The 72089-nt window shown below is 37.3% G+C and overlaps 1 long non-coding RNA gene across 1 annotated transcript; it reads right to left on the minus strand.

Moving 5' to 3' along the window:
* Positions 1-26032: 26032 nt before the first annotated feature.
* Positions 26033-38857, minus strand: LOC141553631 (uncharacterized). Its single transcript, XR_012485557.1, has 3 exons — positions 38642-38857; positions 36701-36731; positions 26033-27799 (listed from the first exon to the last, which is right to left on the minus strand). It is a non-coding gene; the product is annotated as an uncharacterized LOC141553631 (long non-coding RNA).
* Positions 38858-72089: the final 33232 nt, after the last annotated feature.

Raw genomic sequence — 72089 nt, forward strand, 5'->3', positions numbered from 1 at the left:
TATTTGTGTTTATGTCTTTGATGCCATTAAAAGGTATGCTTCTTAAAAATAAGAATTACCTAATCTAATCCCCAGCATTTACCTTATTTTTTTTTTACTGTTGCTGTTCCTGGCAGCCCTCCCCTCACCAGGCATACAGGTTGCTCTGCTTTTGGGAAGGCCATAGCATTGGAGAAGAGCCGGTGAGATGGGCAAACGGAATATCCAGATTTATAGTCATTCCATTCCTGTATCACTCTTGACAGTAAGAAAGCATTGCCCACAGTATTAGGGGAAGATGAGTGTGTTATTTCCATTCAATGTGTACCCTAAGTCCCCAAACTCTAACCCTCACCCTGATTTCACAGATCTTTGTAGGGATGTCCTTGGTGAAAAGTCGATTGCTCTTATCCTTGCCCACAACCCTTCTTGACTTTAAAATCTTACCATAGTAAAGATGGGAATCAGATCTCAGATGTGCAGTTCCCTTATCCTCCATCATGTCTTCAATGTGCCTAGGAGTGAACCTTAAAGGACTTCTACAACTTTTTAGCACATACTCCACTTCTAGCTTCAGTTTCCTTGTCTTTAAAATGAAGTGATAGGAATAAATGTGTGCATTCTGATGTCTTTTTTTAGCTCCACTAAATAGCATATTAATACACTCAAAACTTACCACATTTGAATCATGCTTTGGTGCATTATTAAGAAGACAGTTCTATTCCCCAATATAGTGTAAGCTCCTTGAGGGAAAGGACTATCCTATTTTTGCCTTTTAAGTCTCCAGGGTCAAGTGCAAAGCCTGGAATCGAGTAGATGTTCACTAATTATTTGTTCCTTGATTGGCAGGTGGTTAACTATTAACATGGTTTTTTTTATTTATTCCCAGGTGCTAGTCAAAGTAAGGAGCAGGTTTTCTCAGTTCAAATCCCACCTCTGAAACTTGTTATTTGTGTGACCTTAGGTCATAACTTCTCTGGGTTTTATTTTCCTCCTCTGAAAAATTGTAAGGCTGATCTAGACGGCCTCTGAGGTCCCTTTCAGTTCTGTATCTACAAACTTAGAGCATATTACTCTCTAACTGAGAAGGGAGGTGAGGAATCCATTTAAAATTTTCTGGATTTTTGAAACTTAACTCATTTCTTTCTTATTTCTTCATTATTTAAAAACTAAATAAATGAATACAAACAAATACAAATAAATATGGAGTATGATATTTTTCTGTTTTATAAAGATATTGCTTGTTAATGTGATCAATTTAAATGGAGACTTCTTTGTATTATCTTTTCCCATTAGGTAGGAAGGAAAAAAAAACCCACCAAGTATTTATTTAGTGCCTACTGTTTTCCAGCATTGTGCTAAATGTTTCATAAATATTATCTCATTAAATCATTAAGAGCTTTTGGGGGCAGGAGCTGTCTTTCTTATTGCTTGTGTTTGTATTCCCAATGTTTGACATATAATCTAGCTCATATAAAACAATTAATTAAATGCCTATTGATTGAGTGACCTTAAAGTAATAATTTCAGTAAGGACTTGCTCATTTAAATTTTTTTTTGGGGGCAAAATAAAAAGAAAAATAGTCTTCATTTTATTGTTCTTTACCTCCTTCCTTGGACTTTAAGATCTCTGACAACTGGAAGCATTGAATGAAAGATCACTACCTTTAGAGTCAGAGGACTTGAGTTCAGATTAATTTCTGGTATTCTTTGTGTGACCTTAGGTTTTAGAATATATTCTTCTTGAGAGTCGGAATTGTTTTATTCTTTGTATCTTCTTACTAGCACCAAGCTCAGCACCTGGCACATAGCGTTGTTGTTCAGTTGTTTTTAATCATGTCTGAATCTTGATGACCCCATTGGGATTTTCCTGACAAAGATACTGGAGTGATTTACCATTTTTTTCTTCAGTTCACTTCACAGATGAAGAATTGAGAAAAAACAAGGTTAAGTGACTTGCCCAGGGTCACACAGCTAGTAAGTGTCAGAGGATTTGAACTCAGGAAGTTGAGTCTTCCTGACTCCAGGCCCAGCACACTACTCATAGGGCCACCTAACTGCCCTGACACACAAAAGGAATTTAGTACTTATTGATTTTAAGGGCAAGTCACTTGACATCTCTAGACCTCAGTATCCTCATTTAAAAAATTTCAGGAGCTGGACTGAATGGCCTCTGAGGTCCTTTCTGCTTCTAATCCTATAACAATAATCTCTCTTCCCCTAGCATAGGAGTTTGAACATAGCTGGCACTCCACAATTGTCTACTGAATCGAATTAAATGGAATGAAAAGCATACAGAAGTGAACTTTATATCTATAAGTATGCGCTGACTACCAAATAACAGAAAAATGATAGAACATTTCCTATAAATGGCCTCCAGTAGGATAGAAAGCATTAGGTTAACTCACAGGAAGAAAAGCTCATTCATCCTGTGACAGAGGGGGTCCCACCTCCAGAGAAATGACCACTTCTACTGTCCAGGGGGATTTCCTGAAGCCACCTTGCCTTTCCTGGGATGTGCCGGTTATACAATGATGGTTCTCCTTTGATTAGTGTATAGAGTGTATCTACCAGGTCATGTGGCAGCTACCACACTAGGGCTTTGATCTTGGTCTTTGACTACCTTGATCCATGGACCTTCAATTACTCAATGTCAACAGCATTGGCCACTTTCAATCATCATTGAACCAGTATCATAGCATTCTGGCCCAGCTGGTCTCAGCTCAGGCTCTAGACTGTAGTATAGTGGGAAGAACAATGGGTTCAGTGCTAGGAGAGCTGAGTTTTAGTTCTGAGACCTTGGGAAAGTCAGTTACTGTGTCTGGACCTGAGTTTCTGTATAGGTAAAGTGGGGCTGGATCGGACTACAGTCATCTCCAAGTTTCCTTCTGACTCAAACTTTTGCCGCTTCTCTTGGCTTAATTTGGAAATTTGTGGATGTGGTTTGTGTCCCCTCACCCATGACAAAGATAACAACAATGAAAATGATAAGGACAATGAAGACATGCCCCTTCCCTCCCTAAACCAAAAACAGCCAGTCTTGTTTTTGGTAGGAAGGTAGCTTCAAAGCAATCTCCTGCCTCTGTCTTCCCAAGCTAAATCATTTTTTCTTCCTTCTAATTGTGTTTCTGATTTCTTTCATTTTTAGCATACAACTAATTCCCTCCCTCTTTTCTTGGATCCGACTGGAAGCTACTGCTATGTCTCATTGGGTTAGCAGAAATATTTAGGCACCCCAGGACTTTCTATGGGTACCTGGACTCCCATGGACCTCTTTGCAAGTCCTTTTGGCTCTTCCAGACCTAGTTGTACCAGTGCAGATGAGATGGAGCCTGCAAAGCCACTATGAAATTTCTTGTCCCATCTGGAAAATCTCTAGCCCCTAGTATTTGGTTTATTGTCCCTCCTTCCCCAGAAAACAATTTCTTCTAAGCATTTGTCAACTAGTAAAGACTTCTGAAGCCACCTTTGCTTAGTGTTTATCCTGAAATACTCCGTCTAAATAAATGTTTTCACTATACAGCCACCGAGGGAATATTAATATAGTGATTTTTTTTTGTTTAGTTAAAAGATGTAGTTTTACTGTATTTCAAAAGGCAAGCTTTCTCACAGGTTGTGAGAGTGTTGCCTCTTAGCACCAAGGAGCAAGTCTGTATGCTCACCATTAAATACAATTTTATAATGAAAATTTTGTCTTATGAAGGTGAAACTTTGCGAACATATTAGAATTCTCATTTTTCTATGCATAGCAATCAAATGACCTTCCTACATTGCCACATAAAGTATAGATTTAAAGTTAAATGAGCCAGTTAGTCATTTAGCATTTTCTTAAAGAGTAATTTCTTCAGTAAGTATAGATGTTTACATATGGCTTTCTTTTGGGTATTTACATTTTAAGAATTGAAGAAAAACTGACATTCTTTTTTGAAACTGTTTTTTAATAGCCTTTGTTTATTTTTAATATGTGGTGTTCCAGGCTCCTGCTCTAATGATTTTTTTCACACTGCATTGATAATTAAATTCATTCATTTTCCCAGCTGCACAATTCCTTTAAATAAAAAGTTATGGGTAATAACACCTATTATGTTCACAGTATAGAGGAGAAAAGGGCAGCTAAGGAGCTTTCAATAGAAGGGACTCACGTGGACTATGTAGGTCACAGGTTAAAGGAAAATTCTGCATGAAAGTTCTGAAATCTTCTAGTCCTTCCATGATATATTATCATGTATCCTTTTCAGATTTTTAGTTCATAATTTCTAGTAATGGGTCATCAGAAGCACTAAAAGTGTTGTTTCCTTTTAAATGATTGGAGATGGTTTACATGCTGCTACCAATCCACAGATATAAGGGGGGCAGTAAAAAAGGAGCAGAGATATTTTAGTGACATAAAAAGGACCGACTAGATTTGTGAAAATGTAAAACCATGATCCCGGAAAGGTACATGGAGCAATGAAAGGAACACTTTAATCCCAGTTTAGTGATTCCCTTGTAGCTTCTGTAATTTCATGGAGGCTATAAGGATTTGGCTTTTACACATTTTAATTTAGTCCAAAGATGTCCTTATTTTAATTATCTGCACACAAGGGCACAGTATCTTTCTATGGTTATTGCTGGATGTTACATTTATATATAGAGCAATAGCAATTTAGAAAAAAAAATCTCAACAACAACAACAACATGGTCACATCAATGGCCGAAGGGTTATACTTGCTTTTGTAATGACAGTATATAGAAAGTGCTATTCTCAGAAAGGATTTTTAAATACAAGGAAGGGGATACAAATGGTTACGTGTATTCCATGTATGCTTGCTCTCAATTATATATACATTATATATGTATATATATGCTCATCTATCACATGTATTCATACATACATGTTACATACATATAAATATACAGATATATTTATTTGCATAGAGAGAGAAGGGGAGGAGAACAGGAGGTTGGAGAAAGAGAGAAAGACTGAGAGGGAGGGAGGGATGGAGAGAGGGAGAGAAGGAGAGAGAGGAGAGAGAGAGAGAGAGAGAGAGAGAGAGAGAGACAGAGAGAGACAGAGAGAGAGAGAGAGAGAGAGAGAGAGAGAGAGAGAGAGAGAGAGAGAGAGAGAGAGAGAGAGAGAGAATTCTTTCAATAATTCTCTTTCTGTGAACTATTTGTAGATGTGTTGGTGGCAAACACTGAAATAGCCATCTGGTGCCCTGTTCTTTCCTTGTGGAAATCAGTAGGAGCAGAATATGAGAATCTCAGAGCAAGCTTCATCCCACTGAGATGCAGTTATCATATTTCAATACATAAAAATCCACTTGGTGAAATGTGATATTTCCAATATTGCATGAAGTCCAGAGCTGGAACTGGGACATAGTATTGGGGGCTTTTTCCTGGAGACTTACAGGAATGCTTCCTGTTGTTTTTCCAGGGCACATAAATTGTTACTTATACCTCTGATTGAGGTCAGTATATAGATATTATTCTGCAAAGAAAAATGAAACTTTTGTTGGAAACAGAGTTGCCAAAAAATCCAAAACAAAACAAAACAGAACAACAGTTTACTTTCTAGGAGTAGTTATGCAGCCATAACATGGGGTGAGTTCCTTTTCTTTGGAAAAAAACAAAACAAAACAAAACATCAAGGCCTTCTCTACAGTGGAGGAGTTTAAAATTCACAGATTTTAAGGCTAGAAGGGATCTTACAATAATTTTGTTGAAGACTATAATTTTACAAAGGAAGAAATAGGCTCAAAGGTAGGAATTATTTGATTATAGTGGAAGAAAATAGGAAGGAAGGAAGGGAACAAGCACTTATTAAGCACCTATTATTGTTCTACTGTATTCAGCACGTTACCAATGTTATCTCATTTGAAACTCATAACATTGGGAGAAGTACTGTTATTATCCACAGTTTTCTAGTTGAGGAAACTGAGATAGAGAACAGTTAAATGACTTATTTGGATTTACATAGCTGGTCATTGTCTGAGGTCTGATTTAAATCAAATCTTCCTGACTGCAAGCCAGGGTCTTATCCATTGGACTACTAGCTGCCCCAGTGAAGAACCAGAATTTTAACATAGGCCCTTTGAGCCAACTCCAGAAATATTTTTAAAAATTTCTTTTTAATTTATAGAATAAAATAAGCATTTTCGCAATAGCATAAAAAAGGATTGCACATGAAACTGCAGATCTATGTTGCACAATTTGTTATTCCATTCAAATATACAACAAAATTATGTTTATATAATTTATATATGTGTACATACTGTATATAGAGAAAGAGAGAGGCAGAGAGAAGAAGGAGATGAAAAAGGAAAAGGAGGAGGAGCATGAGAAGTTGTTATTCTTTATATCTATTTATCAGGATGTAGACTCCAGAATTTTTGTCACTATGTTATACATAGAGTGAAGATTTTTGTAAGAGTGGAAAAGACTATGGAGGAAAATTGCCTTTTGGGGGAGTCTTTAAAGTGTGATGCAGACACTTATCTCTCTCTGGCTTAGTATCAGAGCAATTCTACCTGGAAGCAGGTATGGATGCATGGAACAATGTCAGAAAGTCATTTCTATTCAGCTATAGAATGAGTGCTGCAGATTTTGGGTGCTGGCTAAAATAACATGGTCTCTGGGAGCTAGTCAACGAAATGGTGATTGAATATATAATAAAAGACAATAGATCTAAGATTAGGATCATAGATCTAACACAGAAATGGACCGCAGAAGTTATTAGATTGAATTGTCTCTTTTTGCAGATGAAAAAATGAGGTTAGGGGATTTTGAATCACTTGTCCAAGGTCAAACAGGTAGAATGTGTCCAAGACAAAACTTTAAAAGTTGATCTTTTCACCAAGCCGTGCTGGATTTGTTTTATTTATTGATAGAACACAATCTGTCCATAAGCATTTATTAAAGTACTTAGTATGTGCCAGATATTATGTTAAAGAGATTGGGAATCAAAGATAGGCAAAAAGCCAAACAAAACCAAACCTGGCAGGGTCTAATCCTTAAACTGCTTCCAGGATACTTCTTTGTCTCAAGATTCCTATCTGTATATTTACAATAACGCCCAGACTGTTGAGAGAAACTTAGAAGGACCCAAAAAGAGTTTTCTGATGTTCCTGGATGAAGGGTTTACAGTTTTTTCCAGTCTCGCAGAGCTATCATTTGTATGTACAAGAACCTGCATTTCTAGGTCCAAGACAACCCACAGCTACTGCTACAGACAGCCTTGAGCTTAGCTTGTTCTTGGGTCTATATTTGTACTATATGCTATTTGTGCTAAATCATGTCATTCACTCCATAGGGAAGCTGTCTTTCCCATCATCCACAAGAAGGGACAGTGTTCTTTTAGCACAGGCACAAATGTGCTTTGGAGATATAATTTCCCAGTAGAGCAGTGTATTTGCTACTGTGAGTATTATCTTGGGAACTAGGCCCTGACCTTAGCACCAGGTCCCCTGGATTAACAATTCTTCCTTACTCTGCCCCAAAGGAGAGAATCCCTAAGGATCAGCTGCATCCCTGGAACTTGGGTTATGTGGGCCTTTGTTGCAGATGGAACTTTCTTGTATAGAAGGCTAGGGCAGGAGGTAAAGTTATTTTCCCCATAACAGGCAAATATACATCCTAATTCTTAGTGTATTAAATCAATCAAACAAGCAAAAAACCCCTTTTATTCTCTAAAAGTTTGGACTATGTTCTTCAATGCACTCAATTTAGAGATCTTATATCCTCTCACTCATTTCCCCCTCTCCTCAATGGTGCTACAAGTTAAAAAACATATATCTAATATCTAAAAATATAATGTGCATATATTTCTATATGTACAATTTACATGTGAAGCAGTGGAAAGAACATTGGATCAGGGAGCTCCAGAAGATTTCAACTCTAGCTTTTGCTTTATCACCAATTAGCCACATGATGTGGACCAGACACTTTATTTCTATGTAGGTCTTTTTTTTTTTTTCCGACTTTAAACCAATAAATAAATAAATAAAAAGGTTTGACCAGTTGCTCATCAATGTGGATATTCCTCATCAAGAGTACAGCAAGCTTTCTTTCTGTCTTTTTTTTTTTTTTTTTTTGAGGCTGGGGTTAAGTGACTTGCCCAGGGTCACACAGCTAGGACTTGTTAAGTGTCTGAGGCCAGATTTGAACTTGGGTCCTCCTGAATTCAAGGCTGGTGCTCCATCCACTGCGCCACCTAGCTGCCCCTAGCAAGCTTTCTTATTCTTGACATTTCTCATTTATATCTTCCATAAATCCCTCCATGAAGGCTAGAAGCCTTTATTGGGTCAAATTCTTCCAGGAGTATAGCAGAATACTATACTGTTACTATATATATATATATATATATATACATATATATATATATGTATATATATATACATATATATATATATATATATATATATATATATACTACACATAATACTATACTATTCTTGGGCAACAATCATGGAAACATAAGAGTAATTGTATAATTTCTAAAAAAAAATTTTTGATCTTTTTTTTTTGTTTGTTTCTATTACACTAAAGTAGTCTTGGAAACAAAAGGTAGATTCATGAGATCAAGGACAACTTTTTTGTTTGTGTCATTCTTCACTAAATTACTGAATGATATATTTAGGGAATATTTGAACCTATGGTATGTGGCTTACCAAGTCCTTTTCAGGCTGCTTATCCAGCTCTGGTGTACATCTCTTACCAGGCTCTCCCCCTACAGCTCCAAAAATCTGTGGTAATGGGTAGTGGCCATACCCCAGTAAAACTGACTTAGCACACAGGCTAAATGAAATGGAACATAACCTTTAAACTTCAAACTTGGAGATATCTACCCCCAGCCTGTGAAGACTTTCCTGGCAAAATAAGGCCAATGAGAACAGTTTGTTCCAATGACCACGAAAGCAGCTGAAGCCTGCTTTACAGCACACATAGAAATTAAGTAAGCTTAATTACTAGTGCCTAGTATATATGTGTTTAATAAATGCTTCTTAGTTGATTAAATTATTTTATTTAATAAACTATGTATACTATATATAATTATTATATATATTTAATATATATAATATATTCTATATGTTAAAATATATCTATTAATCTAATATAATAAGATATAGTTATATATTATATAATATAGTGCATATTATGTATAATTATCATTTCTAATATATTTAACAAGTCAGATATCTAAGACACCAAGGTCATCCACTGTGTCCCAGTGCCAGTTGCCATTTCCAGTGTTCTTGACTATTTTCTTGCTGCTGGACTTTGATGACCCAGAAAGAGAGAGAGGCTGATGAGATTCTGCAACTCTGCATCATTTAAATACAATTCATGCTTAAGTCAAGATACTACCCCATGACTTCATTACCAGTCAGAAAGTTCATCATATTGTGTAAGTAGCAGTGGCTTCTCAAATTCTATACATACTGAATGCAAACACTGTAAGTACCTGCCAAACTGGGTGGGCTTTAAGTGAATCCCTGCCAGCCTTTTGTTTTACAACTACTCTAGATAAGTTGCCTAAGGCAACTCAAAAGGCTATAGATTATTATTATTATTATTTTTTGAAATATCAACTCTAAAAGACTATCTACCAAGTCACCAAAGACCTACTTTCTGTATTGGTGGTAGAATGCCCACCAGTGACAAGATTATATATTGTTCAAATGTGGAAATTTCTTGGTTCCCCATGACCAAAGAATCCATCAGTTATTAACCATAGAAACTCATCTCAGCTCCAGAGATGAGTTTCCTCTATACTTAGGCTGATACTTGGAGAACAGGCATATCATTTTGTGGGACCATATTCAAAGCTTTTTTCATTTGTTAGAATTTGTAAGAGCTTATAGACAGCGACATATCCCTGAAGAACTTGGCGTCCTCTTCATTCTATATCAGAGTAGAACTTCCATGGGATATTCCATATAAATTAATATTTTTATCCTTTCATATTTGTAAATTTTCAATAAATCTTGGAATAAAAAGTAAATGATTATTATTTATTCTATATGGCTCTATTTAGATTGGATACACTAGGGCTTTTTAAACTTTTTCCACATGGGACCCCTTTTTGCCTGAGAAATTTATACATGATCCTGGATATCTAGGTATATAAAATAGGTATGTAAATCAAATATCTACCAATAATAAATCATAATTTCATGACTCCCACATTCTGTTATAAGACCCTTTATGGGGTTGTGACCCACAGTTTAAGAAGTTGGGGAATACAGTATATGCAACTTGCACATATTTGACACAGGGACTTGCCATTTTTGAGGAAGTAGCTTTTGCAGATATTTTTTATCCAGAAAAGTCAAAAACACTCAGGCTTTTTTCCCGCCCATTTCTTTATTTAAGCTAAGTTGTTATATGATCCAGTCCATGTGATAAGGGTATTGGACCAACTGACTTCTAAAGTCTGTTCTGGTTTTAAATCTTGTTTTGGGGGATGATGAAGATGATGTATGCATGTGTGTGTACATGCTTGAATACATGCATAAATTATAAACCTTCATTGACACCCTACTGTGTACCTAGCTATCCCTGTGCTTGACCAAGCTATGGGAGACAGAGAAATAAAAATGCTGTCTTGTTATAGGAGATAAGTAAGGGTGTTGTAAGACTTAAATGAGATAATGGATGTAAAGCACTTTGCAAACCTTAAAGTGCTATATAAATGCCAGTTATTATTATTGTTATTATTAGTCTACAGTCACCAGGCCTTCAGTTTGGTTATGATTTCATTCCCTGAGTCTTCTACTGCATTCCTGCTCTGAGCCCAAGTAATGTTTATAGATCAACGCAGCAGTGAACTGATAAATGTTTAACAACCAGAGTCTGGGGGTAGGGTAAGAGTGAAGGGAGGGAAGAGAAATGTATGGACACACACCTTTAAGTTTAATTTGCTTTGTTAAGTCTTTCTCTATCATTTTCTTAAGACTAGATAACGATAAATCAAATCCTAATTTGTAAGGTTGTCAATTTCTAAGGTATAAACATTCATATTGAAAATTTAACAATGGGCTCTTCCAGGTTAGTTAGAGCGGCTCCAGCACATGCCCAGAAAGCTCACCTAGGGAGCAATATAAAGCAGAGACAGTGTGCTGTAGATCTTGGCGTCAGGAGATTTCTTTGAATCCCTGCTGCACTGTTTACTAGCTATGTAGAATGAGGCAAATCCCTTTTTATCTCTTGGGGCTTCAGTTTTCTCCTCTATAAAACGACCAGATCACCTTGGAGTCCTTTCCATGTCCTAATCCTATGATCTAATGATCAAAAGGAGCTCAGAAAGGCCCAGAATGGAGAGTGACAGAAGGAAAGTTGGGAATAGATTTAGAGATGATGGACAAACTGATATAAATGATGAAGGAGGAAGCATCAAAGTCTCACTTGCCTAAGCACAAAAATGAGTTCTGCCAACCTTTCAATATCAGATTTCAGAGCAGTTTTTGAGGTCATGTAACCTCTTTGAGGTAATTTTCTCAACGGTAAAAAAAAAATGAAGGGGTTAGAGCAGATGGTCTCTAAAATCTCTTTAGTTCCAAGCCTATGTGCACATGACCATCCTGTCTTACCCTTTGGATTTAGAAAGAAGAACATTCTCAGAGAGGGGAAGTTCAGTAACTTACTCAGTTAGGCAGGTAGACAGGGACACCTTTGGGACTAGAACCCACACATTTCAGTGCTCATATTTCTCCTGTGAAAGAGAAACTCTTTATAAGGGTTTCAAACTCAAATAAAGTCAATCTCTCCTTTGTATGTAATAGATGTTTAATAAGAGTATCATTTTTTCATTCTGTTAAATGGGAAGATTGGATTGGATGATTTTTAAAATCAATCAATCAACAAATAAACTCTCTTACTAGTGGTAAGTGCTCAGTTAAGCCTTATAGATGCCAAGGCAAAGACAGTCCCTGCCCTCAACTCATTTCCATTGGAATGGGGGACTTAACTTATAGATAATTAAGTAAAAATATAAACATTGTTGGAAGCTAGAGCTAACCTGAGAATAGAAGGGTCAGGTTCCATTAAGGATGGGATGGGGTTGGAGTGGGTGGGAAAGATGCCTTTCACATTTGACATTCTGTAGAAATTTGTTTTGAATGACAGTAAAAAATCCACCAGGTTTTATCTGTAAATTTCTTCCTGTCTACCATCTGGGAATACATTTTAAAATGGATAATTAGGTCTGAATAATGGATAAATGGCTCTTATAGTTGAAGGAGACCTTCAAGATCATGTCTTCCAACTGCTTCATTTTGCAGATGAGGAAAACTGAGGCCCAGGACCTGAAGCACTGCTATTAACATTAACTCTTCCAGAGGTGGATCATTAGTCTCACCAAATTGTAAAATTGGATGTAACAACAACAACAACAACAAATGTTCTCTTTGTCCAATGCACAACTCCTCGCTTTTTCCCCTATTAAACAATCCTTTTCCACAACAAAGCAAAAAACCTGTTACCTGTATTGTTCTGTAGTCAGGGATTTTCACATGTCTCCTCAGTCATTTTGTTTCTGTGGCACCAGAATGTGGCACTTTTCATGAAAGATGCTTGTTTTCGTTTATTTGGTTAATCTTGTGAGGTTCAACCCAAAGCTAGAGGACTAACAGGAACGTTTCACACTTTTCTGAAAACTTATGTGACACAGAGAGGTGACTTTACAGGAGGCCTGTTGTTAACACCTGCATTCTTTATCCAGGTGTTGGGCTAACATGCTCACCTCAGGTATTCACAAAGATTTCTCAGGAAAGAGGAAGAAGCAGACTGCAGTTCAGGAGGATTTATAAAAATAGATTTCTTCTCCCCCCACCAAGACTTGGGAAAAATTCTGAAGCTGTTTTAGCAGGAGGAGGGTATGTGTTCATGTATGTATGTATACATGCCTCTGTGTATGTATGTATGTGTGTGAATGTGAATCAGGGGTAGGAGGGGACACCTTCTTAGAGTATGGGGTTATAAACCTGCATCAGATCTCTGTCTGTGTTTCTCTCTGTGAATCTTTCTCCTTGTGTGTCTCTTTCTCCCTATCTTTCTCTCCCTCTCTCTCCCTCTCCCCTCATATACACACACACACACACAGCACACACATGTATATGCATATACACATATATACACATGATATATAACATATATACACAACATACATGTATATGCATATACATATACATATACACACACATATATATATATACACGGTATATAATTTTATATATATATATATATATACACACATGCAAGTAAGAATTTTCTTTTTTGGGGGAGGGGGAGTTTCAATTGACATGTAAGAGAGTTTCGTTTCCCAAAAGTAAGATTTGTTTTTAGAACAAGTATTTCTGATGCCAAAGGATCTCTTTGCCTAAAGAAATTAACTATTTCTTAAAATACGATGGGAAAGTGCAAAGACTCTCTTTAGGTGATGTAGCTAACAGGGGTCTCCTCCTCTTTGTCTGTTGCTAATGTCAGCATCAGGAAAAGCAGATTTCTTCCCCTCTCAGCTCTGTTCTTTAAGTGTGGTTGGCACCCTATGCTCACTATCGGTGTTAATATATCCAAACTTAGAATGAGTCAAGAACAGTTAAAAATGTATATTGAAAACATTTAATATATTTTGCACAATCTTGACCAGAATAGCCCAATATTTTAGAGGAATAACATGCCACTCAGAAAGTGCAAATATAGCCTAGCTCATAGACAGAGAACTTAGAATAAAAAGGTTTATGAAACAGAAGTCTGGGGGATATTTGGGGTAGTTTGGCCTCTGAGAGTTTATCCAAAGGGGTCTACATACTTTGTCTTTTTATGAAGGCAATTCACTGCTCTCAGCTTTTAAAACTTTGAGTATGAGAACATGAAAAATAAATCCCCTTCATTATTAGGGAGGAACATTTCTAGTAATAAATAAAAAATTTAAAAAACCAGATTATTTGTCTTTATCATTTTAATAAGATATGCAAACTTATTTGAAAGCTAGATAGCTTCAAAATCATATATTTCACTTAAATCCATTTTGGGGAATTAAAAAAAAACTCCAAAAAAGAATTCACCATTTCAGCTGTTTTGGGCACAAATGTGCTTTCCACTTTTTTGCATGATTTTGATAAAATTAGGTCAAAGAAATTTTCATCTGAAAACAGTACTTTGTCATATTATCTACAACACATGTCTAGCAAATTTATAAATCCAGTATTCATCTGAATAAAGTTCCAAATCATAATGAATGGTTTAGACAGCATTATCATCAATTTTCTGCAGGTGCAGCTGTGGAAATCAGTCACTTCAATCAAAAGCTTCTGTCAACTTCCACGGTGCTGTCATTTTTTACATGCAGATATTGCTGAAATTAACAAAAAAGACAGTTCTCAGAATGCTTTTACATCCCTTCTACCTTTGGGTGGTGCTTTTGAGCAGTGCTGCTGGAGGATTTGTCTGGTGAAATTTAACAGTATTCTTTCTTTCTTCTTCTTTTTCTTCTTCTTTTTTTTTTTTTTTTTTTTTTTTTTTTTTTTTTTTTACACTTTATACTAACATAATATTTCTTTTGTGATATTATGGAGATAAAATTGCACTGTGTGTTTTAACACACATTACAACAACCTCTTAAGGCAAAAAAGTAAATTCATGCAAATGAGTTCTAGAAAGTGAAAAAAGATTTGTTTTGTTCCATAGTTCAGGGTAGGACCTGCTACTGGGTGTGCATGGGGGTCTGCCTTTGCTTCAAGAGTCTTTGTGGTTCTGAATTTCCTAGCATCTTCTCTTGTTTGTCTCTGTGCGTTAGTATGATTCGAACTCATCATAGAAGCTGTTCCTCAAAGTCATAGCAGAGAAGGGGAAAAATAAACCCTGGTGATGTAGCCCCTCATAGCTGCATTGACCACACTTAAATATGTCTTTTTCAATCCTTGCTTGGATTGATTTTGGTAAGTTATGGGAGTCACAACTTTCATTCCCAGTGGGTGTCAGCTGCTGGACAATTCCTATTTTCATTAATTCTAGCACCTATGCAGACGCTCAGCTACTTCTTTCCATAGGATTAGCCCTTCTCAGGTCTTTCTGGGTACCCCAAAATGCTGGGGTGAGGAATCCTAAGAAGGGAAAGTTTGGGGATGATGTGGGAAAAAAAACCAGCAACACAACAAAATGCTTTCCCAACTCTGAAAACAGACAGAAGTGAAGAGTTTAATAGCACCAGCTACAAAGGGAAGGCTGTTAGCGATTTGAAAACTCTTTCTGTATATATCGGAAGCTAACATGCTTGTCTTCTCTGTTCTGAAAACCTTCCGTGGCTCTTAAGTATATGGACAGACAGAAAGCAGTTAGCCTAGGTTCCTCTGTGATGAATAGCGTTAACCTTTGGAGTGTTCAAAAAGTCAGTAAGTTTCCCTTTTTCATTTGTTTCAGTGGGGTCCAGAATAGAAATGCAGGTAGCACTAGATAAACTTCCATTGTCTGAGCTTAGCTCAGCCCCAGCCCCTGGACTGCTTGCAGCAGCTTGGAGTAGAGATGTGCTAATGTTAACTTATTTAAATTATCAGGTTATTTTTAGCTGCAGTAGCTTTCGGATTTATTAAACTGGCTTGAGAAATATTTAGGAGTCTTTTCCTTGCAGAAATCATTAATGGTCAATTACCTCGACATTTCTGTGCCTATATTAAAAAAAAAAACCCATGCATACACACACATACCTGGTTTCTGAAGAATGCAAATTTTGAAGAATATAATAAAAATGTACTTTTTAATAACTAGTTATGTCACTTTGCAAATAGCTTTGATGTAGGATATCAGCCCACGTGAAGTTGAAGCTACATCTGTGTCATCCATACCTGCGTTTATGAGACCTTCCCTGAGAGAGCAATTAGGGGAGTAGTGGTGGTTGGAGTCTAGGTAATATTTGAAACTCTGTGTGTGTGTGTGTGTGTGTGTGTGTGTGTGTGTGTGTGTGTGTGTGTGTACAGCAAAAAAAAAATAAAGATAAAAAGAAAAAGGAAGAAAAAAAAGAAAAGAAAAGGCTGAGATAACTCTTGGAGGAAGAAGGGAATTAATTGGTAGCTCCTACTTTTTAACCACTTGGTAAAATTATAGGTGGTGGTGGTGGTAGGTGTTCTGCTGAAAATGAAGTCTGCCACATAAAATTAGCCTGGGTCTAGAGCTTAAAGGCTGCATTTAGACATCATTATATGGAGTTAGAAGTTAAATGAGCTTTGTCTGCTTCTTGTCTTGTTTATGCCGTTTGTTAAAGATCTGAAATGTGTCATTCCTGCTCAGTTTTAGTTTATGACAATGGAGTGAAACTCTACAACTTTCATTTTTAGTCCTTTCTAATTTCCTCTGTGGGCTTATGGAATAGATCTTTCCTTTTTATTACTGGAATATAAAAACATTTGCTTGCTATCACTCTTAATACTAAACTATAGAACCTGTAATAAAATCCAAAGTAAAATTGAGTATCTATAAATCAATTAAAAGGGGGAGTACAAAGAAATTATTAAACAATATGTATAGTCAAAAGATGTCTAACCTTAACAGAGCTATGTATTTATTTTGCTTTTTTTTTTTTTTTTTGCTTTTGCTACCTAGCCAGTCTATTTCTTTCTTTCCTTTTTAGAAAAAGTAAATACTTGTGTCCTTGATTTTTTTTTCTCTCTTCTAACTGAAAGGAAATATCTCTCCTTATTTTCCCCCCTAAAAGGAAGGAAATGCACATTAAGGAAAATAAAGAAGTAGCTTGTGGTAGAGATAATGCTGGGTGTTTTGACTAAGCATGCCCAATGTTTTATTAATCAGAGCAATAGACTAAAAATGAATGCACTACATCTTTAAAAGTGCGCTAGTACCCAGGTACACGGGGATATTAGCAAAACCGTTGACCAAGCACAATGTGACTAGACAAATGTCTTCTCATTGTGTGATGCATGAAGGCCGTGATAGATGATTTCCAACAACAAAGCGCAGCCACTGAGACAAAATTAGTGTTGTTTTAATTACCAGTGTCTGTAATGTTATCTATCCATAACTGTCTTGAAATGGACTGTCAACGGGAAGAAGAGAAGAAGACTTGGGCTAATATTACTCCCTTGTAATATCTCTTATCTTCCCCCACCCCAAGTCCCAATGGTGTGCTTAAGAAAAAAAAAAAAAAAAAGCTCATGTTTTGCTCAAAACAGTTACTTATAGTCAAAAAATATTTCTTTAAAGAAAAATGCTTTTATCTTTTCTTTCAAAGGTAAAAAACAAGCAGTTCTTACTAACTATTATGTGGAGGTTAGAGTACTGAGCAAAAAAAAAAAAATAAAGGAACTTAGTCTGACATTCTTGAGCAAAAGTTTACATTCTTAGAGCTGTGTTTTTTGTCAGTCACAAAGAGCATGATGACACTAATAGGAAAGGAGATTCTTTATTTTTGAAACATCCTTGAGCCAAGATGGGCTGCTCTTCATACATTAGAAAGAGTGTGTATTGGGAAGATGAAGTATCCCTTACTTTTGGAGCTCAGGGGAGATGAAAGATAGTCCAGCTTTTGAAAATGGCCTGCGTGGCACATGCTACAAATGAGCAGGGAAAGCAATCGAGCTAATAGATTACAGTAATTATCCAATCTTTGGCTAGTTTGTATTGGCAAACTATAAATACAGTACACATTAGAACAAGGTGCTTACAGAATGTACATGAAAGGTCAATGTAATTTGCAAGTCGCTAGTCATTAGAATATGCTAAAAACCATTGCTTCGGGGCTCAGATTTTAATGATGAATACATTGATTATTAAGTAGCTGAGGAAAAATGTACCAGAGCTACTGTAGTGTAATGATAGGTCGCTTTATTTTGGGAAGGAAATCAACCAAGCTTCAGAATGCATGCATTGAGCAATATAATTGCAGTGAAGAAAATTCCTCAGAGGAGCTTGGCACGTATTAAAAGCAAAAACTTGAGACATGTTTGTGATAAGATTACTAATAAATCTCTGGTAAGTCTTAGACTCCTGACAATAACACGGCAACGGAGTACTTCATCTTCTCCATGCTTTAGAATTTAAGATCAGTCGCAAACAATCTAAATTACGGCTGATACTAGGCAGATGCAGTGCTGGGCGACCGTGCTCGTCATAAATCTCCCGTTCCTTATATGCAAATTAAACTCCATTTTAAAAGATAATTTTTCACATGGTGATCGCCTTTATTTGTGAAATGCTAGTGATTCTTAATGGGGAAAGAGGAGCTGGGATCTGGGCTCTGGGAATCCCAATGTAGGAGGGTGGTGGTTAATTTGGACTGTTCTGAGATGGGGCTTTTCCACTAACTTCTGCCTGAAGTTCACCACAGTCCTGAGCTAGATTGTAGCATATTCATGGACACATTTTCTCCAGCAGATACTTAAGCAGCTTATCTTTCTGGCTGTAAAGGTTTGCTTTGTTTATAACAAACCTTCCACTAGGAGACTAGGCTGAACCATTCCAGCTCTGTTTGGGAAAGACCCGTTTCACTCCCTCCAGCCCTTCTGGGCCAGAAATAGACCCCTTCACTCCCTTTTGTAACTTTCTCACTTTCCCATACATTTCATGTGATACCTGGGCTGCTCCAGCTGCATGTCATATCTGGAGTTTGAAGAGATTCCTCAGATAATTCTCCTACCTGGACCCTGGTCTCTTTCAAAAATAAAGTTAAAATGAAATTAGTTGTTTTGATAGCTCAGCCAATAACTATAAAAAAATAAATTTCTTATATTTCTAGGGACAATGAAACTTGTGCCTGAGTCCTGATAGATTAGGGCAAAAATCTCCTAATCACAGATTGTAGTCATGAAATGTTTGACTTTCAAACAGAAATACTGAATTTAATAAGATTCTGGGAAAGTTAGGAGGTATAAAAAGAGTTTCTTTCTTTTTTTAAACTTTGTTTGGATTTCCTGCCCTTTATGAAATGTTTCACTGTGTGTTCTTTCATCTCACAGATGTAGGTTGTTCCAACATTTGGAATATATAGAAAATCCCCTTCTCTTTTGGTCGAGGTGTAAATGGTGAGACCTGGAAAAAGGAGAGGCTTCAAGACTCAAGCTTTGAATTTGGGTAGTTAGTTCTTCCCAGAGTCCAATTTGCAGAATAGTAAAATAGAGAGGGATTTGACCCACCATTTGGAGCCAACTCAGTTTTAATCCTTACTTCACAAGCTTTTAACACGAGTGGTCCTTCTTCGAAAATAACAGGGCTAATAGATTTTTATTGTGATTATCGTTATGTCTGACTCCTGATGCCCCCATTTGGGATTTTTTTTGATACCAAAGTGGTTTGCCATTTCCTTCTCCAGCTCATTTTACAGAAAAGGAAACTGAGGCAAATAGAGTTAAGTGACTTGTTCAGCGTCTCACAGCTAGAAATTGTCTGAAGCCAGATTTAAATTCAGAAAGGTGTCTTCCTGACCCCAGACTTGGCACTATTTCCACCATGCTATAGATCTCCATTGAAGGAGAGAGTAAATATTCTGCTCAATCAACCCTAACTGAATTCATGGCTTCCGACCAAGAGCTTGAGCAAGTTAGAATATTCCTACCCTGAGGGGTTGTTATGTGTCTTCTACATTTTGGAGCATGAAATGGAAAGCTGTCCTTATTTTGTTTAAATTATTATTTCACATTTTCTTTTTTCCTTAGAAATAAGTAGCTAGACTTCAAATCTTGTTTGGTTGGCTTTGGGAACCATGTTCAAGTTGTACATATCAGAAAAAAAAAACCCTCATTATTTGTGTTTCTTTTATCTTTTGTCTCCAACTTATTTTTGCTCTGTACTCTATAGTATACTGGACCAGAAGTCAAGAAAACTTGGATTCAAATCCTTTCTAAGACCCTAGCTGTGTGGCTCTGGGAAATTGTTTAATTTCTGAGACTTAGTTTCCTCAGATTTAAAATAGGAATAATAAATGGGGATTAAAAAAAATCTATTTCCATGGTTATGAGATTCAAATGAGTCACCCTATATAAAGTAATAAAGTACTATGCAAATCCTAAATCAGAATATAATTGTGAGTTATTATTATTCTTTTTTTCCTCCCCCACTCTTCCATTATCTCCTTTCCCCTTTTCTTCTCTTCCTCTTTCTCCTTGCATCCCTCCCCCCTCTTCCTTCCCTCTCTTCTCCTTTCCTTTCTCTTTCTTCGGTTTCTTTCTGTTTTCTGTCATAGAAAAAACACCGTCATTGATCTTTTCCTCCGATATCTAGAAAATATTTCTGTTTAGAAAGAAATCCAGAAACTCTTGGGTTATTGGTCCTTCCCTGAACAGGCAGCCCCGTGGTACATACAGTACAGTAGAGCAGTATGATTTCCTCAGCATGTGCATTAAGGGGCAACACTACGCAAGGGTAAGGATATAAATATACTTTACAATTCTTAGCTTCCTCTCATCAGAATAGGTCATGAGTGGATGTAAATTTACAACAGGTGCTTATCAAATGTGAAAATGCTTGCAAATCAGAAACCAACTTTAGGGCTGTGCACGTATTTCAGTGACAGCTTTTGCAAGGGCTATGCTTGATGGTGAGCAATAATGTGGTTCGTCTTTAGTTTCTACATGAGCATCTCACTGGAGTCTGGCCTAAGGAGAATTACAGCATTTGAATGGCATGCCCTGGCACTGGGATGCAGCCCTGCTTAGTGAAACCTATATTTACCTTTGTGGTACACATCCATCTAATATCTTCAAAATTCCCAGAAAGGGCTGATTTTTTCCCCCTAAAGAATTATTTTTTTTTTCCTAATTGTGGGCTCCCACTGTGAAACCAAAGTGCCCGAGCTATCATTTCAGTGCTACTGGGACTGTGATGGGAACATTATTCACCTGGGTTCCTCTTCTTTTCTTCATGACTAAATATGTTTTGTATATATAAAGTAAAGGGATGGCTTCTTTTCCAGATCCTTTCTCCCTAAGCTGTAAGTTTCTGGGGATAATTGTGATTTGTGTGTGTATGTCTGTGTTCTCAACTGCACTTTTTTTCTCCCCGCAGCTCTAGCCCCCACCCCTTGGGGCATCACCCTCTCCCCCCCACCTCAATCTTTAAGGTTTGGTGGCAAGATGCTCTTGTTTTGAAGCCCATAATTAGCCCGTTCCAGAGATATTAATTAACATGTTAGAAATGTTTTCTTTATTAATGAGAAATTCACACATTCTATTTAAATTAATTTGTATAGTTTAAAATTAATTTATTGTGGCCTTTGATGACCCCAGATCTACTAAGACAAAGCTGGAGCATTGTAGTAACTGTTAAACCATTCATTAAACATTTTATGCAAATAGTGTTTGTTTATAAACAAATTAACTGCAAGGATTTTCAAAACAGGTGCTGTGTTGTGAATGCGTACTAAATGATGTGGTACTGAAAGAATTAATTAGACCTTCAGATGTAATTAGTTGCAATAATTTGCGTGATTAGCGGCTTGGTTAAGAAGTAAGACACACACATTGTAATGCATCGAGGAGTCACTGCAGTAGCTTTGTCTTTCACATGGCGAAGATGAGATTTCCCCATGTTTAGAAAATTTTTCAAAAAATTGCTGACATAGCTGGAGTTAATTGCCAAGGATCCTGTGGGGGGTAATGTTGTTTTTTTTTCCCCTTGGCTTCTTCCAATGCCTAGCCCCTGGATGCAATACAGTTTGTTTGCACCTCTATGAATTTTTAAAACAGAAAGTTGTTAACCCCAGATCCTTGGATCCCCAGAGGAAACGGTGATACTTAACACTTTCAGGGTTAAAAGACAGAACACAATTATTATAAGCCAAATGAAACATGTCCTGCATCTCAAGATCAGCTGGTATCGCTCAGGGAATAGCTGCAGTCATTCTTTTCACGTTCCAGTGAAAGTGTCTCTCGTTTTCTTGCCGAAGATGGGCCCCGCACAGCGAATGGTTCGACATGATACGCAATAGAAATGAGCCTCCTGGAACTGGTAATTGTCACAGCTGATAACTTGTTTACATGAATGCTAGTGCTTCAAAGGCAGAGTAATGGAAATTCCCAGCTACCATCAAGGCTCTCTACCTTTGTGGCTAAGTAGCACTCATCTGCAGAGTTTCTGGCCTGATTCCCAGGGGAAGGAAATCTCAGGAGCTCCTTCCTACCATCTGAGGTCCTGCTCAGAGCCTTGTTTCCAGGGTTCTCGGAGGCTCTAGAGGTGGTCACCAGAAAGGGTGGGATTGTGGAGAGAGATAGGGCCTGGGAGGTGTTGCTGGGACCTGCCTGGCAAGTGATTCCCCAAAGAAAATTTATGTTATTAAAAGATGGTGGGACTCGACAGGCTCCATCTGAAACATCTTACCCATAGGACAACTTCAAAGTGAACTGATCAAGAGATAGAGAAAGATCGTGTTTGGAAAGAAGCACACATCCTAATAGAGGGGTAGGGAACAAAGAGAAAATTGGTCAGAAATATTAGCAGCTGGTTCTGAGTTAGAGTTTCAAGTGGGAGCCAAAGTTCAACATGTGAGTAGATCTCTTTGGTATCTTATTGAATCTTGAGTTGTTCGGGGGAAAAAGAAATCCAGCTTTGGGTAATTATTATTCATGTGACACTGGAGAAGTCAAGTAACCTCCTTTACCTTGTTTTCCTCATTTTTAAAATAAAGGGTTTGAAATTGATGACCTCTAAAATTCCTTCCAACTTTCAGTCATTGATCCCATTACCTTGTGGTGTGAGCTCTTGCCATTTGGACAAATAACATGTCTTTTCTAGGCTTCAATATCTTCCTCTAAAGAAAAATATTTAAAGTAGGTGGTTTGTGAGGTTAGTTTTCTTTTAGTCCAGACATTCTATGGCCTATGTTCTAAAGCCCTTCCCAGTTCTGACACACTATGTGCTAACGTTCTAAGACAGTCTTTGTTTTATATTCTCAGATCCTTTCCAGTTGTGAGAAACCACAATTCTACTTTTGGTCTTGAAAGAATTGAAGATTCAGTGATTGGATCCCAGGCTTCTGTGAAACAGAAATGTTTCCTCCCCCCTCATTCCTGCCCTTTACTCCTGGGCTGTGTGTTTAATTCAGTTCATTCTCATTTTAAGTGTAGTGTTTGCGAAGCAGTCTTTAAGACGGACTTTTTGGGATAATGTTTGAACTTGAACAAAATTAACATTTGTATGTCATTGGTAGCTGCAATGCATCACTCAGGGCAGTGAAGGGTGGAAAGTCAAAGAATATGGGAAACTTGATTAAAATGAACCAGCGATGAAGGTTCTGAAAGATGGATACATATAGTCTAGTCTGCCTGTTAATTTATTTGGACTTTATTCCAATAGCAAAAGGGACATTTTTTTTCCCTGGGAAACTTTTAAGAAATTAGGTTTTAAAGCTGAAATGGTGAAGCTTGCACTACTCACCTTAAAATAGAATAGAATTTGATTTTATATGGTGCCTTTCATACTCAGGCACTTTATAATATTGAGCATCTATACCTCCTGGCTGAATGGGGAATGTGAAGGAGGGATATCATAAATGCATTTCAATAAAAGAAAGAACCAATTGGAACCTTCACTGGACATTATATAAAGAACGTTCCTTTGCATTTTTAAAAAACCTAGCTTAAAATTTTTAACAGCCAGTGTTAGGGGCAAGTAAGTGGTGCAGTAGACAGAGCACCAGTCCTGGAGGCAAGAGGAGCCGAGTTCAAATTTGGCTTCATATATAACATTTATAAACTTTGTGATCCTGGACAAGTCATTTGATCCAGATTGCCTCACCAAGAAAAAAAAGAGGCAGTGTTAGCACTTTCCTGCATTTTCTCTAAGAATGGTTATTCTACTATATAGTAATGATTCCAGAAAGATTCAGAAAGGTTTCGTCAGTCTTCCTTCAAAGAGAACTTGAATATGTCTTTCACCCATTTCTGCTAAGTAAGCTGAGTAGCTTCTCCCACTCATAGATCAAGGCAAGGAGACTGGTATTTATTCAACGTTCTCTCCCAGATCCTGATTTGAGAAGGGTGCCAAGGGAAACCATCCCCTAATTTTCCACTCAGCTGCAGGTCTTAAACACATGACTTGCCTGGGGCCCATAACACTCCTGAGTATAGCCTGAATCAGATTAAAATGTAATTGGAAGATATTTAATGAATACAACCCAGTTCCAAAGTCTATTGGTGTGGGACACTCTCTTTAATGGGGTGGAGTTGGTGAGCAGGAGAGCTTTAGGCCTTCCCCAGTATTATTCAAGTTCTCCTTGATTCATTTTGTGTTCTCTTCAAGTTTTCTGTTACTTTGGGTGTTTCTGACTTCTAGATTCAAGAAGGAAGATGGACAGAACCAACCCCAATTCAGGTTGCTGAAGAAAATGCTGGTGTGATAGGAGCAAGCAGACGCCATCATGCTACACTTGAGACTTTGGGGAGTCCTCTCGGGGGAGGTAAGGGTGGACTCTTTCTTCATTGAGCTGTTACCTCATTCCTAATGCAAGAGTTCTTTTACTCTATTTTGTCTGGTGTATTTTCTCCTATGTATACTTCCTCTGACTTCTGTTTTGCTGTTGATTTGGATAAATGGGTTTTCTTGGCTAATTGCTTTATTTGTGTGTTCATTGTAAGACTGGTATTCAGTGGGAAAGGGGTAAAGGCTTGGATGTTAAGCTTGGGCTCCTGCTTCCCCTTTTAATAAATGGAGATCAGAAGTTAGCATGAGCCTGATTATATTCTCTAAATCAGGGTCTCTTAAACTTTTTCCACTTATATTTTTTGTCCAAGAAAGTTTTACTTGATCCTGGGTATAAAGGGATATAAAATAAGTATATAAATCAAATGTTTACTGATAATAAATCATAATTTTGCAATCCCTATATTCAATTATAAGACCCTACATGGCCTGGTCATGATCCATAGTTTAAAAAGCTGGGCCCCAATAATGACTTTAAGGGAGTAGATAGATATAATTCTGGCTCCTCCTCCACTGGAGAATGGAGGTTAGGGTCGACTCTTCTGCCTCCCTTCCAATTATACTATGACATTCCCCATGGCACATGTGGGGGACACCCCTCACCACATAAATGCGATGGTTTCCTTAGTCAATATGCTGCTGGTAGGGATTCTCATGGAGAGTCTACTAGTGCTGGTTTCTATTTGAGTTCGACCCCATTGGTCTAGTGAAGGGATCTGGATTTGGATCTTGACTATGTAGATCATCTCTTTGAACCTCCATTTTCTCATCTTCTCCTTCACAAGGAGATGCTTTTAAGGGCTCTTCTAGGTCTTAAACTTATGAAGTCTGGGTCACTCTGGATGGTGCAAGTTTCAAGACAGAGGCTCCCTTAGTAGGGAGTGTGGGTGGCTTCCTGTGCGGCTTCTCCTGCTGGTCTCCTGTAGTGACCCCTGTCCTTGAAGAGAACCATGACCTCCATAGCCGCCCTGCCTTCTCTGTGCTCTGACTGACTGCAGCTGAAGGCTGGCCCCAGGGACACTTGTCTCATTTCTAACACAGGCAGAATGAGAGCCACCATCAGTTGTTTACTGAGGTTTTTCAGACCAGAGAGAAGATATTGTTTTTTAGCCTGTAGGGTCCTCCTGAATAATGGTCCTGGCCTGGAGTTTGGCTCCTCTCCTTAATAATAGCTAAGAACAATAGGTGACATTTTTATAACTTTTTAAGGTTTGTAAAGCACTTTAAATATACAATTTCAGTAGATCCTTACAACCATTGTGTGAGATAGTAGCTATTATCATTCCTACTTTATAGGTGAGAAAAATAAGGCTGATTGAAAAGTTACACAAAGTTTGAAATAGAATTTGAACTCAGATCTTAGGACTTGAACTCAGATCTTCCTGCCTCTAAGTCTGGGACTGGGTCCCTTATACTGCTCATCTGCCTAATTGTAGCTTGGCTCTCTGAGGTAGTGGGCTGACCCAAGCTTATAGACTTATGAGCATGGAAATATAACAGTTTGGGGGAAAGTGATTTAATTTCATAAAGGAATCTCACAACACACACACACACAGACTCTCTCTCTCTCTCTCTCTCTCTCTCTCTCTCTCTCTCTCTCTCTCACTCTCACACACACACACACACACACACACACACACACACACACACACACACACACACACAAAAACATGATTTTTACTTCTCCTAACATCCTATTGGAAAATCGATTCACCCCATAGATAACAGGAATGCAATCAACTTTTCTTCCCTTAGGACCTGCCCTCAGTGTTTCCTCACTCCGAATGGGAAAGTGTATATCACTCTTTGTGGGGAAGGAAAAATCACCTCCCAATATGTGCTGATATCTATTCCTTGGGGGGCATTTCTAGCAAGGGAGAGACTTTGGAAAGGGGTGGATGCCATTCGATGTGAGGGACCAGAACAAGACAACAGAGACAAGTAAGGGTCTGCTTGGTTAAATCCAGGGTTTCTCTTGGAGCCCAGTCACCCAGAACAAAGAGCTGGTTCTTTGAAGGTTTGAGGGTAGGGGCTGTGTTAAAAATGAGGAAATATGCTGAATGACCTCGAAGATTAATACCAACACTAGTCTTCACACAGCCACAAGATCTTTAATATCAACAAAATATATGAGGCTTCTGTTGAAGTTTTTATCGGAAAGATGGCATGGGGGACACTATTTCATCTTCACTGAGTGGAAGGCAACCTTGAGGGTTGAATATGGTGAGGGTTGGGGGGGTTGCAGCAGAGAGTGATCTGAGGGAGAAGTAAAATCATTGGAGAGGTACTCTGGAAAATCCATGATTCCCTTTACTTTGTAGCTCAGTGGTAAATGTTTCTCCAAACTCTGGCTTCTGACTGCAGACTCCAGTTTTTAAAGTACTGAGCTCTTCTCCCCAGTCCTTCCTCTGATGTGAGAGACTGCATTCTCTGCTGCAGTGACTGTTGGGGGCTACACTTCAAGTACACAGGCAAACCTTGGGTTGGCTATCTTGAGCCAAAGCTAACGGAACATGTTCCAAATGACTTAGCTGCAGGAGATGAGAAGATCATTACCGGAGGGAGAGGGCACAGAGGAGCAAGGAGAACAAGGCAATTAATGTTATTAAAATAGTAAATTCAATAGTCCCAATCCTGCCGTGGAGTCTGTGTTAACATCCGGGCGGTCAAATATTAACTCCTAGGTGAGTGCCACATTCTCTTACATTGGAAGGAGGGCTGCAGCGTACTTGTCCAATAGCAATTTGCTTTTCTTCATAGTCAAAGGGTTTCATTTGAAAGACTGATTGCCTTCCAGTGGAAAAGCTTTTTCACATCACAAAAGCATGATGGCTCCTTCTTCTCTTGAAGGGTGATATTGGGGACAGGTGGAGCACAAATTTCAATAGATACTGCCAAACTGGAAAGGCATCAAAGGTGGGGTCAGGGATGAGGTGACAATTTGGAAATGCTCAGCATCAAATATTTGGCTTTCAGCTGATTAAGTTTTTGGTCACAATTTGCAAAAACAGTTATTAAAGCCAGCAAGGTTATAATCTGCAGTGGATGGATGGCCTACTCATCAGTGAAGACTTTGAGATGTGCAGGAAGTGATTCCCAGAATCTCAGAGTCACACGGGATCAGGGAGCTCATCTTGTCTCATACATTCCTTAACAAGAATGTGGTATGGTGGATAGAATGGAGTCGGGAAGATCTGGGTTCAAACCCCAAATTAAGACACTTGATAGATATGTTTCCTGATATATGTTTAACTTCTTTGGGTCATTTACTCATCTGTAAAATGTGGAGGTTAGTTGAGATGGCCACTTATGACCCTTAGACTTCTTACTGCAGAGGTCATTCAGCTTTTTTCATGTCTTGGGGTATTTTTGGCAGTCTGGTGAAGTCCATGGACTCTTTATCAGAATAAATTTTTTGATGCCTAAAATAAAATAGGATTATAGAAGAAAGCAATTATATTGAAATATAGTCACCACAATACTGAAAAAGTTCAGGGACCCCAGGTTAAGAAGCCCCTGATTACAATTTTACATAAAGTCCAAACCTGATTCCACTTGCTGATGATCTTCTTCCAGTGCTCTATTAGAGGCAATCTAGCATGACCCTACTTTGGGGCTTCCCTACAAACGCCAACATTGGAACACTATTTAGAACAAAGTTCCTCTATTTCCAATTCAGGAACTGAGTAGAGTGTGCTTCTGAAGGTAATTGTATTAGGCAACGCCATAGTTATACCCTAATGGTATTTATGAGCCTTAATGATAAAGTGTGTATGTTCCAATGATTATAGGAATTTTATTTTCATCCCTTTTTTATATTGCTATAAATATTTTGTATTTTCCAAATAAAGTGGTTGCTATGTTGAGATCATAACTTCTGGGACCTAAATTTGCTTCAGATGATAGGCAAATTATAGGCTACAATATGTGATCAAACAGCAATATGGGGAGTTTAAATAGAATGCGCCCTAAGGACAAAGGCTGCTTAAAACTATAGGGGATAGAATAAATGGGAGTTTTAGTAAAGCTATCTCTGATTCCAACAGATAAATTATGCTCTGCCTTTTTTGTATCTCTTTGGGACTGTACTACATAAATTATGACCAAATATAATTTAGGCTATCAGCCTATATTTCTGAACATCCATCTTGTACATTTTAAGTACAAAATTACCATTTTGCAGAAGTATAAAATTGAGACAAATTTTTTTCCATCTGTGCATTTAACTTCTGCATACTTTATAGCAGCTAAAGGGTTAGAGAGGACCTCATTACCATCCAGAGGGGGATGTTAGCCAGATGACTATATAACTGTATTAAGATCTACATAAACGGGAATAAAGTTCGGGGGACAGTGGAATGTAGAATTATATATTCATGTGTAAATGGAGATGTAACTTTTATATAAAATCATACATCTTTGCTTTTTGGAATAAGAATAACTGTTTGTAAATCGAAACTTGCTGATGAAGGAGTAAATTTTCAGGAACTGCATTTATGAAAACCTCTTTCAAAAAAAAATATATATAACAGCATGGCAGGCGCACTGTGCAGATGGGGAAGTGCGTGAAGTCCCCAAGAGCACGGGCCTGCAGGAGAACCATCCACATTCTTAGAACTACAATTTGCACTTGAACTCCAGTGTGGTTTATAGAAATAGCAATGGATCCTTCGAGTCCCATTCTGCCATCACTCAAGCGCTGCCTACCTCAGATTTTCATGTAATTTCAAATGGGAAAGTCATATAATTCTTGTCTCTCTTTCAGTGAAGGGATTATCGCTATAATTTAAGGTCATCTACTTGTAAGTTGGTGAAGATAGCTTCTGCATTTTACTAAGTAAGCAATGAGGAAGTAAGGAACATAAGATAATTTCTTTCAGTCATTTGTATGCCCCCTCCTCTCCCTCCCAGTCAAATCCCTTTATTTAAAACAGAGGGAAGGATGTCACAAACCTTGGGCTTTATTTCATTTGCCTTTGCACTACTCCTACTCTTATTAGTGTATTTGCATCCCAGACAATACCCTTAGTTGGCTGCTATGGAGACCATATGTAGAACTGAGCCTTTTAAAGTTTAGAGATTTATTTTCAAGTAGTTGTAGAACTATGAACAATAGTTAGCAAATCTTCATTTCAGAGCGGTAGATATTGGGCAATAGTACTGTAGAACCCACATGCCAGATGAACAGGATGGCATATTCAATTTAATAACAAAGGAAGGAAGAAAGGAAGGAAGAAGAGAAAGAAGGAAGGAAAGAAGGAGGGAGGGAGGGAGAGAAGGAAGGAGGAAGAGAGAGAAGGAAGAAGGGAGGAAGGGAAAGAAGGAAGAAGGGAGGAAGGGAAAGAAGGAAGAAGGGAGGAAGGGAAAGAAGGAAGAAGGGAGGAAGGGAAAGAAGAAAGAAGGGAAGGGAAGGAAGAAAAATAGATAGATAAGCAAGTAAATGTTGTTGTTGCTCTTTTATGTTCAAAGAGGACCAGAGACATTACAGGATAATGTTTTGACTAGCCATGAATTAAATTTAAATGAGGCAAGCAAAGTGATCAGCCTCACGCTCTCTCCTAGAATCTTTGAAGTCCATTGGCAAAACAAAAGTCAAGACATAGATGGCACAGGATGCAGTGGATGACCTTGGGATCTTTGATTTCTGATCAAGCTTTAGCAGTCCTATAATATGTGCTTCAGCTGCTTTCCTGGCCATTGGAACAAATTGTTCTCATCCACCCGTTTTGCCAGGGGAAGTATTCCTCACTCACCAATGGGTTTGAGACTTAGGGGTCATCCTTAACCTGGTTTAGTCTGTCTGGGTATGGCCATTGCACATTGCCACAGCTTTTTGGGGCCACAAGTGAGAGTTTGGTGAGAGGTGTAAAACAAAGGTAGACAAGCAGTCCTCAAAAGGTCTCAGCATGCCTTCCCACCAGAGGTCTTAATCCTCTCGGAACAGTCCATATGCATGTTTATATATTTGTTTGTTGTCTCCCATACAATTGTGAGTTCCCAAATGAATGAATGAATGAATAAGTAAATGAATAAATAAATAAATCTCTACCCTTAGGGAAAAGATTATATTTTACTGGGATGGGAAGCAGGGATATGTAAATTTGGATGAGTAAATTCTATGTCTATACACACATACATATATACACAAAGATGTATCTATATATTTCTCTATATATACACTCTCTCTCTAAGATATGTATATATATGCATATATATATATTCTATATGTATATATATGAGAGGCCAGATAAAAGGAATTATGGGAAATTAGAAAAGATCTTTTATAGGAGATAACACTAGAACTGATCCTTGAAAAGAATTGGAAATTCCAATTCAATTTAATCAAATGAGGATTTATTAAGCACCTAATATGTGCTAGTGATGGAGTTAAAGGCTGGGAATACAAAACCAAAAGCAAATTGACGCCTGCCTCTAAGGATTTTTGCCAAGAAAACCCCAAATAGAGTCATGAAGAGTAGGACATGATTAAAAAAGTACTAAACACCACCAACAACAATAATAACCATGTGCCAGGCACCATGCAAAGTGTTGGGGATGTAAAGAAAGGCAATAGACAATTCTTGATTAAAAAAAAAAAAACCTTTCTGTGTTTATAAGACATTAAGATTTATAAAGCTCTTTTACAACAAACTCATGATGTAGGTGAGGTAGATGTTATCGACCCTGGTTTATAGAGAGTGAAGCTAAGAATTGGAGAAAGAAAATGATTTGTGCCAAATCACAAAGTTAGTTAAGTGTTGGAGCTGGGATTTAATCCTGGGTCTTCTAACTCCAAGTTCAGCATTCTTGGCTGCTTCTCTAAGTGAAATATATTTAAATAAAAATAAAAACATTTACTTAGAGACATTATGTTCTAAGCTAAGGTATGTGAGGGGCAAACAAACAAAACAAAACAAAAAAAACCCAATAAATAAGAAATAATTCCTGCCTTCAAGGACCACACAGTCTAAATGGCCAGTTAAAGAATTCTCAAGTTGGAAAGAGACCTAAGTCATATGAGAAATATGAGCTCACAATGCCAGGAAGTATGTACAAAGTACTGTGAGACAGAAAATGTTCTAGGAGTAAATATCTTATATATCTTTTAGGGAAAAAAGATTTTTAATTAGATTTCTTTTTAAACATGTAGTTAAGTATTTATTTAAAGTTGCATTTAATCTTTATATCACAGCCATTTCTTTCTCCCTAGAACATCTTCATATAGAACCTTTTCTTATAACTAAGACAACAGATAATTTTCTTTTGAACATAAACACTCAATTTACTGACTTCATCTGACAATGTATATAATACTCTCCCCTAGTAACCCCTTGCCCCACTTCTATGAGAAGGTAAATACATTTCATTATCTGTTTACTATGACTTTTGTGGGTTTTTTGATTATTCAGACTTTAGCTTTCTTTAGTAATCTTTTATTTTACATTGTCATAATCATCATGTATGTTATTCTATTGGCTTTACTTATATTACTCTCCCTTAATCCATGTGAATCTTCCTACTTTTCTCTGAATTCCCATCACATGCTGCACAACAGTATTCCATTCTATTCAGACACCATAGGTTTTTGTTTTTTCTATTTTCCAGTGTGAGTCATACCTTACTTCCATTTAACTAATTTAACTAATATTTCTTTTACTTGGGGCAAAGTACAGTACTTGGGTGGAAGGTACAGTAGGACTGATGATACTTTTGAGCAGGAGGGTAAGAAGAGGAAGTGAGAACATGTATAGAGATCAATTCAACCAGAGGAGTAGTTGTGCTTGGAGAGGAGACATCCATATTAGGATGATAGCTGTGGATATTGGAAAGGGGCTCTGTAAAAATGGAAATGTGGAAGTAGTATTCTTATCCACTGGAGTGATACAGGCCAATGGCAGACCATGAGGAAAAGTGAAGAGAAATATGTACTCCCCTCATCAGCTCCCTAGGGATAAAGACCTGTGTGTCCCATGCTAATTACAACTCTACTAACATAAAGAGGACTACTATGGATATTTTCAGTTATAATGGAGCTTTGTTTCTATCTTTAACTTCCTTAGGATATATTCAATTAATTTTCTGGATAATGGATACAGAAGTATTTTGTAAATTGTAAAGTGCTATCTGCATGCAAATTGTTATTATTATCATCATTATTGTGGGTTAGTGGCCCTCAATAGGAATGGCTTCCCATTCCTGCATTAAACAGAGCCCAGTTATCCCAAGATGACATTAAGTAGCCTATGGGTTAGTAAGGGTATTGAGAGGGTGAGGGCCCAGATTCATGTTAACACAGAAGAATCCCTCCCTGCTTTTAAAAGATTTACATGTATTGTTCAACTGAGCAGTAAACTCTGAGGCTTATTGGACTTCCAGAATGGAACTGCGGGAGGTGGGAGGTTAAGTGGGTTATTCAGATGTTTCTCACACATCTTTATTGAATAAACTCACTTGGGTCTATAGGCAACAGGCCTAATTCAGTGGCATCTGGGGCTGGGAAATGAGTCATTGGATGGGGAAGGGGACTTTAAGGCAAGTCAATAAGGCCAAGGAGAAAGAGCGCCTTGTAGTGGACTGAGAATTTTGAGACTTTGCTTTGTCCCTGACTTGTTGGGGCAAGTGTCTAGTTTTCTGCTAAAATGAGGAGATTGGATAATATGATTTCTAAATCTCCTTCTAGTTCTAAGAGTGCAGAATTTTTAATAAACCCATTTATTTTTGCAGAAAATAGATAAAACACTTTATTTTTAAGGTTTGGATGATTTGGACAAATCATGTTCCTTTTTTTGATGTCTGTAACATCTGCAAAATGAAGGTTGAATTTGATTTCTAAATCCTGTGATCTTTTTCTCCATGCCTTTTAATCTGATATAGACTGGAAAACTGAAGAATCTTTTTTTTTTAAGAGTGTGTCCAAAATAATAGCAAAGCGGACCTATGAGAGGAGATGAGTGGCTTTTGGTTTTCCCAGCATATTAAAAATTGAGGTTATTACAGTTCTCTCAAATTTTCTTAGAGGAAATGGATAAAATCAGTTATTTGCTCCTTTAACACTGGAGATAATAGAAAGGAAGGAGCAGAGTTGTAATTAGCACAGGACACATAGGACTTTATCCCTAGGATGCTGACATGGGGAGCGCATGTTTCTTTTGATGAATGTACTCCTTGTGCTTTGCCTCCTGGTCTGCCATTGGCCGGCGGCACCCCAGTATTTAGGAATACTACCTCCCTGTTTCCATTCCTGTGTACCCTCCCCTTTCCATTTTCCCCACCCCAGTTCCCATGAGGGTAAAGGCCATTCCGGTGGGGATTAGGCTGCCTGTCTCCAAGCACAATTGCCCAGTTCCTTCACTCCAATACTCAAGAATAACATCAGGGTTGTACTTTCCACTGAGACCATTTCTGGCCCAGGTGGAAGTAGTGCTGGGTTACAGTTCTGTGGAAGGGAGGTGGAGGGGAGGAGAAGAGGCCAGAGCCTCAGGAAATGCGGCCTGTCTGGGACTGGCCTCCAAGGTTCTCCCAGTCTACCTTCTAAACTGTCATGTCTTCCAAATCATAGATGAGCTAGAACATGACCTAAGTAACATGGGGTGAAGGTGTCACTTACACCTGCAAAATAATAATAATAGCAACAAAAATAATAAATAATAATAGATTTATGTATCACTTTAAAGTTTGTCAAGCATTTTACAAATATTATTATATCATTGTATACTTACAGTAATCTTGAGCAGTCCATGCTATTATTGTCCCTATTTTACAGAAAAGGAGACTGAAACAGAAGCTAGCCAAGCTTCTGGAACTGGATCTGGGCTCAGGGATTCCTTATTCTATAGCCCATTCTCTGTCCTATGTCACCTAACTGTTTTAAAATGGGGTGGGGCTTTGGACCAGAATCTATGAATATGGGGTGAGTCTCCCTTGTGTTACTTATACTCTCCAGACTTGTAATGCTTCTCTTTTAATCATTTAGATGAAATATCTTAGAGGGTTTTCCATGTAATGGCAGCTTTGGCAAGATGGTGAAGTCTTCTCGTCATTACTCTTCTCCTTTTCTTCCTTCTCCTCCTTCCTTTCCTTTTTCCTTCCCTTCTTCCCCACTTCTTCCTCTTCCCCTCCTTCACTCCTTTCTCTTCCCTTCCCATTCCCACACCTTCATTCCCCCTTTCTTCCCTTCTGCATTTTTCTTTTTAAGTGTCAATCTTAATCCTAGTGTGGGCAATCAGTGGATGGCCTGCTGCCCCAGGTTTGGGGATGGAAACTACTCTAATTCTTTTTTCTTGTTTGCTCTGCTTTCCTTCAGTGACCCCTTGGGAGTCTCCAGTTAACCCCCATGACTCTTCCTTAAAGGAACCAAACAAAAGGGAGTGATTGGGAGCCCTGCTAAATACTAGTGAATTCCCAAAGGGAGGAAATGCACATGGTGATGATGATGATGATGATGATGATGATGATGATGATGATGATGATGATGAATTCAATGCTGCTGTTGTTGATGAGGACATTGATGATGATGGAGGTGGTGGTATAGAGGCTAATGCTTATGATTCACATTTTAACAGAATCTTAATGTTAACAAAGTCTTTTTCTAACAACAACCCCATTTCCTCACAACTGGTTATGGACATTATTATTCTCATTTTAATAAAGGAGGAAAATGAAACTTGTACAAAGTCACACAGCTAGCCAATAAGTTGTAGAGCTGAGATTCAAACCTAGGCCCTCTAACTCTAAACTGAGTGTTCTCTCATACTTCACAGCTACTTTTGCTGCTTTTCATGATACTGTGCTAATAGTTTAGCTCAGATGACATAAATGTGCACAGACAGGAAGGTTGTTTTTTTTTTTTTAATTTGGAGTCTTTTATTTTAAAATTAACAAATTATTTTCTCTCCTTCTTTCCCCCTCTCACATTGGAAAATAAAACAGAAAAAAGCAAATTAAAAAAATATGGATAGGCAAGCAAAACAAATTCCTGCATTGACTTTATCCTTCCAAATTTTACATTCATCCATCCATCTCTCTCTCTCTCTCTCTCTCTCTCTCTCTCTCTCTCTCTCTCTCTCTCTCTCTCTATTCATCTGTCTGTCTGTCTCATTCTCTCTCTGACAGATAGGAGGTATTTGTAGGCAAGAAGACAAACACTAAACAGATATGTGAATTAAATAAGAAATCGTGCTTGAAATTTTATACCTGTTTAAAGAATCATGAAAGTTGAATGCTTAACCAGAAAGGGCCCAAGAGAAATTTATTTTTGCTTTTCTTTCATTTAATGTGGAAGACTTCTGGGAGAAGATAAGATTTAGGTGCTGCTTAAATAAAGTCCTGGGATATGGAGGGCATTCTGGGAATGGGCAGATGGCTTAGAAGTAGAAGTGAGATGATGGAATGGCTGAAGAATGGGGCAATGGGCCATATAGTAAGAGAAAAGCAGAGATGGTAGAGCTAGGAATTGGAAGAAGAGGGGAATAAGATACTTTGGGGTAACCTTATATAGGACATTGAAGTAGAAGATAAGGAACTCGGTCTACTTCTAAAAGCCCTATGGGGAATCTACCATATGTTTCCTAAACATGGTTAAAGGAATTCCAGATTTCACATATGCCCGGTAGAGTTACAGAATCACAGGTTTTAGGTATCACTTAGTTCAACTTTTCTGTACTCCTCAACTTTTTAAACTGTGATTCAACTTCATATGCAGTCTTATAACTGAATATGGGAATTGCAAAATTATGATTTATTATTAGCACTTGATTTGCATATTTATGTTATATATCTATATGCCTGGTTAATGTAAAAATTTCTGGATTGAAAAGGGGTCATGAGTAGAAAAACTTTAAGAAGCCCTGCAGTACTAGACAATTAAGTTCCATAAAGTCAAGGATCATGTCTCATATAAATTTTAGGTGTCTCCAAGTGTTCTAGAATAATATACTGCAAAGATGAGCCAAGTAGTTAGTTCTTATATGTGTCCAGAGTAACTATGATTCTTATTCGTATCATGGCAGATGCTCATTATAACATTAAAAAGGGCAGCATGATATAGTGGAAAGAGTATTGGACTTGGTGTTAAGAAAGACTTGTATTTGAATCTTAGCTCTGAAACTTGCTGGCTGTTTGACCCTAGGCACAGCACATAATCTCTTATTTCTCATCTGTACAATGGTGATTATCATAACAGCACTACTTGCCTCACAGAGTTGTTGGGAAAAAGGGGTTTTGGAAAACCTTAAGCACCGCATGAATATGAATGATTATTATTTGTAAAAAAAAATCATTGAAATTTTAGGTTTTTAAATCACCTTCGTTTTTCAATTACATACCTTGACCCTCTGCCACTTAGAGAGCCAGCTCCTGTAACAAAGAACAAAAAAGAAAGGGGAAAAAGAGTTCAACAAAACTAGCCAACTCATTAACCAAGTAGCACTGTCTAGGGAGGAACAATTATCTTTTGAATGACATGTATGATTTCCTGATGTCAGTTGTTCCCAGTGAGCTTACAAATGCAGACTGGCATTTTCTCTACAATTTATAATCTTAAATGGTTGCCTGGGGAACTAAGAAATTATATGACTTGTCCAAGACCACATAGCCCACATATATTGAACTTGACCCCATGTCTTCCTGACCTAGAGGCCAGTTCTCCATCCTTTACTCCAAACTTTCAGCTGAATAATTATCGTCTAAAACAATAACATTAATTTATTTTTGATGATTGAATAGATCAATATTTATGACAGGGGGTCATCTGGTTTTTGCTAAAATAGGAACATGGTGCCTTCTACCTTACCTACAGGGGTCTGTTCCCATTCTAGTCTAATAGTTAGTTATGTCCTATACAAGCTACTTACCGAGGTATCTGGACTAAATGCCCCAGTGTTTCCAAACTTGTTTCTTTATATTGGCTGCCCAAGTTGAGGCAAAAAATTGCCTTCCTGTAACTTGTACCTATTGCTCTTTATTTTTGCTGTCTCCAGTAACACAAGGCTATGTCTACTCCCGTTTCTACTTTAAAGTACTTGGTATTTCCACTTAGAAACAGCACTCATTCCTTTCACTACGGCTTTATTGCTGTGCTTCTCCCCATTCTGGTCTACTTTCCTTGTCTGTGCTCTATTTGCCAGTTCTTCTACCTCTGGAATATATGGCTCTCAGAACCAAACCCAGTTCTGACAAGCTGGGCTATCTCCATCCTCTTTCTGGACTCTCTTTTTCTCTTCCTAGACTGCCTGCTTAAACCTTAAATCTGATTAAACCGTGGTCCCTCCCTTTTGCCTCATTTAGGACTTGAGGTCAGAGATCTCCCCTGCCTCTTTTGTGTGTTTTGAACTGGTGGTGTCAGGTCAGGACACCTCCACCCTGTATTAACACAACTGCATTTTTGAATGTAAGTACAGGGCTCTACCCTCATCCCTGTTTCATTTCATCCTGTTGAATTCATCCCAGCGTTCCAGCCTGTCGAGATCATTTTGAATCTCGATTCTGTCATCCATCGTATTAATGTCATCCGCAAATCTGTCTGAGTGATACCATTAGACGCTCTTTTCCATGAGAAATTTCCTCTACAATGCTGGAATCATTTTATAAAAGCATTTCTTTCCCCAATCTACCTCCCCTCTCTTTTTCCCTGCGTTTCCTCCCTTGTCTTTAAATTCTTTTAAATACCACTCCTCTTTGAGGGCAACAGACACAGCTTTTTAAGACCACATGGCCAAGTGTAGTGATATTTTTACTTAATTGAGGGAGTGTGCACCCCCTTCCCCATAAGCAAACTATTTACACAGGTCAGGGCTTCTGAAATACAAAGTGGAAATATGTCAAGGAAAAAATAGGTTGCTCATGTCCCCAAAGAGAAGCATCTCTGCTGTGAGCTGTACCCTTAGGAAGGTGGGAAAATGTTATATAGATTTTTAAGCAGCCTTTCTTTGGCCGTATGTGTTTGTTAATGTTCTTTCTCGGGAGCTTCATCATGTCAGGTAAGAGCTGCTGCTGCTCCTGCTGCTGCCGTGTGAGTGTGTGTGTGTATGTCTGCATGCAAGGAAGCCACTATTTAGGTCTCAACATGCCAGAGACCCTAAGAGATCCATGATCCTCGCTCCAGCTGGGATAAGTCCTCTCTGAAAGCTGCTCTTTGACATCCAGGCAGGATCTAAAGCGTTCATTTCAAACCCACAAAGTGGATCCAATAGTTGCTAATGGGTGCTCAGGCACTGGCTTGTCTGTGCTAAGTGGGCGAAACCTTTCCAGGTCCCCCTTTAACTCACCCTCTCCTGGGGGGAATCCATGGGTCTGTGCAAAGTCGAGACATTCAGTTCTGGAAATGGAGGTCAAAGAGCAAAAGAGACTGATGCAAATTAAAACCACAAACGGCCACTGCCAAACCATCTGAAAATCCTCAGCTGTCTCATTCGATCCCCTCGGAATCCTGACTTCACTTGGAACAAAGGCTTCGTCTCTGGGAAGACACATGCCCGTATAGACGCACGCCGTGTGCATCTATAAATAAGACCTTTAAAAATAACAGGGCTCCGTTTCCTCCCAACGTTATCAAAACTTCCTGTTTTTGTTGTGCTTTGCTTGGGTAACGTTTCAGAGTTTAGAGACTCCGAGTTGGGGGGAGCTGGGGGGAGCGCTGAAGCCCGGACTAACAGCATCTGGCCCCCCTGTTTGCGGCCCGTGTTGTTTGTTTCTTACACAGAACCGTGACCTCTCATAAGCCATTGCTTTCTTACTTTTCTAAGGGTTACTCTATAGCCTTGATTCCTCCCCTGATTATCTTGAAGCCTGTCAAGCTGCACAGCTCTCCCCTCCTTTGCTCTTTCTTCCTAATAGACATGAAACAGTCCAGTCAATAATATTTTACTTGTCTTCCCACTGTGTGTCTCTTCCTCTGATCAGTTTAGGCGGGTTTGACTGCAAAAAGTCAGAAGGGAGGTTAAGATCTGAAAAGTTCAGCCAAATGTTATCAGCCTCAGAGATGTTGCTTAGGGAAAGGCCTCCCAGCCCTTCATGAACAGAGCCAATAATAGCTGCATATAACTGATAGCATCAACAGCTGTCAAAGATCCAGGCATTTGTGGTTCGTCTGTAAACTCAAACACCTGTATTCAGTCAAGCTATGATTGTTATCCTCTCTTTCCCTGTCATTCTGGTTCATTCCTTGAAGGGGCTGCCAGAATGTTCTAAGCCGTGAGTTGATTTATAAAGTGAAAGGGCCTGTATGAAAGTTTGGCCTGGATTGAGAAATTGACTGAGGCTTTCATTCATGGGGTGACATGGCATTTTGACAGCAATATCGACAGTCTTCTTTTAATTACATTTGTGAACCTGTGGACTCCAAAGGGCCCAAGCCATAGAAAGCAGGGGCTTAAGTATACCCTAACTGTTTCAACATGTGTCATTTAAAAAAAAAAAAGGACTTTCTGTACTTGGAGATTTTTTTTTTCTTTTTGGTGATGAATTAGATCAAAGTGACTAATAATAAATAGTCTCCCTGAAAGCTCTTCGGCGCACATACACATGTCTCAGATTGAGCATTCAAGGCTCAAATTGTAAAATAAACTTATACATGTGAAATGAGGAGATGCTGCAGGGCTGTCCCGCTCAGTCAAGCACTTGGGAGGAAGATGAGTTCCTCTAGACTGAGGGAAGAGAGGGATGGCTTTCTGAGGCAATTCCCAGAAACATTCCAAGCGGATTGTAGGAGGAATGGTGGAAATAAGCGCATAGAGACTTCAAGGAGGACTGGGGAGTGCAGGGATTATCTGTGACTTGGTAAGATTAAATGGAGTATGTAGTGAAAAGGACGGGGATTTAAAGTTCCCACAGATGGTGGGATTGGATGTAAGTAATAATGGCAATAATGATAAACTGACACACAGCACTCTTTAAACTTTGCAAAGTATCTTGAAAATAAATACATTGCCTCATTTAATGCTAATGATAAGGTAAGTGGGATAGACATGGTTGTCCCCATTTCACAGATGTGAAAACTGAGGCTCAGAGGAAAAACAGAATGGTAGGCTGATGGTTTTAATAGCAACTAAATTTTAGAGGTGGGATTTCAACCCAGCTCTTCCTGGGTCCAATGGCTTGGAGGCACAGTGGCGCAGTGGATAGAGCACTAGCTCTGAAGTCAGGACAATCTGAGTTCAAATCTGGGCTGTGTGACCCTGGGCAAGTCACTTAACCCCAGTTGCCTTAGGGAAAAAAAAACAATAAAAAACACTATGCCATGATGCCTGGAAAACTAGATTAAAGAGGAAAAGCTATAAGGCAATATAGTAGACTGGAGTAAACACTGGATTTAGAATTTGGGGACCTGAATTCAAATCTGCATTAGCTGAATAAGTGATTTAAATTCTCTGGGTTACATTTTTCTCATCTGTAAACAAGGAACTTGACCTCCAAGACAAACATAAGCTTTAAATTTCAAGAATACGTTAGTTAAAAAAAAAAAGTTGGGGAGACAAGTCCTGAGGGAACTATAATAGAATAGCCCAGTCCAAGAGGGTTCATGAAGTAAAATAGTAACATCCTTAGGGTGTCAACCCTGTATACTTTACTTAGAGTCCTTCACTTTGAGGACAATAAAATGGTATAGGAAGGATAGGGATAGCACACTGTAGACAGACGTGGAATGTAGAGGAACTTCAAGTTCACTTATGCTTCATCTTAAAAAATGAAGGTACTTGGATACAGTTTACTCTTAAAATACAAATTTTCTTTTTTTCACATTGAACTACTTCTTTTAAAAATTTTTTATTAATTTTATATTATAACATTTTTTGACAGTACACATAGGCATGGGTAATTTTTTACACCATTATCCCTGTACTTCCTTCTGTTCTGAATTTTCCCCTCCTTCCCTCCACCCCCTCCCCTAAATGGCAGGCATTCCCATTCATATTAAATATAAAACACAAATTTTCAAAACAGCTATTTCATCTGGGAAATCTCAAGCATCCCACAAACAAATCAGTCTCAGAGTTGGAAAGGAGAAAAGCATTTTGTCCAAACTCTACCTTAACAGTGTCCTCTACAACCTATATGTTGAGCCATTGTCTAGTACTTATATCTGAATTTTAGCAAGGGGAGGACAGCCGACTATACTTTTTGGACGTGATTTAGAATGTGCACTAGGGGCAAGATAAAGGTAATGTCACGTAAAGAAAAAGAAAGGCGAGACATCCCAGGGTCTGGAGATGATATGAGGGGTAAAAATGAAAAAGAAAAGCAGTTACACTTTCTTGGAACTCACATTCTGTTTAGGGAGACAATATGGTAGATAAAAAGGTTTCAAAATGGATGGAAAGTCTTGATGGTCCATAGAGTACATTGGAAACTTGGATCACAATGTCCAGTGAGAAGGGGCTGGGGCGGAGAGTGACAGGGCAAATAGTTAGACCCGGTCTCACTGGACATTGTGATCCAATGAAGCCGGTTGGAAGACACATATTTCTGTATATGTGTGTTTGTGTGAAACTGAGGAAACTGAGGAAAGCTGCAACTCCCAAGTAATGGCATGGAAGCGGGGAGCCTCAGGAATAGATGCTTCTGTCCTTTTGCTAGGCCGGTACTTCTTGCGCAAGCAAACTTATTGTTTTTCATATTTCTTGCAAAAGGAAAAGAAAGGGGTTGCATGACAAAGGTTAATATAACAATCTTCTCTTATTACAGTGATTTATGTATGCAGAGCATTAACAGCAGAATGTCATCTAGCACGCCTTTAATTTGCAGACATCTGGGACCACAGTGGTAGATGACAGAGGAGTGCTCTGGAGAAATAAAGAGCGAACACTGCCATTCACAGCTCATACACCACAGAGGAAGTCTAAATAGTTCTCAGGGGCAAGGCAATCCACTTTTAAACTCGGGGTCTGTTTTTATTAACATGATCTCTGCTAATGAAACACAAAGAGGAGGGGATGATCTTCAACTTTGGATTATTTGGATCTCGTGATATGGCAAATGGCTGCCTAGGGTGCTTGAAACAACCGAAATATGAGTCCTTTGGCAATTTTCATTCAGAGACAACAATACTGCAATTTGCAGTGATTATGACTTCAGTGAGTCACTTGGTCTTATCTTGCCACGTAGGATATGATCATGTATTTTTAGGAGTGTCAAAGAATGTATTTTCTTTTGTGAATGTGTTCTAAACCTTCCGCACGGGTGACGTTTTAGATTATGAAAGGTTTTATTTTTAAATGGAATCGTTGCTGCCTTTGGCACCACACCAGTTTGCAGAGAAGGGCCTGTAACCACCCCAGGTATTCTCTAAGTTGCTGGAGAGTAAGATGCAAGATGAACTCTAAGATTCAAATAACATTCGTGGTATGACTTCTTTAAGGAATGCAATTGCAACATCTGAACAGGCAGAGAGAAAGGGACTGAATCTATAGGGAACTGAGGGATGAATAAACTCCCTCCCTACCATTGCAGGTTGATATCTTCTTTGCAAGTTTTAATCTTATAGAATTGCCCTGGGAACTAAGAGGTTAAGTGATCGCCCATGGTTACACAGTCAGTGGGTATCAGAAGCAGAGTTGAAATTGGTCATTCTGGTTCTGAGGTCAGCTCCATCCTCTACACTATGCTGACTCTTAACATCTAAAGATCATATCTGAATAACTTTATTTTTACTTTTAATTTTTTTAAAATTTTATTTATTCTATCTTTTCTGTAGAACTTTTATAAATATTACAGTCTTCTTTTAATTCTTTTGCACATTTAAAAATATTACTGCCTTTGTGTTTTTGCATAATAGTCATTTTTTTTAATTTCACCTTTGAACCAGGCTTTGAGACATAGAGAATAAATATCAATATATCCAATATAGATATCACATGCAATAATGTATATGGTATTCTGTCCCAATAGCTCACCACCTATCTGCTATAAGATATGAGATTATGTTTCATTATATCTCCCCTCTGGAACTATGATTGATTTTCCCATTATTTTGAGTTCCATTTCCTTTTAGGGGAGCTGTTCTCAATGTTATATTATTCCTGAAATCGTGATAAATGTCTCTAGAAACACAAGCATTTAAATTGTAACTCAAAAATGACATCATCTTTTGAAGGCATGTGCCCAAACCACTTGGAGTACTCTCATACATGTTTCCAGGCTATTCAGTAATATTGGGCTACAAAAAACTCATTCTGGGTCTATGTTTCACAGAGAGAGTTACATGGAATTTACCTGTGATGCAGCAGTCTTTGTTAGGTTTTGTCCCGTCCTTAATTTTGTCTGGCTGAAATTATGCAAATAAAGGAAAAAACTATTGATCTGTACAAGAGAGACAAAACTGCTAGAGAGCCATTTTAGTTACTTTAACATTTGCCTCTAGTTTGTGTACAAATGCAGAAAAGGATTAAGAGAAAAGTCAAGCCCTGGGTTTATGATTGTTCAAATAACACTGGGAATGTAAGACTTGAGGTATGTGTTTCATTACTTGTGGTGGAGCCTGGTTTCCCTTTTCCATGCAGTCTGGATGCCATCAACTCAAAGTCATCACATCCTAGGATGAACTCATCATCTCATCATCATCCACTGACTCCTCTTCCCAGCTATCTGATTTCTTTTAATTGGGCCTCTGGTCTCCCAGACCAAGAAACTTGGTCTCTTCACCCATATTAAGATGCTTTAGTTGTAGGAGACTGAACTAGGCAATGGGGGATGTGCAAAGTCTAGGGAAGATACACCCCTCCGCTCATTAGGCTGTAGGGATAGAGAACCCTCTCCAGTTATTGTGCTCTGCTCCCTTTTAAGTCTAGCTCAGATGGTCCCATTTTTATGGGCCTGATCTGGGGCAGTAAAATGAGCCCTGGGATAGGAATTAACAGTCAGCACTTTTAATCCAGTTTCTACTTGTGTGTTGGAGCAAAATGTCATCCTTCTGGGCCTTAGCCTTCTTATCTATAATATGAGGTGATTAGGCTAGATGGCCTCTACTGTCCCTTTGAACTCTAAATCTGTAATGCTACAATTTCTATTTAGAGGAAGCAATCTTCCTTTTTCAATACTTCCATGATACTTAGTTTTGTAACTCTCAAACAAATATTTATCATAAGTTACAGTTATCTTTTATGAGACTACAGATTCCATGAGAAAAGTGTCTGTGTCCTATATAACTTGTATTCTTTTTTTCCATCTCTAGAAACTAGTTCAGGGTTTTGTAAATAGTAGGAATTTAACATATTATTTAAAAATCAATTTTATTGACTTTTAAATTTTATAATTTCCCCTGAATAAAAATAATTAAAATATACATATAATACATAAAATGTATAATATACTAAGATAATTTTAAATAAAAAAGAGGAAAATTCAAAATTCAACAAAAGCAATCAATGTATCAAAAATATGACAATATATGTTATATTGCATGGACCCTTCCTGTCCCTTGGAAGGGAATGATGAAAAATGCCTTTTCCTAATTATTCTTTGGGTCCAAGTTTATCCTTTGTCATGTTGCAACATTTAAAAAAATATATGATATTTGAAATAACAATCATTGATTTTTTTCTCCTTACTTTCCCCAAATTTAAAGAAAAAATAAATTTTAAGAAAATTCAAAATTTTAAGATTTCAAAATTAAAAATTTCAAGAAATAAATAATTTTGGAGGAAAAAATCAGGACCCTCAACACAAATATGCATAGTGAAACAAAATAAATTCTCATTTTTCCACTTATAAAAATATGTCTTATTTTGAATCTTGAATATATCACTTTTGAGTCCTGAATCTATCACTTTTCTGTTAGGAGATTGGTACCATAGTTTATTATCATTCCTTTAGAATCATGGTTAGAATCAAAATTCTTAAATCTTTCCTAGATGTTGTTTTTACTATGTTTTTGTCATTGTAGTAATAGTTTTTCTGATTCTGCTTACTTACTTCTGCATTGATTCATACAAATCTTCAGAGTGTTTTCTTCAGAGTGTCTTATGACAAAACAGTATTTGGTTACATTCATAAATTTATCAATTGCAGAATTGAATTTTACTTTTTTTGATTTTTTTCTTCCATTTATATTGTTGTAGTCTTTGTAAATATTGTTTTCTTGGCTCCACTTACTTTATTTTACATTGGTTCATGTAAGTCTTTTCATGCTTATCTTTTCTCTTTTGGTATTTCTTACAGCATTGTAGTTTTCCACTGCATTTATGGACCATAATTTGTTTGCCCATTCTTCAGTTAATGGGTATCTACTTTTTACCAGTTTTTTCCAGTTCCTATTTATGCTTGCATAAATATTTTCGAGTACTTAAGACTTTTATTTGCTATATTAGACAAGCTAGGGAATTTCTGTGTCAAAAGTTATGAACATTTTAGCAATTTAAATTCAAATTGTTTTCCAAACTAATTGTACAAATTTATAACTCTATCAACAATATATTAGTGTGCTATCTTTTCCCAATCCTTCCAGCAATATCATCGTTGCCAATTTGCTGGGTATGAGGTGAATGAAAACTTGGTCATGGTTAATAGTTTGCAATTAAAAAGAAAAAAAACAAAACTCCACATATGATAGTTAGATGATGCATAAGTTAGAATGTTGAACTTGATACTAGGAAGACTTGCATTCAAATCTAGCCTCCACCCTTACTACCTGTGTGCATCTATTTAAGCTTGGTCTGCTGCAGTTTCCTCAACTGATAAATGGAGAGTAACAAACTGTGATTGTTGTCAGGCTCAAATAAGATATTTGTAAAGTGTTTTTTTCTATTAAGGGATGATTTTTGGTCATATATTTCTGTTAATTATTAAAAGTATGGCACCTTGAATATGAAATCCTTATGCTAGACACAATACAAAGTTCCTCCCCCCATATGACTGCTTTCCTTATTATCCTAGATATATTAACTTTGTGCAGAAATTTTCAATTTCATATAATCAAAATGATCTATTTTGTCTTTTATAATTGCCTCCATTATTAAATACACTTTTGTTGACTAGATGAAAGATTTCAATGATTGTTTCTGGATTCTATATTTTTGTTTTATTGGTACTTCTTGTTTTACTCATTGTTTTCCATTTTTAAATTTTTATGACAATTTCTGGAAATTTTTTTCTTAGTGTATTTCTTGTAATTTCTGATACCACTCAGAAGAGACAATCTTGTGATCTCTTACTCTGCTATTTTTCTGGGAAGAACATACATTGGTAATATTCTATGAAATTTTTGGTGTTGAATTTTGGTAAGACATTGACAACCTGGAATACATAAAGAGGAAGGGAATTCAAATTGATGAGAAGACTGGAGACTGTGCCATACGCAGTTTAGTGATGGAGAATGAAAAAAAGATTTCATTTAATTTTTTTTCTTAAAAAAGAAGACTTAAGGAGAGATATGAAAGCTATCTCTGAGCATTTTGAAGGGTTTCTATGGAAAAGATAGATTTTATTTCTTTGCCTTAGCTCCATAGGTCAAGACTAGAAAAGTTACAGTTATATAAGATATTTAAAAGTTGGGGAATGAACAATCTTGGGAGTTGAAAGATTTCCTTAAAACGGACATCATTAAGCAGCATATGTATGACTGCATTTCATGGATGTTGTACATCATCTCAAATTGTGGTTTGCAACTCCCTATGGGGTCTTGTAACTGACTATGGGGTTTTCAAAATTATGATTTATTTTCTGCGAATGTTTGATTTGTATACCTATATACTCGGAGTCATGTAAAATTTTTTTGGGTGAATAGGGGTCACAAATAAAAAAGTTTAAGAAGACATATGTATATACTAATTGAAATTTGGGTTAGATGAGATGATCTTTTAAAGGCTCCTTCCAATTCTGAGATTCTGTAATTCTTAAATTACTTTATACCTCATCTTCAGTGAGCCAGTAGGTTATTTCTTTGAAAAGTTTCTAACAGCTATCTACCAACAAGATATCCCTTGTGTTATGATCATTCACAATTTCTTGATTGATGTAATCACATGGGTAACTTCCATTACCCTCTGATTATTGAGGAACCATGCGATAATGATTAAAGATGGATTTGAAATCAAGTTCAACTCCTATCTTTGACATCATCAAGCTGTGAAATATGGGAGCGTCTTCTCTGAGCCTAATCTTCTTATCTATAAGATAGGGTTGATAACACCTGGAATTTCTACTTCACAGAGTTGTTGAGAGGACCAAAAGAGCTAATTTAAGAGAAGTACTTTGCAAACATTAAAAATTCACATGAAAATTATTATTATTATAATTCAAGGCATAAAACAAATTCAAAATCCTTACCTGATGGATTTGTCCCTGTGAGACAGATGATGTGCTCTGTAATAGCCAATTGGATTCCTTATCAATAAAGGGATCTTAACCGAGAGTTTATGAATTTTGGTTACTCTGTTTCAATATAATTGGTTTCCTTTGTAACTTTTTTGCATTTAAAACCATTATTTGAAAAAAAAAAAAAAAAAAAAAAAAAGAAAAGACTTCATCAGACAATCTGCCGCACAAAAGAGATGAAGAATCCCTCTTATAAATGATGAGGTTCTGGGCAGCTAGGTGGCACAGTGGATAGAGCACCAGCCTTGAAGTCAGGAGGACCTGAGTTCAAATCTGGTCTCAGACACTTAATACTTCCTAGCTGTGTGACCCTGGGCAAGTCACTTAACTCGAATTGCTTCAGCAAAAATAAATAAATAAATGATGAGGTTTTGAAGATACTTTCATTTGTATGAATCAATAGGTACATGCATTTTATACACACCCACATCCACATATGTACATATACATACATGTATTTCTGTGACTGTGTGTTTACTATATATGTGTTTTAGTCTGTAAGTACTTATTAAACACCCACTATGTGCCAGGTACTGTGCTAAGCACAAAGAAAGGTAGAAGGCAGACCCTGCCCTTGTGGAGTTCACAGTCTAACGGGGAAGACAATATGTAGATAATTATACAAATAAGCTATATTTAGGGTGAATAGGAAATAACAGAAATACAGAAGTTTGGAAGTGTTAAAATACCATTCACAGATCTATAGGACTGGGTATATGCAGGTGTGTCAAGCTCATCAAGTAGTGTTCATTACTATTGATCCTTCCCCTTCTTCTTAGGAAAAGGCCAATATTTTATAGTATACTGATATCTCTAGTCCATATTCTTCACAGGCTTCTAGTACCATTATTGCCTTTCATTTCTATGGCTACTACCATCATCCTGGCCTCGGAAGTTAGTATCCATTTCCACTCTTCTTTGCTCTAGGCTGTTCTTTCTAGTCTCTTCCCCAATATCTCACAATGACTCCCTATTACCTGCACAGAAAATCTAAACTCCTTTATCTACCTTTCAAGGGCATTCGTCATCTGACTCCACTCTTCATAGCCAATCTCATGTCCCCTGATCAGGTACACTCAAGCTTGACTCAGTCCTGCCTTTTATGCTATTCTTCCTGTTATTCTAGCCTTCTTGTCCTTCAGTCATAAAAATATATGTATTGTCCTCCAATGCAATTTTCCCTGTTTGCTACATTTCACATTTTGAAATTAGGTTCTAAGTTTAAATCCTGATTTTGCTATCTGCTATCCATGTAACCTTAGGGGGCAAAAGCACATTTTAGGCTTATTTTCTTACATGTAAAACACGGTAACTTTGAAGATTGACCTTCAAGGTTCTCCTCCCTTCTTCTCTAAATATTATGGTACTAAGTCTGTAGTCTATCACACACTTTATAAATATTTTCATATTTAAAATTTAAGGTAAATGAGACATTTTTAAATCATGAAGGATTTTTCTAACAAAAAATATAAATTTTGCTTTGATTGAACAGGTGCTTTCTAGAAAATATCAAAACAAATCTCCCTATAAAATATATTCTCAGAAAACAGTTTACCAATAGTTAACAGAAAGGAGGAATGCCTCTCTTAACTTTTGCAGTAAGGTACTAATATCGACCACCGTATTTTACAAGAGTAGTAAAACTGTCTATGCTGCTTGTCTATATTGACTTTATTTATATTGTTGTAGTCATGATAAACATTGTTCTTTTGGCTTTTTCCTTACTGTGCATCACTCCATATTCCTTCCTATGTTTTTCTGAACTTTTTATATTATTCTTCATAGCATAATATTAAATTGATCAGTTATCTACCAATTGTGAGCATATATTTTGTTTCTTTTCAGCATTTGTTATCCCAAATAATGCTGCTATGAACATTTTTGAAAATGTAAGTATTACTTTCCATAGCTTCTTGGAATTGTAATAGGAGAATCTTTGGGTCAAAGGTTATGAAAGATTTAGTAATTTTTGCATGATTCCAAATTGTTTTCCAGTGTATTTAGGCCAATTCTAGCTCCTTTCATCAGTAAATGTATGATCATCTTCTCATAGTTCCTCTTTCTTTTTTCTCATGTTTTCTCATTCATGTTGGATAGCTTGCTGGTTATGATTTTTTATATCTTATTGTTAATTATATTGAATATTTTAATGTGGCTACTGATAGTTTTTATTTCTTCTTTCAACAAAGTGTTAAATTTTTTTGAACATATTTTAACATGTAATTGGTCTGTGTTTTACCTTTCTGTCACTCTCAGGAGACTATAAGCTCAATGGAGGCAAAACTATTGCATTTAAATCTAATTCTATATCATTTATATTAACAACTATTTTATCCTACTTTCCCCATATTACCTTCTCATGGAATTCTGTCCACTTAATAAAAGTTTTGTTCATTTTTATCCAACTCCTTGCCTCTTCACATTTGAGCCCCAAATCAGGAAGCAGTAAGCATTTAGGTAAAAGAGGAGAACAGGAGATGTTAGTGTCTGTTTTCACAGTCATGGGAAGAAGACTTTGGGGAAAGAGCAGACTTTTATTCTGGAACATCCGCAGTCCTTGAACAGGTAGATAATGTTAACGTGAGTTTTCTGCTCTGAGATGTTTGTAGGGGACTGATGGCTTCCTCTTTCCTTCTATAGCCAGACTTTCCTTTTCTTTTTACTTTTCATTTCTCTTTTTGCCCATTGTCCTTGTGTCACTGATTCTTCTGGTTCAGATTATTAAGTCTTAGGTAGGGCTTGCAGAAGTTATTTTTCCACTTCTTCTACCGCTGCTACTCAGTTTTTAGTTTTTATTCCTTTGTCTCGGGTAATATCTATCTCATAGATTGTGTTTGTACTTTTTAAAAACTCTTAGGTATGAACCAAATCCACATTCCAACTCAAAGATTGAAAAAGTCCCAAATTACTTTCATAATTGAGAATGCCCCTCTTAAATATAAATACTACCATAACAGTCAATTCTCAAATTCCTATTACACTATAAGCCATTCGTAGGTGCAAAATAATGTTTCTATTAGTCTCCTTTCTTTGGATGGCTAATGAGGGAATAATATGACATGAAAGAAAAAAGGTCCTAATTATTTGCTATAGTGATAGTTAGAAGGGAATGAACCTATAGAAGCTTCTTAATGTGATTAGTATCTACAGATCTAAAAACTTGTAGGCACCTAAATAAGGATGGTTTCTTGAAATTCCAAAGTATGTTTGGACTACATATTTGTAGCTGGCTAATCTCATTTATCTTATTTATTCCAGCTATCATATTCCAGAAGAAAAAGAAAGTGTTTTGAATAGTAGAGGAATGGCTGTCAGAGTTCCCTATCTTAATCTTGATTTTTCTCTGTGTTTCTACCGTCCTTTGCAAACTACTATAGGACTATAGTTCTGAACAAGAACTAACAATGCACAGTGGGAAAAAACTAAACCAAACCAAACCAATAAGCAAATAGAAGAAAAAGATCCAATGCACTAACTATGGCATACAGTGCCTTTTTATTGATATATCAGGATATATCTTGGAAAGGTACTTTGGAAGGATAATACTCAGAACCCCAAATTGAATATGATGAAGAGAACTAATACTTGTGAAAATGAGCAGTATTTTTAATGACCCCAGGTTACTCACTGATACAAAAAAACTATCTTTTAAACATGAACATTTTTTTTTTTTTTGATGATACTATATGGCTCTGGTTCATGGAATGCTACAATCTTCGAAGAATCTCAGTTGTGAATGACCAAATAGCTATGGAGAAACATGGTGGCTGTAAATAGGGTTTAGAGTATCATTAATGATGACTTGCATGCAAAAATGGCATAAGAGATATTATCTAGGAAATGGATGATTGGATAAGGAATTAGGCTGGTCATGTAGCAAGAGCAAAGGAAGATGGACAGCCTAGGTGTTCAGCTGGCAATCACAGATTGAAAAAAAAAAAAAGACCTAGAGGAAGGTTCAAATATGTTAGGCAGATAATCTAAAGAAGATTTATGGGGGACCATGCATTTAAATCATACTGAGTGAGCAAATATGGCTGGGATGCAAACTATACCATAGGAGAGGATATCACAGTGAGATCACAAATGCAAGTGAAGTACTGAAGATGGAGTATCATATTAGAGAGAACTGTATTAGGAATCAGAGAATACAAATTCTTGTCCTGTTTCTGCTGCTGATTGATTGTGTGACCTTCTTTTTGACATTCACTTTTCTTAACTATAAACTGACGATATTGGGTTAAATGCTTTTTAAGGTCTTTTCCAGTTCCAACATTCTATTTTTAAAAATCCTAACAGCAAACTGTTAGGATTTTTCAGATCTTCCAGTCATATTTCTAAGCCTTTCCTGACTAGAATTCTACTTCATATGATGGCATGAACAGTCCTATTATAGGTGGTGAGTCTGTGTAACTTCTCTGACAATAATCCTTATAGCATGGGAATATATTTCCCTTTCCTCTCAATAATGTACTAGTTTGCCTTAATAATTCATTATGCTTGATCTTCCTTGGAGTTATGGAACTTTTTTAAAAATTTCTTTGTGTTATTTTAGCCTTCATCCTCTCTTGGGTGAATTCTTCCCAATTGCACTCAGTTATGTAAGGTAGAACTTCTGAAATGTATCTATTTCAAGCTTCAAGGGATGCCTTTTGATTCTACCATATTGGAGTTTGGTGTACAATGCCATTAAAACTCAAAGTAAGATTGAATTCTTCAACTGGCTTGTTCTTTCATTTTATTATCAACAACATAGCTATGGGGTTCATGTATCATTACTCATAGAATGGAGGTATCAAAACATAATTTGGTATTTATAATTGAAAATATAAATTAGAGAATAAAAAAAAGGACACATTGCTCCTTGGCTTGAAGTGAAATCATTGTTTGGGGACATGTCCTTTATATACAGTTAATCTGCAAAATTGGCTAGTGTAATTTATGATATGATGGGTGGTTTGTAAGTTTAAAGCTGTATTGATCAAATCAGCATTAGTCCACTTTTGTGAAAAACTCATATTTCTACATAAATGTTGTTTTATTGCAACACATTGTTGTCCTATACTACTGTGCTATGGTCATTGAATTTTCTAACTCTAGGGGAGATATTTTAGGGTGAATCAAAGAAGCTCAATTGCTTGATAAGTTCCTTGAAGAATGATACCATGCAACAGTGAAGAATGGAGTTTTATTACTAGTGTATAAGACCTACTAGAGGGCCTTTTGTAATTCTGGATTTCAGACTAATTGACTTATCACACTCTTGAGATCAATAACAAAGGAACATTTAGTGACCATTTAGTGTCTGATATTAGAACTGAGTCTCCTCATTTTACTGATAGTTGCCTGGAACATACTCAAATAGATCTGTGATATCTCATCTATAGGGGCATTTCCTCCAATAATCAGGATTGCAACTCATTCATACTTGCTTATCTGAATGATTCTTGTCCATATTTTCCCATAAGTTTGGCAAAGGGTGTGGGTGGGGAGATTGGGCTTCCCAACATGATGGAGTTCTTTCTCACTTTCTGTTGGCATTATGTAATTACCACCACATTCATATCCAGGTGCACCTGGATTGTCCACTGGTTATTCTTCATTTTTGCTGCATGACTAATGTATCTTCACTTTTTTTGCATCAAAATAGTTTCTATGATGATATTTTTTTTTGCTTTGTCTTAATATTTTTCTTGTATCTAGTAGGTAATTGTATTGCTGAAAAACAAAAAATGAAAATGGATCATAGAGACTTAAATTACTCTCTCAAACATACAGATACTAAATTTGTGTCAATAGCAGTGTAAGAACCCAAATCTTCTAATTCATATTTCAGTGTGGGAGAAGCAATGTCATGAAGTAGGAAACATTATGGCATTAGGAGTTGGAAAATCTTGTTTTTGAATCCTGGCTCTACCATTCAATTAACTATGCAATCTTAATTTGGTTCCTAAGACTTAGAATTCTTTTATTTTTTGGAAACAATTGATATTAAGTGACTTACCCAGAGTCACACAGTTAAGTGTCTGATGTCAAATTTGAACTCAGGTCTTCTTGATATCAGGGCCACAGTCACTCACCTGCTCTGGGATTTAGTATTCTTACCTGTTAAACATGGAAGTTGAACTAATGACTTTTAAGACTTTTAAGTGTGATTTGAGTTGCAAACAAAATATGTGGAAGCAACTGCATTGCTGCTTCCTTTATAAAAGCATCCTAGTCCAGTGCTAATGTCCTTACAAGTGCTTTTTAATGTACACAGCACATTTATTGCTATTTAAAGCTGTTTCCAAAAATGAAACAATGGAAGAATGAATTTCTTTTTAATGTGTCTTCTATTGAAGGGTTCCTGGTATCCAATGAAAAACATTGTTCTTAAAGCCAAAATGTTCTCTTAGCCCATAAAAGCAGTTTAGACCTTCTGCATACAAACTTTCTCTGCCCAAAGTAAGTTGGCTGAGAATCTGTTTAAACCTTATGGTAGAAAAAAGGCCAAGAAAAATGTAGAAAATCCTCAGTTAACTTCTAAGGTTGACCAAATCCTGTTTTCACACCCTCTGCCTCCCAGTTCCCTCAGCTGTTAAGACCTTATACACATATAGTAAAGGTTCATTGTTTTTTTTTCCCAATTTATCCAGAAATATGGATGTAGGAGTTGCTTCTCATTTGTTACTTCTCATTGTAGGCACCAATCTTCATCCAACAAAGTATATATAAATATAATAGTCTCCACTCCCTAGGTTTTGGAATTGGCTCTTGTTTGGGCACAGTTAGCTTATCTCTGCTCAGTTTGGAGATGGAGTACCTCTTTATGACAAAGGCATAGAGGGATGTGGCAAAGGATCAAATGGGGTTGCTTAGCTGTGATATTCCCAAGGTCTCGCAAGAGCAGAAGCACCTGTGATAGCTGAGCACTGACCCTTCCTTGAGAACACACAGGCTATTGTTCGATAGCCCTTGACATTTCCCATTTCATACCTGGAGTGGTTTCTGCTTGTTCTGTAATGGGAGCAAGAAAAAATAAGAAACAAAGGCCTGAGGCAGAGAGGGATTTTAGCTGGCAAATGGCACCAGAGTCCTCTGATGCTTTGAAGGAGCCTTTGGGAGGTGCCTTGGGGACTTCTCATTAGACATATAAGTGTCTATAATATTCCCCTCCGCCCCTTCACCATAATTCAGGCAGGGGCTTTGCCTATCCTTCTGGAACTATGGCTTTTAAGCAAAACCGGTGTCTATGCAGAGAGAAATCAGCCTAATTTGGAAAGTGAACAAACCCATGTATACTGATGATATTGATTGGACGAATGGCATCACATTCATATCCAAAAAGAATGATTAAACAGAATATTCACAAAGCCCTCCCTGCTCCCCTTTTTAAACTAGAAAAGCACTAGCCCTCCTTAGCCTATGATAGTTTTAGTTTCAGGGCTGGCTTCTCTTAGTAATTAATAGCATTTAAGTTCCAGAGTCGTCAGTTTTGATTAGCCAAACATTAAATTAATTCAATCTGTGAACACTTACTCTTTAAGAACTATTGAGGGGAGAAGGCATTTGGATGGACAGAGGGACGTGTCTTCATTGGATTGCTAGCCACCTCCAAGTAGTTACAGTCAGATCAATACAGCTCCTGGAGCTATAATAAAATGGCTTCGGCAGGCTCATCTGTGGCTGAGAACACAGTATACACATTGATTTCCTGGCCTGATATAACCCATTTACCTATTCAGCTAGTCCGTTAAGGAAGGTGTGAGGCTACGAAGGCCCAAGGGAGCAATGATGTCTGTAAGTAGGTTAGCAAATGCTTGGGAAATGTCTTAATCTGCCTCACAGTTACTGCTTCAAGAAGATACATTTCTTTGTAAAGAAAATGGCGTTTTCTGCATTTTGGGGAAGGATTGGGAGCTTTGAGGGCCTTCCTTCCACTCAAAGTTTTCTCATTGTTTAGAACCTTTAGATATGTAACCATTGTCCTGGTATTGTTTTTAGAAATGAGGAATAACAATAGTTCAGAAATAGTTCTCAAGCAATGAGAAGGATTTTTTTTTTCATGTTCTGATTTTTTTTTATTTTTATTATAATTTTTATTAAAGATTTTTACTTAGAAAACATATGCATGGGTAATTTTTCCAAATTGACTTTTGCAAAACCTTTTGTTCCAAATTTTCCCCTCTTTCTCCCCACCCCTTCCCCTAGCTGGCAGATAGTCTGATACATGATAAATATGTTAAAATACACGTTAAATACAATATATTTATACATATTTATATAGTTATCTTGCTGCACAAGAAAAATTAGATCAAGAAGGAAGAAAAAGAAAAACTGAGAAAGAAAACAAAATGCAAGCAAATAACAGAAAGTGAGAATGCTATGTTGTGTTTCACACTCTGTCCCCACAGTTCTTTCTCTGGGTGTAGGTGATTCTCTTCATCATTGAATAAGTGGTGCTGGTTTGAAACATCTCATTGTTGAAGAGAGCCACGTCTGTCAGAATTGATCATCATATAGTCTTCTTGTTGCTGTGTACAATGATCTCCTGGTTCTGCTCAGGTTTGCTTAGCATTAGTTCATGCAAGTCTCTCCAGGCCTTTCTGAAATCATCCTGCTGGGTGTTTCTTACAGAGCAATAATATTCCATAATATTCATATACCACAACTTATTCAGCCATTCTCCAATTGATGGGCATCCATTCATTTTCCAGTTTCTAGCCACTACGAAAAGCGCTGCCACAAACATTTTTGCACATATGGGTCCCTTTCCCTCCTTTAAGATCTCTTTGGGATAAAAGCCCAGTAGTAACACAGCTGGATCAAAGGGTATGCACAGTTTGATAACTTTTTGAACATAGTTCCAAAGGGCTCCATGAGAAGGATTTTTAAAAATGGATGTGCCCTAATTTGTTAGACCAAATAAGAAGAGCTGTCTCCTTGGAAAGTTGTTTCCTAATCATTGTCTACAATATTTTGGGGCCACTCTTTGAGGATTAATTTCAAAACCTTAGGCATGGTGTTTTGAATATCCTTGGTAGTGTTAAATCTTAGAATCTTAGATGTAAAGCTGGAAAAGAGTTTTGAGTCCATCTATTTTAAACTCCAATTTTCTCAATAAGGAAATTAAGGCCGGAGAGGTTAGGTAATTTATTTACTTGCCTACATCACAGAGGTATTGAGCATCAGAGAGCAGATTTGAACCCAGGTCTCCTGATTCCAATTAGTATTCATTCCCTGGTATCTATTGAGGGTTAATTTGTTTTTGGATAGTCAGCTGGAGCTAAATTTCATGAATAAATTGAGAAGTCATTTTTGACTGAGACTGCTGTTTTGTCTTCAAAAATTGTTTTGCAGAAAGTAGTCTGTGATACTGGGATGAAACAGCTAATAGTGGCCACAGTTCAGTCTTTTTATACCATGTAGCAACTCTGGAACATTTCAGAATCTCTACATAATCACTCTGAAAGAATGAGCTGATGGGATGAATATTGTAGCCCAAAGCCATCAATATCAAAGCAACATATCTCCATTATCTTCCTTCTGGATTTTGACATGTACCTTCTTGGGATGCTCTTTTTTTTTTCTTCTGAATCATCCTAGACACTATATTTCACCACCACTTTCTATTTTCCTCAAAACACGTTATTTCATCCAGCTTCCCTGGAAATATCAGAACAAATGTCAAATCTTTGCTGTCTGTGTTCATCATTCTAAATGCATGGTAGCAGTCTTTGGGAAAACTTTGCTTGGGCTTAAGTTTCCTTTCAGTACATTTCTTTCTCTAAATTTAAGACTTCAACCAACTTTTAAAAAAACCCCATAAAATCATCTCTTTGAAGGAACCAAATCTTTGACCTTTTCAATATTTTCATCTGTCCAGTGGGTGACTGGATGCCTGCTTTGCACAGGATCATGTTTTCAACCCCCTGTGCCAGTCACAAATTCTTGTTCTTGACATAGCTTCAACTTTGTGTATGTGAATGTGTGTATGTATGTGAATGTGTGTATGCACGTGTACGTGAGTGCACATGGGAGCTTTTATGTGAGTGCATAAAGGTGAGTATGTTGAAAGGGTCTCAGACTAGAGCTATGATTTTATTGTTGAGGGGGATTTCTAATGTGGGAACTCTCTCTCTCAAATGCAAATGCAGCTTCAGATTTGAGAGTTACCTAGGACATTGAGAGGTTCAATGACTTGCCCATGATCATGGAATTAGAATATGTTGTAGGAAGGATTTGAACTCAGGTTTTCCTCATTCCAAGGAAATCATGTTCTGTCTCTCTGTTTCTTGTTCATCCCTATGAGCTTTTTATTTTTTAAACATATGTTTCATTTGGAGGTATCCTTAATCTCACATAGAAAAAATTATTTCCTTGATCTAAATAAATTTTGTTATTTTTTTACACGTTTTATTGATATCCTAATTTTTACATTAGCATTACTTTCCAATATAATCCTATCAACTATTGAATCTTTTCTAGTAGTGAAGAAAAACAGTTAAGCAAACCAATCTACTCCATGACCATCTAATAGATTATATTTCACTTCATCCATAGTCACCAACATTCATTCTCCAAAGCCAGATTTGGCAGTTGATAAATTTAGCTGTCTTTCAGCATTGCTTTTGTTTATATTATTGTCAGCTTGTAAATTTATATTTATTTTCTTTATAATTTTTTGGCTTTTCTTACTTTACTTTGAGTAAGTTCACATAGCTTCTCTTAGTATTTCAGATCTGTTGTTTGTTACAGTCCAATGAGCCAATTTTTGATTGAAGGATACTCACCTTCTATATAGGTTTTTGCTGTTACAAGTGCTGCTATGAAAATTCTGGCATTTATGGCACCTTTCTTTCTTCCTTTGACTTCCTCAGAATATATGTCCAGTAGTGGAATCAGAATACTAAGACAAGGACACTTTGGTAAGAATATGATTGATGTGAACACATGCACATCTGTTGATCACAACTGTTAGCATGAGATGGACTGATTTTGGAAATCCTGCTGATTGAAATCCATATATGTGGTGACATATTGTTGCTATGAACAGGTTTCCTCTATTTCCTACTATATGCACAAATATGCAAAGATTTTCAGTGTTATATTTACTCATATTTTCTGATTTATTTTACTCCTGGGTCATGATATAATATAAAAGGTTGAATACTTCTGGTTATCATTGTTGAGGATTTGGGGAGAATCCTTAGTAGGTCTCAAACCATAACCTCATTCTCATTCCATCTTTTACAGCTGCTCCAATTTTCCCTAATGTTGTGGGGAAATGTGTTAAATTTATGTAGATAACACCTTAGTCTCATATCAATTTTTAAAAATAATCTTTGGTGAATGTCATATATTAATGACTATTATGTGGGCATGCATGCTGTATGTTATATCTAAGCTATGTTTATTATACTACATAGAGTAAATATTGTTCCAGTATACATAGTATGTGATTCATATTCATCATACACCTACTTCACGCAGGGTATTCATAGTATCTATTTTAACATATAGGAAAAAATGTCATTATGATTATATAATTTAATTCCAAGTGTAACAATGGACCATATGGGCTTTAACATTTATTAATATATTTTGTTTATACTTTAACTTGCCAAATATAACCCTACCACCTACACTACCTAGAGAGCCATCCTCTACAAAGAATAAAAAAAGAGCTTAAAAGGCAGTTCATCTAAATTAACCAATATATCCATGTAATTCAGTGTACTGCATCCAAAGTCCACAACTTGTACAAATAAGAAAGAAAGCTGTGTTTATTTTGTCTTCTCTTCCTTAGGAAATTGTCTTTCAGAAAAGCATAGTCATGAAAATGCATCAAGAAGGAAATGGAAACTTGGTCTCATGACATTAATGAGAACGTCACTGACAAATGTTTGAACTTGTAATTTCTTTGGCAGAAGGATATTACTCAAAGATCCTTTTCCTTAGGATTGACTTCTTTTTCCTATCTTCACAAGAAAAGAATCTTCGAGATTCTTTTTTTAACAGTTGAATTGATCACAACTGAATTGGAGCCTGTCTTTACTGAATTAGTGAAGTTGGGTAGTCATTAGGTTGAAAATATAGTCATTAATAAAAAGGCTATGTCAATATTATTTGGGAGGTGGTATATTATTGAAGAATTCTCCAGGTAATATAGTTATTATAGACAGCTAATCTGTTCTCTGTTTCAATCTTTTCCTGACAGTTTTGATTAAATCACTAGTTAACTTACTTCTTCATACTGACTGGGTCAAACCAGTCATTCATAAGATTCTGGTTTTTTTTTTCAATGTAGTTCCAAAATCTAGGGGAAAATGTACCTGGAATTGCCATCCGTTGACTTTTTTTCATCCATAAAGGAGCATCAGTGTTGATCCAGCTCTCACAGATTACATGCGAATTGCTCCTCTCTGACTAAAGTGGGAAAAAGAGAATTGCCCCTTCTCCAATCCCTGCCTACCTTCACCATTATCTGCATTCCCTTTGTGGGTTGCATTTTTAGGAGCTAATCTACTACTTACAATGAGTATACCAACATGTTCCTTGGAACTTAAGGGAAAATGAGAAGTTAAAGAATTGTCTCAAAATAAATTATACTATTTGTGAAATCTCTCTGTTAGGTGACAAAGCCTCCTTGCTTACTCATTCTGCTGGTGTGCCCCCACTCCCTGTAGCATCCCCAGCCTTGTTCCTCTGTGGCGTGTCTCATTTTCTTGCTCATTCCATAGGCCAGGGAGTCCCACTGAGCAGGTAGGGAACTCAAGCCACTCATGAGGAAAGAGATATTGAAAAAGACAGAGTGGTAAAGCTGCTGATAGGTGGTTATTAGATGCAGATAAACTGTAATCTTAAGTCATCTTATGAGCATACTAATTACAAAATGACATTACCTACACAGAGTGCCTTTGCTTCGTTAACATATTAAGCAACGTCCTTTATTAACACTGTAAGAAAGGACCTCCTTTCATTAGATGGTTATGCAAAACTGTAATTATACTTACCTGGGAAGCCTGGTGAAGTTGTGAAAGGTTCGTTAAGTTGTTAGGGACTAGGTGGTTGTTATTTTTTCCCTCTGTCCTCTCCCTTTTACATCCTATGTGGGAGATGACACATTTTAAAGTAAGATATTTGTTTCTATCTCAGACTCTGATTTCCACCTTCTCTTTATGATCAGTATAAAAACAGAATTACTCTTGAAAGAGAAGAATTAAAATTCAAAGAAGAGCTCTTTTGACTTAGTAACAAACAGAATGTACTGAGAAAAATATATTTATTACTGTAGGTAGATGAGGCATTTTAAAAATCACTTTTTAAGTTTTGATGTTTTAATCTACCTTCTTTTTGAACTAATTCTTCCATAAATGTTCTAGATCTTCCATTAATTAAGGGTCAGTCATTCCACACATTAAAATCTTTTTTTTATGCTGATAGAGGGAAAGTGGTATGATGGGTAGAGCCTCAGGCTTGACATCAGAAAGACTTGGGGTTTTATCCCATTTCTGGTATTCACTATTTGTGTGATATTGGGCAAGTCAGCTGACCTCTATGTGCATCAAGCTCACTAGAATTTATCTTCAGAGTCACAGATGGGCCAGAGATCTGTGTGTTCCCTTCTATGACCTACTTATTCTTTGGGTTCCTATAGCTAGCATTTTTCTTAAGACTTTTGCGTTTTTTCCCACCCTGCAGAAGTTACTTAAGAACTGAGAAATCTGTTTCCCATGGCAATTGAATACATTCATTCCTCTTCTTCCTGTTCTTTTTGAAACATCTTGGGCAAACTTTTCCTGGACTATTGGGAACTTCTGCTTGCTGCAAGGAATAGTTAGAGCAAGGAATAGACTAGATCCAGTAGTAGAAGTTGATTCTTTCCCTCCTTTTCTTCTTCAATCTATTCATTCATTCAACAAGAATTTATCAGTCCTTTACCACAAGTCAGGGATAGCTGTAAGCATTAGAAATACACTGTACCCTCTAGCAGCTTATGTTCTGGGAGGCAGAAGGAGGGGAAAGTGGAGAAGAAAATGATAGTGGTCAATGCTAGCAGAGATAATAAATACAAAATATATCCAGAGTAATTTACCAGTGAGGACACTCTTCATGGTAAATCACCCAGATCATTCATTACTAAGGATTTATACTGTTCTACAGGATTACAGGGATTGTAATTAAGACAAAGACTTACAACTAGAAGGCTCTTTGAGAGACAATTTGTTCCCATTTCTTTGCCTGATGGCAGGTAACAGTATTCTATTTCTGCAGCGTTTTATGAGGCAATTGAGGCTAGATACTTGAAAGCACTTAGGATTTAGAGTTGGAAAGGACTTAAGTCATTTATTCTGAAGGGTCAAACCTATTCATCTTTCTCCTTTGTTTACCAATTTCTCTTTACCATGTTCTCGCTGCCCTGGTCTGCGGGCAACCTTCACATCATCCTTGATCAGTTACCATGTCTTGTTGATCCTACCTCCATCTCTCTCATATCCATCCCTTCTCTGTCCTCAGAGTCTCTACATCCCACTTAGAACTTCCCCTATTACCTCATATTTCAGATGAAGAAACCCTCAAGGTCTGGTGCCTTGTCTTAGCTCACATAGACAGAGAAGAGCAGACCTGGGTTGCAAAAACAGATCTTTTGACCTCAAAATCCAGTGCTCTTTCCGGTGCACCATATGCTACCTAGCTTCCCTGATGTCATCTGGCAAAGCAGAGTGTGTGAGGAAAGGACCAGAAGCCAAATAGCCTTCTTTGTGGTATTTTTCTTACACTCTTTCATACCTCCTGCATGGTACCTTTCTCTAGAATTATATATTCTAAGGTACATTCTGAATACCTGTGACATGTGCTGATAGCACAGAGACCTGATGCCCATTGTTACAGGCCCATACCTAGCTGTGTCCTAGATGCCCATGGTAATGGTAAAGAATCAGGCGTGCTGGAAACCTGGGAACTAGAGGAGAAAAAAGCTTCTGCTCAGTTTTTCATGGGGAAATGAAATGATCCACCTGCCTCTTCTTCTTTTCCCCTCCAGGCAGTTCATATTGGACTATTCTAATACAGAGCATAATATAGTCCATGACTAGCAGATGATTGATGGGCGGACGTAAAGCACACTATTGAAAGGCTCCGTGTGTGGACATTAAGAGGGATGACTAAAGCGCTGCTTTTAGTGAGTAGCGTGGATCAGGAATCACTGCAACACCAGCAGAAATGGCGATGGACATGGGAGTGAGATGTAAATAATTGACAGAATGTTATGGGCTGAACAGAAATGTCAGGGTATTAAAGTGGGTGTCTGAGAAAACAGAAAGTTGCACTCTGATATGATGAATAAGCCACTGCGAGTCACAGCAGAATGTGTGACAAGTGTGCATGAGCAAAGGCAAATGGGAGCAGAGTTTCTAACAGGCAGGCAGTGAAGGAGGCAGGACCCTAAAGGGACCAGATCTTATCAAGAAGCTTCCTCCTCTGCAGATGTATGTGTATTATCTGAGAAAGGCTAGGGATCCTGGCAGTTATCATTGACCACAAGCTCAGTAGGAGACAGCATTATGATCTTTGGGGGCAAAAAATGGTAATTCATTCTTAAGCTGAATTAAGTCAGAGAGACAGAGTATCCAGGACCTGAGAAATGAGATTCCCACTGTACTCTGGACTATATCAAATCACATCTGGAATATTATGTTCAATTCTGGGTACCATATTTTAAGAGACACAGCAGAAAGCTGAAATATATTCAGAAAAAAAGTGACCAGGATAGAAAGAACCAGTAATTATTCTGGAAATATATGGTGGAAGGAACTGGAATTATTTACCCTAGAGAAAAGAAGGCTGAAGAAAAGAAATGGCAATTATCCATAATCATAGGGTCTGAGATCTATAGCTGGAAATAGCCTCAGAGACAATCTGGTCCAAACTACTTTATTTTAAAATGAAGAAGCTGGGGACTAGAGACTTCAAGTGACTTTATTTAGAATTGTTTGGGTAAGAAGTGAAAGAGACAGAATTTGAATCCAGGTCCCATGGCTCCTGTATCAGAAGTCTTTCTGTGGTAATAAACTAGCAGTCTTCCTATTGTAAGAAGCATTAATTATTTTGATTTTCCTTGGTCCCATATATTTGAAGTAGAAAGAATGGGTTGAAGTCACAGAGAGATTTATTTCTCCTCAATATATCAAAGGATTTTCTAACATTTGGAACTGCCCCATAGTGGATGCCTCATTAAGTAGTCAGGTCTCATCACTGGATATGTCCAAGCACCTCTCAGAATATAGTTTCTATAAGTGTGGAAAGTTGGGCCAGATGACTTCTATGGACCCTTCCAGGCTAAGGTTCTGTGCTTAGTCTAAAGGAGGACCCTTAAGTCAATGCAAGGATACCTTTGTGAGATGGGAAAAGGAGTCTGCCATTCCCTTTTATTCTTTCTCCAATATTACCATAGAACAGCAAGGGGTATGGGATAGAGAGTGCTATTTACCAGCCCTTTTACTTAGCTTCCCTTTTAATTAATCAAAGATGTAAAAGCAGAGTTAAGATTGGGATGGTACATGATGGGGTGATAACCAGTGTACTGGGAAGCAGTGAGCTATGCAATGACAGGGAGAGAAGCTGAAAGAGAATACATAAGTGATGAAGAGCTGGTGCGAGTGAAGAAATTAATTTAGACTAGAGTCTGGGAGTGATCGTGAAGGCTGTCATATAGATCACTAGATGGGGAATTGAGTGTTCCAGGAAAATTAATTTGCTGGAGAACCAGAATTTGCAATGCTGTGAAATTCAATAAAGGTGCCTCGAAGTAGTTCTTACTAAAAAATTAAAAATTATGCAACTGATAAACAATACTATTCCCCCATTCTTCAAATTAAGAAACTGGCAAGGCTAAATGAAGAGGGATGTCAAGAACATAGTGTCCAAATGTGATCTCTAAGTCTAGAAGATGAGTAATACCCATGATGAAGATGATAGAGATTTGGAAAAGAATTAATTGTTTCAAATAATTCATCATGGTGTGGAGAATATCATCCTATAGAGTTTCTGGCATCAATAAGCATTTATTAAGTGCTGGTTATGTTCCATGCATTGTGCCTTTACTATGACTATGGGAGGAGAATTTAAATTTTTGTGCTCTGAATAATCAAGGACTTGAATGAAATTATGTCCCCTGTACCAACAAAGCTCAGAAGCTCACCACTCCTTCCTACTTTTGTGATTTTTGTCTGGATCCGTCTACAAATAGTCCACAGAGGATTTGTTTTTTGAAACCTTCTTTGGATGTCTTGTGGAACCTAGTGTAGTTTGTGGGATGTCCACTTGCTAACTTCCATTTTGTCAACTTATAAGTTGCCAAAAAAAGCCAACTTTTCTGGACATATCCTTGAAAGTATCTTTTAAATAGCCCTTCCTGCCTGCAAGATGATGTTGGAAAAATACTCTTTTTTTTTAAACTAGATCTATGATTTCATTGAAATAGATAATTTTTTCTCCCAATATAGGTTAATATTGCTCAGTAACCTAAGAGTCTTGGAGAGATGTGTGGGGCACTGAGGGATTAAGAAAATTGCTCAGGAAGTGCAGCCACTTCATTTCAAAAAGAGGACTTGAACCCATGTGTTTCCGACTTCCAAACAAGTTTTCTATTAAGTACATCATACACCTTCTTTAGTGCATATGCAAAGAATTATTTTAAACAGAATTAGGCTGAATGTCTGGATTGTCTTTCTCAATTGCTAGAAATCATAGACTTAAATCCTTATCATTTTTCTCTTGAATTCTTATGATGATAGTTGATTTTCATTTAGTGTTTTAACTTTTTGCAAACTGCTTTATAAAAATTATTCATTTTATCCACATAACAACTGAAGAAGTAGGTGCTATTATTCCCAATTTTAGAGATGAGGAAATCGAGGCAAAAAGATTTTAAGTGATTTATGCAGTCACATAGCTAGAAAGTGTCTGAGGTTATATTTAAAATCAGATCCTCCTAATCTCAGGCCCAGTAGTCTATCAATTATACTGCCTAACTTCTTATCAGCTTTCTGTTAGATTTCTCCAACAGAATATCCCCTCTGTATGTCAAACTCAGTGTATCCAGAATGAAAGTTGTTGTATTTGTTCTCAAACTTATCCATCTTTTCTTTCAATTTCACAGGTTTTTTGATTGTTATTGAAGATACCACCATTGTTGTAATTGCCCCAGGTTGGCAATCTGTGAATCATCCTTGGTCATTTACCAATTCTTGTCACTTCTACGTTGATATCTCTCACATCCATCTCTTGTCTGGACTCATACAGGCTCTGTGTTCTAGTTAAGTTCCTTATCATCTGTTGGCTGAACTATTTCAGTAGCCTCTTAACTGATCTTCCCACTTCTGGTCACTAATCTTGTTGGTCAACAAGCCTTTTTTAAAATGGTTGCTACATATTAGACACTATACTAAGTGCTGGGAATACAAGCATAAAGAAAGCATACAAACATTAATATAAGCATGGAGAAAGATGTTTTTCCCTCAGGAAGGTTATGTTTTAACTTATGAAGACAAAACATAAAAGAAAACTTGGAGTTATAGGGTAGGCTTTGGAGGATTTTCCAGAAAGGAAACTGGAGACTTAATAGTGGAGCCTGGAGAAGAAGGAAGGAACTTCCTTAAAGTGAGAACTGAGAATTTCCTTAAAATAAAGATTCCAGAAGAAACTGAGTAAAAAGAGAAAGAGGCTGTAGAAGCAGAAGGATCTTCCAGGGTAAGAAGGATGCTGGTACATGATGGATAAAGGAAGTCTGGTAAGTTAGGAGCAGAACTCAGAGAGGAATGAAAAAAAAAAAAAAAAAACGAGGACTTGCCCTTTCCAATTTGTCGTCCATTCAGCTACCAAATTGATCTTAAATGCACAGATCTGATAAGACCACTCTGTGCTCACTACCCACACACCCTATTGCCTCTTGGACAAAATAAAAATACATAAACCCCCACCTGGCATTTAAAGAACTGTGCAATCTGGTTCCCACCTGTCTTTGCAGTCTTATTTCATATTACTCCCCTTCAAGCACTCTTCATTCCTGGAAAACTGGCCTGTGAGCTTTTCCTCATATGTGATGTTCAATCTCCTGCCCATATGCCTTTGCACAAATGGTCCTCTGGGTTTGGAATTCACCCCCTCCCCACATATGCTTCTTAGAATCCTTGGTTTCCTTCAAGGAACAATTTGGGAGTTTGTTCCTACAGGAGCCTTTTCCTGATCACCTTACTCATTAATGTTGAAATTATTTAGCATATACTTTTTGTTTAATTACATATATACATGTTATAACCATCCCCTTCCCAATAATCCTTTTCTGCCCCAGTAGACTATAAACTTTTGAGAGTGAGGATTATTTTGCTTTTGTTCTTGTATTTCCAGTATTTAGGATAATGATCAGCAATGTTAGGTGCTTAACAAGCATTATTTGAATTAAATTGAACAGAACAGAATTGGAAATAATCTCTAAAATTAAGGTTAAGTAGGATCACCCATAGGCAGTCAACAACATTTTAAAGTTGTATATCAGGTATTATGACAATCAAGGGGGGATTCGAAGAAAGGCACTCAGGAGTTTAGGATGAGGATTTTGCTGAAATCCAGATGTTGATGAGGACAACTAGAATTTCATGAAGTCCATGGTGACCAGACCGGAAATAAGGAAGAACACTCCTGAAGACAAAATGTTTCAGCCTCCAGTGGGAAAGGAAAATTTCAGGGAACTGCTTTCTTTCTTTGGATGGACACTGAAGAAACTAAGAATTGACATGAACTTGAATCATAGCTCTGTTGATAATCTATGAGGAAAGGGAATTTAGAATAAGATGGACTGCAAAAGGCTTCCTCCTGAGATTTCTTTAGCTAAAATTTGGATGAAGTCAAGAAGCCAGGAAATAAAAATGGGAAGTGAGAGAGGTCCAGGCATTAGAGACAGCTTGGGGAAATGCTGAGAGTTAGGAGTGTCTTGTGACAGGAATAGGAAGAAGGCCAATGTCACTAAATCACAGATTATGTGAGAGGAATCAAGGTATAAGAAGATGGGAAAGATATGAAAGGGCCAGATTATGAAGGGCTTTGAAGGCCAAAGAGACTTTACATTTAATTTCAGAGATAAAATCCTATTGGAGTATTTTTTTTGAGGAGAGTTGAACTTGTCTTTTAGGAAGACCAATTTGATAGCCAAGTGGAGAACAGGTTGGAGTGAGGAGAAATTAGGGTACACAGACCAACCAGCAGTCTATTGAAATTATGCAGTCATGAGACAATGAGGATTAGAGAAGAGAAGGAGGCATTTGGAAGAGAGGTCATAAAAGGGAGAAATGATAATTGATCATTAATTAGATCTGGGAAATAGAAAAATCAAGAATCACAGCTAAGTTATGAACCTTGGGGACTGAGAGGATGGGGGTGCTCTCAATAAACAATATTAGGGAAGTTTGGAAGAGAAAAGAGTTTGGGGCTGAGATAGTGATTTCAGTTTAGGACATCCTGAGTTTAAGATGTCTATAGAACATCTAATTCAAGATGTCTAAAAGGCAAATGGAGATGTGAGACTAGAAATTTGGAGAGAGATTAGGGCTAGACAAGTAAATATGAGACTTCTCTTCAAAGAGATGATAATTGAAATTATTGGAGCTGCTGAGATCACCATGAATTGTGATATAGCATCAGTCTTACCAAGATCCAACTCCAAAATCTGCCCTGGGCTTGAGTCCCAGAACTCTGGCTTCCCAGGGTGTGGAATCCTGGCTGCAAAGTCTCCATGACTGGAGCTCCCTTAGGAAAAAGACAGAGGAAACAGACCCAAACTCCAAACCAGAGATTAGGGAATAGGGAATCCTCAGTGATAAGAGACTCATTTTCCCTGATAGAGCTCCAGGTGCTCCTGGTGTTAAGGAAATTCACTCTCAGATTTTTACTGAAGAAAAGTTTCGTCCCTGTGGGTGCGATTCTTCCTCTTTTACAGATAGGGAAACTGAGGCTCCAACATGTGAAATAACTTGTTCTAACTGAAGGTGGAACTTGAGTCTTCTATTTTCTCAGTGCTAGATAGAATAAGAAAGGGTCCATTTATTGGGATGATTGTGGCCACATCAATAACTAGATTTATATAATAATAATAGTTAATATTTATGTAACATTTACTATGTTCCAGGCACTGCGCTAAGTACTTTACAGTTATTATCTCATTTAATCCTTTAAACAACCCTATTGTTTAATGCTATTATTATCTCTATTTTATAGATGAGGGAACTGTAGCAGATGCTCAGGATCACCTAGCTAATAAGTATCTAAGGTCAAATTTGAACTCAGGTCTTCATTCTAACCGCTGTGTGACTATACAGCCTAGGTGATCAGATATAGATATAGATACTAGCACCTCTGAATACTTTTCTCTGGTACTATATTCCTAATTCATTTTAGGTTCCCCTGCAGAAATAGTTTATAAAATCCATCTGAGAAGAGCACTTTGTCATCCTCATCTGCATCTGGAAACACTTAAATACTACCTCTTTCATGAAACCTTCTCTGGTCTTCTTGGTGAATAACTCACTTTGTTTTGCAAATCCTTAATGAACTTTAATGTTCTTTTCTGAATTATAATGATCTGTGTATGAATATTTTCTGCTGCTGGATTAATAAACTTCATGAGAGCAAAGAGCCTGTCTTATCCAAACTTTGCTTCTGCTCCAGTGCCTACTACAATGTCCTGTAAATAATAGAATCTTAATAAATGTTGAGCGAATGAATCTATGATATAGCTTTTTGTGATTTGTGATATGTTTGAATGTGATGTGAGACATACAGACTAATTAGCCATTGTAAAGAGGCTCCTTTCTCCCCCTCACTAGTCTGGAAGTTGTCTTGTATTCTTTCTCTAAAAAGTTGAGATACATCTCCAAGGACCTGGAAGGAACATCCAGTTCTTTCCAAGTCATTACAAGGAAAATGGCACATTAAATGAATAAGCCTGGGGAGACAACCTGCTGGGTCTGCTGAGTCTGAATTACAAACACCTTCCTTCTTTCTTGGAGTAATCCATGGATTAATCTGGTGTTTAAAATTAGGAGTGAGATTTCAAGGAGATTATAGATGTAGCTGCATTATCTGCTTTTTTGCTTTCTTAAATTTTTGGCCTATTCTGAGAGAATGCTAATCTGGTCATTAAAAGACATCTAATCCAGCCACACAACTTATTTGCAGTATGACTTTAAATCTCTCATCCTCTCATTTATTCATCTATAGCATAAGGCTAATGAAAACTATCTGGCCTGCCTCGTAGTATTGTTATAAAGCACAAATAAGGAGAAGAAGACTAGATTCATCCAAAAATAAAACTAGAAGGGACATTATAATTCATCCAGTTCTTTTTCATTCATCCGCACTGTCTCCCATCATCCCACTTTTTGCTTAAGAAAATTAAAGTCCAGGGAGATTAAATATCCCTCAGGTTAGCCATAGAGAGTTAAGATTAGAACTCCAGGTTTTCTGAATCCTAGTTTCATTATTCTTTCCATTTTATAATAGAAAATGAGTCCAAGAAATATGATAATCACTCCTCCCTGGAATTTATACACCTGTTCTTTAGCTCAAGCTCACAGACTTTTAAAATTGTAAAGTTCTATTCACATGGAAACTCTTCTTGTTCATGGGATCATAGATTTAGTGCTGGAGAAAAAAAAACATGAGGGTGACCCACTCCCACTACCTTACAGAGCTCAGCTAGGTCCTTGAATATTACTGGGACTGTAATGGGCACAGCAGCCAGGACATTCTTGTAACAGCTAAGGCAGATAAATAAAGGGAAAGCCTGGAGTCAGGGAGACCAATGCCGTCAGTCTGACTCAACCAAGCAATTACCTAAGTAATGTGGCAATAAACAAAAAAGAAATCAAATAGATTCTTTCCCTTTCCACCTTGACTGAATTGTATGGAGGTGGTTTGCAGTATACATGCTTCATATAACAGCTAAGAAATAAAACAGCTTCCATTAAGATAAATAAACAAAAAAAAGCAGAAATTAATAACCAGAAAGGTACACGCATTTTATTACTATTTTTCTGAAACAAAACAACTCAGGATTCATAAAAAGCAGGCCTGTGCACCAGGAAAGCGGATAAATGGAAGGCAACCTCTGTGAGGCCGTTTTAACTTGTGCTAGGTCTGTGGGCTTGAGCTGAAGAGCAGGTGTATTAATTCCAGGGATGAGTGATTATCATACTTCTTGGACTCATAATTGAATGCTATCTGGAGCAGGTGCCTTGGGCGGTGCTGGGGCCCCTGAAAAATAAACATCTCTTCTGGAGGATCCTTCTTTTCTTCCTGCTCCTTAGTCCTGTATGAGTCTCTCTGACCCAAACCAATTCATCTGGGCCGAGCACAGCAAATTTTACCTGTTCTGATTGCATTATATGACCGGCCCTCTTCAGTGACTCTCTGTCCCCTGTCAGATAAAGCCTAGATTTCTTAGAATGGCATTCAAGGCTGTCTACAACTTTCCTTGGCAAGCTTATCTCTCATTATTCTCTTTTCACAAACCTTGTTCTGTGACCCAAAAAAAAAACAAAACTATTTTTCATTCCTTAAATAAACTTTAAGCTTTCCAGGGGCTGTTGTCCAGTTCTTTTCAGATTCTGATTCTTCGCGACACCATTTTGGGTTTTCTTGACAGAGATACTGGAGTCGTTTACCTTCTCTGGCTCATTTTCCATATGAAGACATTGAGACACACAAAGTTAAGTGACTTGCCCAGGATCACACAGCGAGTAGTGTCTGAGCCAGGTTTGAACTCAGGAAGATGATTCTTTCTGGCTCCAGGTTTGTTACTCTATCCACTTTGGCTGCCAATGTTTTCCTGACTCCATGCTTTTGCTGATTATAATCCCTCCTCTTCCCTGAAGCTAGAGACCACAGTGCGTATTTCTTCTATCTCCTACAGTAGTAGATAGCTCTTTGTACACTTTGTGAACTTTAGAATGTGTAGGTTGGCTATAATAACAGTGATAATAGTTATTATTAATAATGTAAGTAAAATATACTTAATAATATATAGATTTATTATTATTATAATAACTAGTCAGTAAAATATACAGTGAATTAATGATTGAATAAATGCCTATGGCCTCTGCAGTGGAGTTCATTCAACAAACATTTACTGAATATCTAGGGGATATGTGGTATTGTGCCTTTTATATTTATATAGAGAGTGAAAAGACAGTGGTCTTTATCATAAGAATCTTCCAGTCTATAAAAGGTATAAGAGAAAATCAAATGAGAAATCTTTTCTGACGGGGAAGATCAAATATTTTGTGGAGAAGGTAAAGTTAGATCTGGTTCTTAAATGACTTGGTTAGCTTTATCCTTCTGGGACTTACACGATCACACACACAGGCTTTT

The sequence above is a fragment of the Sminthopsis crassicaudata genome, chromosome 2 (genome assembly GCF_048593235.1).
Source record: "Sminthopsis crassicaudata isolate SCR6 chromosome 2, ASM4859323v1, whole genome shotgun sequence".
Lineage (NCBI taxonomy): Eukaryota > Metazoa > Chordata > Mammalia > Dasyuromorphia > Dasyuridae > Sminthopsis > Sminthopsis crassicaudata.